Source organism: Eschrichtius robustus, chromosome 2 (genome assembly GCF_028021215.1).
Source record: "Eschrichtius robustus isolate mEscRob2 chromosome 2, mEscRob2.pri, whole genome shotgun sequence".
Lineage (NCBI taxonomy): Eukaryota > Metazoa > Chordata > Mammalia > Artiodactyla > Eschrichtiidae > Eschrichtius > Eschrichtius robustus.
In genome coordinates, this window is record NC_090825.1 from 42,033,808 (window position 1) to 42,105,896 (window position 72,089).

General features: G+C 43.5%; 1 protein-coding gene across 1 annotated transcript; it reads right to left on the minus strand.

Annotated features, from left to right (window-relative positions):
- Positions 1-6,701: 6,701 nt before the first annotated feature.
- Positions 6,702-45,457, minus strand: LOC137758830 (chondroitin sulfate proteoglycan 4-like). The gene is made up of 7 exons (XM_068534810.1): positions 45,429-45,457; positions 33,745-33,908; positions 29,845-33,409; positions 27,399-27,869; positions 22,912-23,088; positions 10,982-11,180; positions 6,702-6,739 (listed from the first exon to the last, which is right to left on the minus strand). The coding sequence occupies exons 3-7, from the start codon at positions 30,736-30,738 to the stop codon at positions 6,702-6,704; spliced, it is 1,779 nt and encodes a 592-aa protein (XP_068390911.1). The 5' UTR covers positions 30,739-33,409; positions 33,745-33,908; positions 45,429-45,457.
- Between the last annotated feature and the right edge of the window lie 26,632 nt (positions 45,458-72,089).

Consider the following 72,089-nt stretch of genomic DNA (forward strand, 5'->3'; position numbering starts at 1 on the left):
ATGCTAGTGAGGGATGTGGAGAAAAGAGAACCCTTGTGCACTGTTGGTGGGAATGTAAATTGGTGCAGCCATATAGAAAATAGTATGGAGGTTCCTCAAGAAATTAAAAGTAGAACTAACATATGATCCAGAAATCCCACTTCTGGGTATATATTCAAAGGAAACAAAATGATTATCTCAAAGAGAAATCTGTACTCCCATGTTTATTGCAGCATCACTCAAAATAGTCAAGGTATGGAAACAACCTAAATGTCAATCAGTGGATGAATGGATCAAGAAAATGTCATAAAATATGATACACACACACACACACACACACACACACACACACACACAATGGAATATTATTCAGCCTTAAAAAAGAAGGAAATCTTGTCATTTGCAACAACATGGATGAAGCTAGAGGGCACCAGGCTAAGTGAAACAAGCCAGACAGAGAAAGACAAACACTGCATGGTATTACTTATATGTGGAATCTTTTTAAAAAAAAGTCAAACTCATAAAAACAGAGATTGGAAAGTGGTTGCCATGGGGCTGGGGGTGAAGGAAATGATGAGAGTTTGCTAAAAGGGTATAAACTTTCAGTTATAGGATAAATAAGGTCTGAGGATCTGATGTATAACATGGTGATTATAGTTAACATTGTATTGTATAACTGAAATTTGCAAAGAGAGTAGAACTGAAAAGAAAAAAGTAAATATGTGAAGTGATGAATGTATTCATTAACTGGATGGGGGGGGAATCTTTTCACAATGTATACATAAATCAAATCATCAGGTTGTATAGTTCAGATATCTTACAATTTTATTTGTCAATTATACCTCTATAAAGCTGCAAAACAAAAGACAAAATAAAATAAAATAAGATAAAATAAAATACCGGAGCTCCTGAGATAGGCACTATGTCCTGGGGCTCCTGAGGGGTAGGCAGGAGGAGTACCTGGACATATCAGCCTCAGGAACACAGTTCTGCCCCAGGTTCAGGACTGCCTTGGTACAACCTTGGTCGTCACACACACACAAAGATGCTTTAACTCCCTCCCACATTTCTCTTAGTCCTTGCTGCTGAAAGTTTTGCGGTCACTGCCACCTTCTAGCTTCTGGAGCTGGGGACCCAGGATGTGAGGTCACCCCGGGGAGGCCAAGAGGAATTATTCTGTAGGCTTAGTCAACATTACAGAAAGTCATAACTGAGGCCCACTCTCTGCTGCCTGCCAAGGTGGCCCTCATCCTGTCAAGTGGATTATACTCCTTTTGTGTGCAGTTTCTGGGCTCCCCAGCCTCCAACTTCTCATCTTCAGTTTTGCTTTGGAACTTTTCCCCACCGTGCCTTCTTAATTATTTCCTTCTTATAAAGGACACGTAACTTTTCATTTATTCCTTCACCTTGAGGATTACCTTTGGCAGGTGTGTGTGGGGGGGTAGGTGGGAGGGACTCTTTAAAAGAATCATTTCATTATCTTATTTAGCCTTTTGGGGTAGAGGCCGCCAGAGATGTTCCAGGCCAAGAGTACTTTTCTCTCAGCCAGGCTATATTAATCCCTCATTCCCTTGTCCGGCTTCCTGACCCAGAAGAGTGTGTAGCTGCTAGCCAGCAGTCACCTGGAGCATGCTGGGTTGGAAAGGCTAGCTGGCCCCACGTTGTCACTGCCCCATGAGCATCTCTTGCCGCGCAGCCCAGTTCACCAAGAGCCTTCATTTCCCCCCCACCCCATCTCATTTCATCCAAGCGTTGATATTTTCATCCATGAGCGTCAAGCACTTAATTTGGGAAAGGGTTCACTAAGGTCCCACCTAAATCTATATTCCACAGAAGAACTGTTCTACAGGGAGTGCGGTTAAAAAAGGACTCCAACCATATCTGTTTGGCAAGCTCTCACTCCATATGTACCTCTTGGAGATTTGAAGAGCAAATCAGCACGTTAAAGACTCTAAGTCTTGGAGTAAAGTCATCTTCTTCACCCTTCTTTTAAGTACACCTATTGTGTTTATTTCATGAAAAACAACCACCACCATAACAGCAAGAGTTTCATGGTCACCAGGCTAGGACGTCTTGTGCATCTCTTCAACAGACATTATCAAGTGCCTCGTATGTGACAAGCCCTATAATAAGGAGTAGAGATATACCAGGAAACAGCATAAACACAGTCCTGCCTTTTCTTTCAGATGTCATGGTAATCCTAAGAAGTATGTGTTTGTTTCCTCATCACTAAGAAGGGATGATAAGGCTCGGAGAGGTTAAGCAACTTGCCTAATGGTCAAACGTAGGTCTCACTTACTCTGAAATGAGTATTATTAAAAAGTTGACACGGGCTTCCCTGGTGGCGCAGTGGTTGAGAATCTGCCTGCCAATGCAGGGGACACGGGTTCGAGCCCTGGTCTGGGAAGATCCCACATGCCGCGGAGCAACTAGGCCCGTGAGCCACAACTACTGAGCCTGCACGTCTGGAGCCTGTGCTCCGCAACAAGAGGCCGCGACAGTGAAAGGCCCGCGCGCCGCGATGAAGAGTGGCCCCCGCTTGCCGCAACTAGAGAAAGCCCTCGCACAGAAACGAAGACCCAACACAGCCAAAAAAATAAATAAATAAATAAGCCAGAAGCTCTTAAATAAATAAATAAATAAATATTTTTCTTTAAAAAGTTGACACTATATTGCCTACACTATACTACTTTGAGCTCAGTGCTGAAATGATATCTGAGTTAGGAAATGTGAGGAATCATGCAAGAAATCTGATAGATTCTGCTCTCCACCTTCCAGACACAGCCTGCCTCTTCCCTGGGCTTCACATCTGCATTTATGCTGTCCTCTCTGGTATGCTCACCCCCTTTGTTGTCACCCATCATAATGCTACTCACTCTGCAGGGGCAGCCAAAGACCCATCTGGCCAACAAGATCTCCCTCACCATTGCAGTCTATGGGAAATTTTCCTCCCCTGAACTCAAGTAGCTCACCCAGTCTGCGCCCTCACTGGACACTTGGCATAATATATTTTGCATGATTAGTGTACTCTCGAGTATAAGTCTCTCATTTCCCTACTTAGTAAGCCTTTAATTTTTTCCTTGAAGATTGACAATCTTTTCTTATAGCTCTCGGTTATCTCCTGCTAAGCCTTACAATATTCAATCCAGTGTTTCGAGACCATCTGACTAAAAGGTTTTATAAATCTCTGCTCTAAACCCTTTAGCAACATGCTGTGACTTCCTTCTGCTTTCTTCTCTCCCTCAATTCCCACCGTGGAGGACAGATGGCCCGTTGGTGAGACATGATTCCGTCTATATCATAACCAAACCCCAAGGGGATTGAAGTCACACAGTTTGCTATGAATACCCTTCGCTGATTGGTTACTTAACTCTAGGTCTGTGTAAGCTTATATGCTAGACCAGTTTGACAAAGCTCTCAAGGTCAACCCCTCCTCAACACTCTATGTAAAAGAGCCAAGTACAACTTGCATACACAGAAAGACTAGGACCTAAGGCCATAGTTTGTTCCAAAATGCCATCACTAAAGATAAACAAACACATTCAATGGTGGCATTCAAGGTGAAAAAAATTGGTTACAAAATTCCTTTCTGGGGAATAAATTTTCCTGAAAGAAATAGAATATATATATAAACACACACACGCATACACACAAATATATATGCACATATATATGTAGGTATGTGTGTTTATGTGTGTATATATACAAAATAACAAAATGAAAATACACCTTGAGTGAATTTCTTTTCTTAGTTCACATGCTCAAAAAGTTTGTTTAGAACTATAGTTCTTCCTGCTTTAAAATAACTGAGTTAAAGAGTGACTCTCAAATTTGGCAGGGCATACAAGCTATGACTAACCTTAAAACATTCACCCACTAAGTATCCTTATCACTACCTTGTCTAACGCTACAAATTCTTACAAGTCTAGAGCCAGGGCCACTTTTTAGGGCAGTATATGCAAAGGAGGCAGTAGCATGGCCACGGGCTGCTGGGCTGGTGGGGAAAGCCCAATGGGCATGGGATCACTGAGGGTGAAAAAAAAGTTGGCTAATTCTGGGTTGCAGTATTTCCATAATCCAAGAGAGTAAAACACACAAAATTTCCATATAATCATTGTTGTTTATTAAATCGCTATGTATCTTTTCCTGGTTGTGTATATCAATCCATCAATAACATTAAGAAGGAGACAAACTAAATAGCCACCATGATGGTCTCATTCTCAGGGGACTGATATTCTAAAATAGAGGCAGCCCTGGAACACAGGCACGTACAGAAAGGACAGGAGCTGCGATCTGAGCACAGGGTTTGGGGTTGGCGTCGGCACTTGGTCTTGGGGCTTAGGATTCCTATTAGTTGCATGACTTTGAACCTGTCCAAGCGTCAGTGTTTTTTATGTGCCAAATAGAGATGATCAAAACTTGGTTTTAAACACATTATTTTGTTTAAATCCTTCTAACAACTCAGTTCAGGAGATAAAAAATATAAAACACTATAAAAACATAGATATCAATAGTATTTGAATATCTATTGTAGAATAGGAATAGATTTTCTCCTATTATAGTTCTATTAAATCCATAGCTCTATAAAAAGGAATAGATTTTCCCCGATATTTCAGAACATATAGGTCAACTCGAGTCTGACAAGAGCAGCAACAGTGGACAGCTGACAGCTGGAGTCACCCCAGAGGTGGGACACAGAGTGCCGCCCATCCCCCCGCCAAGGGGCTGGCTAATAGATGAGGGCGGCAGAGGTCACCCAGTGTCTGCTCCCAGCAGGACCTGACATGGGGGGTCCTGAGGGAAGAAGACTGGGGCATCTGTCATCATCATCCCTGCAGCTTCACACAGCATCAGGGACCAACATCCTCAGGAGGCTGCTGGGCCAGACCGAGCAAGGCTCAGCTGTGTCCTGGAGAGAGGATGAGGAGATGTGGTCTTCAGAAGCATGTCCACACCTACGAATTCTGATGCAGAACAGAGGAGGCCCCTGCTACTTGGGGATGTTAGGGTAGGAAGAATGCCAAGAACAACTGGACGAAGGGACCCATAATGTCCATCCCATCTCTAAAATCTGTGGCTCTATTGTTCTCATTCCACACCCACCCAACCTCAGATCAAATGTAAGAACCACCTGATGGAAACATACAATAAAAATCCATTTTCCTTCCTACTGGCCAGGAGCTGGAGTTGGAAATAAGTCACAGTCTGGGGATAAAAGGCGACACAGAAACCAAGAATAACAGACCTAATGAGCTAGAGGGAGCTGGAAAATGAAACAGCTCACTTTGGAATCTGAGGATAACGTGCAAGTTCCAGTGGAGCGTTCTTGGATACAGGATACAGGGAGGCCAGGGCAGGGCAGATGCGGCGCATGTTGGGAAGGGAAATGAGATGGTTGCTCAGGCTGAGTCCAAATATTAAACACAGGGCTAAGAAAACTATATGTTTTGCATAGTTCCGCAAAGGTGACAACTATGTTTTGCATAGTTCCACAAAGGTGACAACATATTTTTCTTGCTAAACTAATATTCAGTAAAGCAGGTGCCAGAAACTCAAAACTTTCTAAGCTGTAGCGGCTGTAACTCCCCTTTAATCTAATAAAACTGTCTTCAATTACTAAACCAGAGTTTAGCCAGAATAGATGAAAGGTATTTAATCTTTTGCAGCAACCAGATTTACTCTGATTTTAGACCCTCTTTTTAATAGATTGCTGTATTTTTCAGAATTTGAGGGTGCAGTCGTTTGCTTATTTTTTAAAACACTAAATGGCACCCTAATTGCCTTGAAAAACCTGATAGAAGCATAACACTTATTCTCAGAGAAAAATTATGGAACATAAAAAGGCTTCGGAAGAGAAGAATCTGGATTAACATATCTTCAATTGGATTTTGATAAGGTTTCTTTTTGTGAGCTCAAATGCTTAAAGCACCTAAAAATTTCAAAATTTCTCCTTAAAATTCTTGTTTTTTTCTTAAAGTTACAAACAGTAACCTTTTTCTCTAGGGTTACAATAGAGGTATGTAAGCTTTATCTATTTCCTGGTTGCATAGCCAAGTTATATCATCTCTTTAAGCCACAAATTCTGCCAACTTGCTGTGAATATATCACCTATTTCACATAGATGTAAGGATTAAAAGACTAGTACAATGCTAGCCCCATGGATCTCAGTCCTGGCTGTACTTCAGAACCACCTGGGACTTGAAAAAATAATGATGGCCAGGACCCATTCCAAAGACTCCCATTCAATTGGTATATGGTGAGGCTGAGACACTGGTATTTTTTAAATCTTCCCAGAGCTTGAGAACAACTGGCTAGAGTAACCATGGAGTGGCCATAATTAATAAAATGATTAGTGTCTTTTTCCATCTATATTTGACTGAAAATGCATATCAATTAAACAATTTACAATGCACAGGTTTTTTTAAAAACTGAAATATAAAATTTTATTATTTCCTGTGCTGTCTACCTCAGTGCTTTTTTGGGGAAATAACAAGTTTTACATTTTTTTCCTCCTTTTTTATTACCCCTGCCATTGGGTAAATCTTTTTCTATTCCTGCAGTGAGGGTACTGAGCCAGAGATGCTACCTTAGATCTTTCCATTCTTGGCAAAAAGCAGTCCAAAGGCTTCAGGGCCCCGAAGCAGGAACTCAGTGAAATCCTGATGGTCCCCCTGATACACAGGGTTTTATATTCAAAAACGAAAACCCCAAGATCTAGATGGTCAGGACAGAACCTGGCTCTCCTGCTTCTTTAAGGACCCTAAGGAGAGAGCAGGAAGAAAGTGCACACAGAACATAAAGATTGCCCTTCACCAACATGCCCTCTTCTGAGGAACGGGAGATAGGAAAGAGAGGGGTGGGGGAGACCCAGCCTTGCTTTTGCTAAATTCCTGCAAAGAGACAATTCTTTCTGGGACTTTGTAACTGTTGTTGATAGCACTCTATAGTAAAAGATGATACTTTATACCATTCAGGTAGAACTTTCTAAATAAATTGAAAAACACTTAAACCCAAACACTCAATAAAGTTAAAATCTTACCTGGAAAGATGCTCAGTCCTCTGTTTACTTCTAAGCTAATGATCAGAGCTCGAGCTGTGATACTAAAAATTTGTCGTGGTGCAAAGTTCAAACCATCAGTAACCTGAAAATTAAAGCCTCCTGACATTGCTCCTCTAAAAGAAGAAATTACATTCTGGTCAATTTGGTTGTTTTGCAAAAGCCACCCACTTTCACCTTCTCTCCCACCTGATCCCCCTGCAAAGTGACCCCTATCAATTTGAGAGTATGATAATAGTCACTGAGCTCACCAAATCAAATATTGCCAAAACACAAAGTTAAAAGAACATCAATAAAGGTCTAAAATGCATATTCCTGCCTCACCCTCTCCTGAGGGTAATAAAAGAAAGCAAAGATGTTACCTCCAAGAAATTTTTTAAAAAATTTAAAACATGTTCATCACCTGCATTTTATTATTTTGGCATCAATTTATACCAATCAAAGTAATACATGGGGCTTCCCTGGTGGTGCAGTGGTTGAGAATCCGCCTGTTAATGCAGGGGACACGGGTTCGAGCCCTGGTCTGGGAGGATCCCACATGCCGCGGAGCAACTGGGCCCGTGAGCCACAATTACTGAGCCTGCGCGTCTGGAGCCTGTGCTCCGCAACGAGAGAGGCCGCGATAGTGAGAGGCCCACGCACCGCGATGAAGAGTGGCCCCCGCTTGCCACAACTAGAGAAAGCCCTCGCACAGAAACGAAGACCCAACGCAGCCAAAAATAAATAAATAAATTAATAATAATAAAAAAAGATACAATCTTTAAAAAATAATAATAATACATGCATGCAATGTACACACACACGCACACACACACACCCCTTAGCAATTTCTGAACTACTGATAACACTTACTTGATAATAAGGAAAATGAAAGCTAGAGGGAAGTAAATAACACTTAGCCCCTCCCCCCAAATAAGTTCCCTTTATTCGTCTATTTCAAACTAGCTGTTTTCTGCTAAGAGGGGAAAGAGAAAAGTGGAGAAAGACTCAGACAGTTTTGTTAAATTCCTGCAAGAAGAGAATTCTACTCCCACACTTCTGTCAAGGGATCAATTAGTGATATCAGAAAAGTTATAAATTAACTTATGTGCGAAACAGAAGTTGAGTCGGGCCCCCTATTGATCCCATTCCCGGGAGAGCTTTACCAATCTGACTCCCAAAGCACCAGGCAAGATCACCAGGCAGACAGCCTGATGATCACGGCCCCCTCACCCTTTGAAATTGTTCATCCAGCAGTAAATCTGCAGGCCCACAGGTCTCTGCATCACGTAATGGGTAGAAATGTCCTCTTTGTTGCCCTCAGGGACATGTGGCAGCGAAACAAAGGAGGCATGGTTCACTCTGCAATTACCTACTACTCCCGTAATAACATGATTTAATAAAGGGCTGGTTGATGGCTTAACGGTCTCTCAAGTCTCTGTTATCTAAGCAAACCCAGGGAGTTCTGATTCCTCACCAAAAAAAAAAGGTTACAGCCTTTAAAATTTTTTTCCAAAACACTCAAGAGTCATATTTTAAAAAACAGCCAAAAAAAAACCAAAAAACAAAAAAACAGAGAAAGAGAATTCTGGGTCTGCCTAATTCAGAGCAGAGGCCCACAACCAAATGTTATTTTTCTTTGCTCGTTTTTACTAGAAATAGCACTTTGAAAATTGTATTTAATTAAATGTGAAATTAGGGAGAGAATGCTTTCTGCCATTAGGCACTTTGAACATTTCATGAATCTGGAAACAAAATAGAAATGGAATTGAAAGGAATTATATCAAAACAAATACTAGAATAGTGTACTGGGTATGCCCTAACTATCATACTAATTATGACCAAAGAGGGGGAAGGAGGGAAACATGAAAGCAGCTGTCACCTGTGGATTTTCTATTGTACAACCTCAGATCTTCCTGACTTGACTGTACTTTCAGAAGGGCAACCTGAAATCACTTAGCTCCTCCACTTCTCGGCTCTATCGACCTACTTAGGTTGTTATGTGGAATAATGAATTAGATTAATGGCAGAGCACTGTGCAAATATAAATGCTAAGAGAGACTAATTAAACCTAAGCCTTTGTTTGGGGCTGCTGATGGACAGATGTAGCAGGGAGAACCAGCTGATTTCAGCAAGACTCATCGGCAGCTGGGCTCCAGCCACTTTGAAGGCTATTATTGCCTCCAAGTCCATTTACAAAATGTAATGATTCACTCTCAAAGAGCTTGACTATAATCCTCCTTCTTGCTTTTCAAGGAGAAATTATTTTCTCTACTTGCCAAAAGCAAATATTGACCTGGTAGTTTAACAAATAAATCAATCCAGAGAGCTAATTTATATTTTAATCCTTCATTGCAAAGGGTAACTTCAGTTCTTCAACCTACTCTAGCCTTCAGTGGGTGGCAGCTAGTGGAGAAAGCCCAGCTTTAGGGTCAGACCAACTTAGATCTTTCTGAGCCTCAGTTTCTTCATCTCTGAAACAGGGTCATCACTTCTGCTCACACAGAGAACTTCCGCAGGTTAAATGAAATGGATCATGTGACTGAACCTTCTGCAGTGCCTAGCGTGTGTCAGAGAGTCAGTAACTCCTTTCCATTGCAAACTGCATCGTTTTAGAAATTCCAGACCTCCCCTGTGCAAGTCTCTACAGTAGATCTCACCATTCTGAATATAAGATAATCCTTTCATAGAGATAAAAAACTTCCTAGTCCCTTGCCTAATAATACCTGGATTTTTAGTATCTACTAATCAAAACCACACATAATTGGCAGAAACATCCTGTCACTTCAATGTCCCTTTAAATAAATTGTATTTTACTAATGAGCGCATCTGCACACAATTAAAAAATAAAAACACACATATGTGGAAAAGATCATTCAGTCTAGAAATAATGCTTTGGTACATAGGTGGGTGGATTTAGGATCTTGTTGCAATAAAACTAATCCCCAACAGGTCCCCGGGCTACGGGTTTGGTACCACTAGATGACAGCAGTCACACAGTAAATGATTTTTAGATTATCTGGGGATTCTTTGTACTTAACTGCAAAGATAATCAGGAAATTACTACATTTGAATTTAGAAGATTTTAATCTTTATTTTCTTTACTGTATTTTCAAAGAAGATAATTAAAAATGGCTGGAAAGATATGGCTTTCAGCTTTCCCATCAGGCGCCCCCAAGCTCAGGCTCCCCCCCATTTCCTCCTGCAGGCTGGGAATGGGTGGCTTCCTCTCTGCGACCACTGACAAGGGTAGCCTGGAAACAAAGGCAGGTTACATCACCCCTTCTGCAGATTTACAGTAGCTATTTGGCCTACTGATTTACTGATGACCAGAAGGAAGAAAACAAAGTCTTTTAATGTCAGGGTCTCTTAGATTTACAGTTATACTTATTCATGCATTCGTGTGTTCATTCATTTAACAAATACATCTGTTGTGTTCACTAATGTATCCCTCGCATTTGGAACATTACCTGGCACATAATAGGTATTCAATATGATTTCATTCTTTCAATAAATTTGTATTAAGCACCTACTACGTTCCAGTCACTATGCTGAGGATATAAGCGCAAACAAAAGAAAGAGTCTATTCTTCTAGCCCTTATACTCTAGTGGGGAAGACAGACAACAAACAAATGAACAAATCAATCTATACTGCAATGTCAGGTAGCCAGGGTAAGGGATAGTGGGTGACGGAAGAGACGCTATTTTAGTGTGTGGTCAGGAAAAGGCTCTCTGAGAAGCATATATATGAGCGCAGGCCTTACACGACAGTGTGAGTAAGCCACGTGTGAGTTACAGGTACCCTCTAATGTTTGCCATTATTGACCTCACCAAACTGTGCCACTTTTTAAAAAATTATAGAGTTTGCAAAGTTTTTAGATGGCTTGTGGTTTTCCTTCAGCAGCTACATGTTAACCTCTGATTGAAACACATTTTAGTTTCACGTTGTTTTTCTCAGTGACATACCAGTGTGTACAAACACTAGCTGACCCTCATTGATTTGAGCCTGGGTGAAGTTCTGCATGCTTCGGCCAGGAAAGGACTTGAGAGCCAAATGCCCATTGCTGGGTGGAGAGTCCAAGTAGGCAAGGTCTTGCGGGGAGGAGTCCCCATCTTCTGCACAGAGCTCACCACTGGTAATCTCAGTGACAGAATTCACCCACACCTTAAAAAGAAGAGAATCACAGATCTTGAAAGGACCAATTCCAACCATATAACACGAGTAAACTGAATAGCTATGAGACCCTGGGCCCTTGCACAAAGATTTAAAAACTGAACCCATTCACCGAGTTTTTAAAGCCTGAAGATTCTTAATTCAAAACAGACAGGTAATTAAATGCCAGATGAAATGCAGAGCATGTTGTAGTGTTGATTTATGAGGTTTATGAGGTTCCAATAAAAAATAAGACTCATCGTTATTTATTCAAAATTAACTATTTAAACTGCATATGCATTTATATAAAGTATAAAAGCAATAAAAGCTGATGGTTACTAAGTACCTTCTGTGTGGCTGGCATGTGCTAATACTCTGTGTGGAATCTCAATCACAGAACCTACCTCATAGGGTCGATTTAAGGATTTCTATTCATTAAGAAGCGAATGATTTCATCAGCTTTTAAATATTTGAGGGCAAAACACACCCTGCACATTTTTTATTATTCTCCTTTATCCTACCTGTCTTGCAGGAAAACAAATATCTGGTCCCTATGGCCTTATAATGTTTGCTGCGCTGGTAGCTCATTGCAATTCTTTCTGAGTAATAGTCTCTATTTTTCCAGTTACATTTAAAATCTATTCACATTATTCAACAATTCATCATTTTTTGAGCATCTACTACATTCCAGGCAATGTTCTGGTGTTTGCAATACGTCAGTGAAACAGAGTCTTGTCCTTGTGGAGTGTACATTCCAGCAGGAGAGCAGAAGGGAATACAGGGAAAAAAAGAATAGAAATAATGAAGAAATGAATTACATAGTCTGTTAGAGGGCCACAGGCGCTGTGAAAAACATTTTAAATGAAGCAACATGAGACGCTCAGGAGTGGGAGAGTGTTAGATAGGAGGCTCATCTGAGGAAAGCTGGAAGGAGGCGAGGGGGGAGCCACGTGGACGTGTGGGGAAGAACATACAGGCAGAAGGGACAGCCCTACAGTGGGAGCAAGCCTCAGCTGTTTGAGGAGCAGCAAAGAGGTCAGGGTGGCGGGACCAGAACAAGCAAGATGAAGAGTAGACAGAGGCGAGTCAGACACAGCCTGGAAGGTCAAATCCCGCAGGCTCTTGAAGGCCACCAGAAGAGCTCGGGCTTCACTTGAGTGCAAGGGGGGATCATCGTGGGGCTTTAGGTGAGGTGTAAGTTGGTCTGGCTTAGGTCTTAACAGATCCCTGTGGCTTCTGTGTCAAGGACAGACTCTGGAAGGCCAAGGGTAAAAGCAGGATGACAGTTAGGAGGCGACTGCAATAATCCTGGAGAGAGATGAAAGAAGAGGGTGGGGGGAGCTGGAGAGGAGGTAAGAAGCGGGGACATTCTGGGTGTGTGTTGGCCATAGAGCCAACAGTTTCTGATGAGCTGGGTGTGGTGAGGTGCAGAAGAAGGAAAGGCAGTGAGAAGAACCTGGTCTGGGTCTCAGCAACTAGAAGGACGGAGTCACCGTCAACCGAAACGAGGGCAGCTGCGGGTGGAGTGGATCTGGCAGTAAGAGCAGGAGTTCAGTTTTGAACATGCTGAGTTTAAAGTGCTTGTTGAGACGTCACACCAGGTCTGATGGAATTAGGCTGTTTCGAGTTTCTCTAATCCTGCAGTCACGTGATATTTCACCAAAACGAAAGATGGCGGCTTTATCACTAGCTAGATTTTCTTATTTCTCTCTGTATTTATAAATGTCCTCCCCACATAAACTCTGTGCACACTCCCAAGCTTATGTGTCATTCTTTGCTCTCTGACTAGAACCTTATCATCTTCTACACTTGTTACCAACTTGCTTAAAAATTCAATCCTAAGCAATTTACTAGGTAATTGCTCTGGTCTAAGGGGCTGTTCTTCTCAGTAGAAAAGGCAGTTTATGAAATAACTTAACTGTAACTAAACAGAATTTGAGATAGGGAGATTAGAAAGTACATAGGATTCCTACATTTACCTACCAGACATGATATGCCACTTCACCTATGAAACCTTGGGCACATTTCTCAATTTCTCTGTGCCTCAATTTCCTCAATAGTGAACTAGGAATAATAGAATTATTATGTATAATGAGTAAGATAAGATCTGCAAGTGCTTAGAAAAAGCTTTATCTGGCACATAGTAAGCATTCAATAAATATTAGCTTTATGTTACCCATCTTCTTCCTCAGATTTGGCTCTGAGGATAGATGTGACTTCTTCATACTACTTAAAAGTCATTTGGAGTTTAATGATTACCACTTTCTTTTTTTTAATATTTATTTATTTGGCTGTGTTGGGTCTTAGTTGCGGCGCACGGGCTTCTCTCTAGTTGCGGTGTGCAGGCTCTCTAGTTGTGGCACGCGGCCTTAGTTGTCCCGTGGCATGTGGGATCTTAGTTCCCCGACCAGGGATCAAACCCATGTCCCCTGCATTGGAAGGCGGATTCTTAACCACTGGACCACCAGGGAAGACCCTGATTACCACTTTTAAGGCTATTCTTTTTTTTAACTTTTATTAAATTGGAGTATAGTTGATTTACAATATTAAGTTAATTTCAGGTGTACAGCAAAGTGATTCAGTTATATATATATTTTTTCAGATTATTTTCCATTATAGGTTATTACAAGATATTGAATATAGTTCCCTGTGCTACATAGTAAATCCTTGTTGCTTATCTATTTTACATATAGTAGTGTGTATCTGTTAATCACATACTCCTAATTTATCCCTCCCCCCATCCCTTTCCCCTTTGGTAACCATAAATTGGCTATTCTATAACATGTACTGTACATTTTGTTTACTCCCACAGCATTCCTCCATAATTTGAGGTAAATAGTATATCCATTTAATGATTGTGTTGTCAATGGATGCTCCTATATCTTGGCATTTGGAATATGCCCACTTAGGATTTTTCAGCCCTAAACTCTAAGGACATCAATTTTTTAATAGCTACCAGAAATGTTAATCAACCTAATGTTCAAATTATAAAGTTTTGGTCTTCAGTTAATCCATGGAAAGCCTACAGTTTCTATAAAATACACAAGTTGGACTGCTTAACAAAATTCCAAGTCCAATCATTCTAGTTTTTCACTTTTTACATTTTTAAATCCATCTGTGTATTTTATTCTCATTTTTTCAGGAACCTGGACTGATTTGGAAATGTACTGCCATTTCTCTTCCCATGACTCGTAGATACTCATTTTTTCCAACACCATGCGTACGAAAGCTGGATGAAGCATGTTTTCCACTGTAGTTACTCTTCTTTGAAACACTGCTTTTGCTCCTCTTGCCTCTGGAATATACCATCTTCCAAAACAAATGTAAAACCTGCCACCGAAAACAAGAGCTAGTAACCTCAGGTCTCCACTTCTACTCAAACCAAATTTAGTTCAATTAAAAGTCCCATTGCTTTCGGTGAGGCCTGATTTAATGCCTAGTCCTTGGTAACGGAAACTTCAAATGGGTGGGGACAAGAAAAACAAAGGCTCCAAACTTGAATTCAGATTTCAATGTGACCCAAAGCCCAAGAAATAATGGTTTAAGGAGTTAATATCTGAAACAATTAACACTTGAACCTGGAATGATATATTTTTTTAATTCACCTTTAACTTAAACAAGAGGTTAGTGAGATTTAGAAAAATTATGATCCAATATATCCAAATTATGCTCTTAATATTTAAAAACCCAGACCATTGTTTTGAGTTTCATATGAGAGATGTGAAATATTTGTGAACTGACTATCCCACTATTTGACCCCTTCAGGCCTTTAGGCCTCCAAGTCACTGGTTCAGACTTTGCTGCCTTCATTCTTCCACTGTCCCTAGCTCTCAAAGCTCTTTTCAGTGATGGCAAGTGCTTATGAGAAACAAACAAACAGTTCTATTTCTGGTATGAACAGCAACAACAATAAAACAAAATGTACAGTATCACTGAAAGCAAAAGTTGAAAAATAGAAAAATGAAGCCCCCTTGTGGACACCAATACATTTTATCAGGTATGCACGAAAATCACTGGTCATGCTTGAGTATAAAAGAGAGTATGTTCAGGAGAACATACTTCTGAGAGTAAAATGCAAGGGATTCACCTGACGTGGTCTAACTCCAATTCCTAACTCCAGTTGGTCATGACAGAAATGATCTCCTGTACCACTGAATGGCCATGATCAGCCAGCCACAAGTCCTGTGACTTAAGGCAATTTGTTAAAATACTTTCAGTACACTTGGAATGATGGGACTGAGGGGTTAACGTTCAGATTTCTGCCTCTGAATTCCCATCCAGAGTCTGAGATGCTATTAGCAGCTCTGACCCTATCCTCCCACTTCCTTTTCTCAGGTAGACTGCAGATGACCCTTCATGCTGTCTCCTCTAAGCTCCAATGACAAGTAAGGAGAGTGAGCAGTCATGTGGGATAGTCTGAAGGTCTTGAGAAAATGTTGTTTGAAAGTCAAAGACACCAGGGGCTTCCCTGGTGGCGCAGTGGTTGAGAATCTGCCTGCCAATGCAGGGGACATGGGTTCGATCCCTGGTCCGGGAAGATCCCACGTGCCACGGAGCAACTAAGCCCGTGCGCCACAACTACTGAGCCTGTGCTCTAGAGGCCGTGAGCCACAACTACTGAGCCCACGTGCCGCAACTACTGAAGCCCACGTGCTTAGAGCCTGTGCTCCACAACGAGAGAAGCCACTGCAATGAGAAGCCTGTGCACTGCAACGAAGAGTAGCCCCTGCTCGCTGCAACTAGAGGAAGCCCGCGCGCACCAACGAAGACCCAACACAGCCAAAAATAAATAAATAAAAATAAATAAATTTATTAAAAAAAGAAAAAGAAAGAAAGTCAAAGACACCAGAGAATCTGAAGACTATGATGGTTAATTTTATGTGTCGACTTGACTGGGCCACAGGGTACCCAGATCTTTGGTCAAATATTATTCTGGGTGTTTCTATGAGAATGTTTTTGGATGAGATTAACATTTAAATGGGTTCAGTAAAATCGATTGTCCTCCCTCAGGTGGGTGGGCCTCAGCAATCAGCTGAAAGCCTGAATGGAACAAAAGGACTGATCCTTCCCTAGGATCAGGGCAGTAAAGAGAATTCTTTCCTGCCCGACTGCCTTTGAACTGGGACACTGGCTCTTCCTGGCAGCCTTTACATGGGAACTACACCATCGGCTCTCCTACGTCTCCAGCTTGCCCACTCACCCTACAGATCTTGGGACTTGCCAGCCTTCATGATCACATAAGCGAATTCCTTATAATAAACAAACAAACAAATAAATAAACACACACACACACACCCCCTATTGGTTCTGTTTCTCTGGAGAACCCTACATAATACAGAGGCCTTATTAATTCATATTTAGGACTGTTTTTGCCCCAGACTCTGCCACTGTCTAACTTGGTTATTTTGGGCAAGTCACTTAACCTCTGAAGCTTTCTCTCTTCTTTAAAATGGAAATAACAGCAATACTTGCTTTATCTACCTCACCAGGTCCTTGGGCTTCTTAACTATAACCATGAAGGAAGAGATAGTAGAGCATCATGGTTACGAGCAGAAACTTGCATTCTAGCTCTGCCACTTACTGCCTACCAGCAGCTCTTCCAGTACTGACCTTGGGCAAATGTCTGAGCCTCTCTGTGCCTCAGGTTCCTCATCCTTAAAATAGAAATTGTATTCCATAGAGTTGTTGAAGATTAAATGAGTAAATAAATATAAAATGCTTAGAACAATGCCAGAAACAGAGTAAGTGCTAGATAAGCATTAGCTACCATTAAGATTATGTAAATGATAGTTGTTATTACTGTTTGCTATGCTCTGAAATCTAGAAGAAGAAAAATCACTGTCTGAAATAATCCCCTACCTTTGAAACTTTTGCCTGGAAAGAAGTAACTAGTAACCGTAGCTTTGGAGAAATTATCTGTTTGTTGGAAAATGTACTCCCACAGCTCTGCTATTTTGATGAAATGCATACTCTTTATACATTGGTTTTCAGAAAGTTAACAAGCCTAATGCGTGGCAGTTCTTTTGTATAAACAGTTATCCATTTGTGAGAATAACTTGCATTATGTTCAACACACACAGTTTTTCCAGGAAGTTTTCTGTGTTCATTTGCCGTTGTTATTACACATTCTCATGGACGTGATAGAGATATCATACTCCAATAAAAAAAATTAGGGGCATAAAGTAAAGAATATCTTAGATGTCATAAACTGCCAATACAGGCTCTTGAAATCAGCAAGAGCAATTCCTGACTGTCTCTTTTTCATCAGGTCTAAATTACGCTGAGATTGATAATAGACACTGTAGTTATATCATAAAATTTTAGTGCATAAGATTTCCTTCTTCTAAAATCCTTAAACCAATTCCATTCACGTTATGCTATATATAACAGGAAAGCAATGTTGTAACTGTATACCCTGGTCTACATCCCTTTTTCTTCGAATATTTAAAATTTTATAATTTATGTTCTTCCTTTTCTGTATTTGCCCTCCTCAACATGACTTTGGGCCATAAGAGCAGTACCTAAAGCCAATCAGCCAGGTTTGCAGACAATATACCAGGTCCGTCCACCCCTATCTCCTTTCCTGCTGGACAGAGCAAGGCAGATGGGCAGTGAATGGGCAGGCAGGGCTACCCTGGCCAGCAGCCCTATGATGATGGGTACTCACAGGGAGACTTCAAAGCTGAGGACGGCAATCTGTGCTCCTCCCCTAAACACAGAGATCTCTTGCATGTGGTAAAGTACCCGGATGAAGGGGTATAGGGGGGAGGAGGTTGTTACAGCCTGCATTAACTCTGTTCTAACCTTCCAGTACCCGTTTCTAGGTGCCCTGCTAAATAGAAGTTTCCAAAAATGAACTCCTAGGACTTCACTCAACCTGTAAAAGCTCAGGTGTTCCTAGAAACAGGAAGAGTAATTTTAAAAAGTGATTTATCCATATAAAAACATTTAGCTTTGCTAGATCAGTGGCATACAATGTTCTCTGATTAACACCCAAAGTAAGGAATACTTTTTACAAAACAACCTATTACTCATACGCATATATGTATGTGTGTGTGTTTAAAATGACGCAGAAGTTTCATATAACAATTCTGCCCTCACTACACACAGTGCATTCTCATGCTACCTGTTCTATTCCATTTTATTCTATCTAATTTGTTTTCAAAATGTTGGTCCTGATCCACTCAATTAATTTCACAGTCTATTAATAGTTTGCAACCTGGAGTTTTAAAACACTCTTCCAGATCATTCTCATTGTGGATAGCAGAGTGGACTTAAAGCTCACTCTCTTACTAATTGTATGACCTTGACCAAGGGACTTAGCCTTTCTGTGCCCAAGTCTACTGTAATCCTCATTCTATGTCAAGGGTTGTGAGAGAATTGAATGAGAAGTCGCATGTGATGCTTTTAGAAGTGAGCCTGGCTCACAGCAGAGGCTCAGTAAATGCTGGTCCACTTCCCCATCCTCACCTCTAGAAGGCCAGTGGAATGAAACGGTCTAGTGTAGGGGGTCCTTATGCCCAGAAACCAGCTCTCACCATGGAACCTAATGTCTGACCACTCTCCTCCCTCCATCTGCTCTGGTCACTCTGAGCTCTTCATGTCCTCAAATACGCCAAACCTGCTACAGACTCACAACTTTTGCTCTGGATTATTCCTTTGCTGGGGATGCTCTTGCCTCAAACATTCACATGGCCCCTCACTCCCCCACATGAGCACCCCTACACCGGCCTTTATTCAGAAAAAGCCTTAGAAAGTCCTGCTTTTCCTTAGAAAGTCCTGCTTGCAAGTTGGCGCTTGGCTGGCATCAACAATCTGGGAACTCGATTGTTAAACAGTTTCCTGTACTGATATAAAACTTTCCCTAAATAATAAGAATGGCTCACTGTATCTAAACAGCACAAACAATGTGGTTCGTGCAGGACACCTGCTTTCCTTCTGGGAATCTGGGACTTCCGGTCATAGTAGGCAGAGGGCGCCTACCTGACCAGCCCCCAGTAAACATATTGGGTACTCAGGATCTAATGATCTTCCCTGGTAGACAACATTTCCCACGCATTGTCACAACTTGCTGCTGGTGGAATTAAGTGCATCCTGTGTGACTTCACTGGAAGAGGACTCTTATGGCCTGACCTACTTTCCTTTGACTTCACCCCCCATGCGTTTTCCCTGTGCAGATTTTGCTTCTTATCTCTCACTGTAATAAATCTTAGCCATGAGTTTGACTATATGCTGAGTTCTATGAGTCCTTGCTAACCAGCAAACCTGGAGAGGGCTTGGGAACCCCTGACACACAGGGGTCCATGCAAACATCCCTTCCTTGAAGAGACCCTCCCTCACTCCAATCTCTCTGCAAGGTCAGCATTCTCTAACCCCATCACTCTCTAACCCCATCACTCTCTGTCCCCTTAAATGCTCTGCAGAAAAATACAGCAGATCATCACTCTATTTATCACATACTTTTCCTGTCTTCTCCACTCAACATAAGCTCCGTGGGGCACTTAGACATTCAAAATTTATTGCCCCTACTACATGCCTGGCACTGTGCCAGGCACTGAGGGCAGCACAGGAAAAGGACAGCAAAGTCCCTTCCCAATGGAGCTTACATTTATGGGAGGTGAAAAACAATAGATTGTTTATTTGTTTACTACAAAGGAGAATAAAGCAGGGTCAAGGGACAGAGGATGGCCTGGTGCTCTTTCTGCTGGCGTGGCCAGGGAAGCATCTATGAGAGCAGCACGTCTAGAAACCTGGGGAGCCAGAGTCCAGCCAGGATTCCCAGAGGGGGTAACATGCCTTTGCTTAAGGAGCCCTGGTACTACGTTCTGCACCGGATGGCTGGAATCAGTGAAATCTAGAAAGCCTCTATTCACAACAGTCATAATTCAAAAAAAGAAAAACTCATTTTGGCAAATGAGCCTAAATCTTTCTTGATATAGAAAGATTTTCGTTGATAGAGCACCAGGACCATCACCTACAACTGAAGAAACAAATTCTTGAGATCTCTTCCATTTTAAAACAATCAAGCAGATCCTACCAAAACTATTTCTATGTGTTTACATGACTAGTTAATATGTCCTACCGTAGTACCTAGTCACCTCCAGATTTTAGACACACTGACTTTAAAACCAAAAGTATTCATATGTTTCTCAGTCAGAGAGAAAAGGTTCCCCCAGTGTATACCAGAGTACGTCCATCCAATAGAAAAAGGTGGCTCAACACTCCCTCCATCCGTCTTAAGTGCAGCTTCACCCAGAGAGTGTCAAGCAAGGTTTACAGCCATTAAAAACCACAGGATATTAGAACTGGGAGGGACTGACAGATGACCAAGGAAAACTCACACACATACAGACACATACACACACACACACACACATATACATACACACGCACACACCCTACCCTGCAACCTGCTTATGGTTTTGCTATTGAAGAAGGTGAGACCCAGAGAAATTTTGCTTAAATTGGGCAGTTTACAAGCCTTAAACTCTGGTCTCCTAACTTTAATCCAGAACTTTCAAAACAGAAATGAATTTCTTACTAGATAAATAAATGAATAAGCTCAGAAAGGGCCAGTGTCAAATGACCACATCCCTCAAAAGTTGTACCCTTCCTGGCCTGGATCAAGGCTATCTAGGGAAAAAGATAGGAATAAAGGAAATGGCTCCTGCTCCGAGCTATTCTTCCTTTTTCTCTTGAGAGAAACACTCTGGTATAAGGAATGGGGGAAGAGGTCGGGGCAAACTGCCTGAGCAAGTTCAAGGTTCCTGGTAGACTGTATTTCCGTAATTTTAAGGGAAGACAGAAACAAAGTCTAGGTTACACTTTTTTCTCCTTACAATTCAATGTTCTGAACATCTTAAACTGACAGGTACATTTAAATACAATAAAGCTAGTATTAAGTTGATGGTGCATCTTACAATCCATGGTACCTCCAAGCCCACAGTGGGGCTTCAATTCCTTTTCATAAAGAAGCCTGAGAGTTCACTACCTAATTCTTTGCTCTTCCTCTCCCTCTGCCAACTCCATCTCTTCTTCCATATCTTTCTAGATCCTAGGTCCCTCCCCTGGATCTTTCTCATCCTGCAGTTCTGCATCATGCAGCAAAATGCCCAAATCCTCTGCCGAGGCTCCTGGGCAAACACACAGATGTCAGTACAACTGCTGCAGACCTATTTCCTGAAGTCCACTTTAGTAGAAGCAAAGGTCACAACAGCTCTGGAGACTTTTTCTTACTAATAAGACAGCCCTGATCACACAGATGCACGGAGAGAGCTTGAGTCAGTCATGGGTAATGGGGGAAGTGGCAGAGCACAGTGGCAAGAGAGTCAGACTTGGGCACACTCGGCTTCAAATCCACACCTTCCCTTGTGACCGCTTGGGGTTTCAGTGCTCCCGTCTATAACGAGGTTATTGATCACAGCAGTTCCTTTGTAGGGCTGTGAAAACGACACCAATATGGAAGGTGTCCAGTACTCTACTCAGTAATAAATGTAAACTTTTATAACTGTGTTTAATAATAATTGACACCTACAATTCATCATGCTGGTCTGCAGCCTACTTCTTAGATCGCTTTGCTGAGAATGAGTCAACAGGTATTAATACAACAAGAATAAGTGTGAGGAGAGGGAGAAAAGCAGCTGAAAACAGAGGGGGGCGGCCCACGAGGTTGACCAGCTGGAACACACCATCCCAGGCTACCTGGGTAATGACTGTGAAGTAAACTAAAAGATAAAGGGACAAGTTCCAAAGGTCCAAACACCACTAATTTTTCCCTTAAAATGTAGAGGCTGCATAACAAACCAAGCTGTAATATAACTAGAAGCACTAAAAAGCCTATTCCCAGATCCAATTATTTTGAGCAAATAAAAACAGATTTTAAAAACTCCAGTGATTGCGACATCCCTGGTGGTGCAGTGGTTAAGAATCCACCTGCCAATGCAGGTGACACAGGTTCGATCCCTGGTCCAGGAAGATCCCACGTGCTGTGGAGCAACTAAGCCTGTGAGCCACAACTACTGAGCCCGCAAGCCACGACTACTGAGCTCGTGTGCCACAACTGCTGAAGCCCGCGCACCCTAGAGCCCATGCTCCGCAACAAGAGAAGACACAGCAATGAGAAGCCCACGCACCGCAACGAAGAGTAGCCCCCGCTCACCGCAACTAGAGAAAGCCCGCACACAGCAATGAAGACCCAACGCAGCCAAAAAAATTTTTTTAAAAAATTAAAAAACTCCAGTGATTTTTAACAACGTAAAATTTTCTAGTTTGATTAGCCCCTGATGGGCTCCTGAGTATGGCTGCACAATCATTTAGTTGGTGCTGGGGTGTTTTATAATTAAGGTCAAAGGCTTACAGTTCCTTATTTCTTTGTTGTTCTCCTTGCTTTCTCCCTGTCCCTCCCTGTCACCTACCTGGCCACCACTCTCACCAAAGACCCTTTTTCTCTTTGTGTCGACCACCAGCCAGACATCATGGGTGTGCTGCACCATCTTGTAGCTTGGTGGTCTAGATCCTTTGCCACTTAGAAAACAGCATTTAAGATTACTGGGTTAGAATAGTACAAGCCGTAACCAACAGAATGGCTTGGTAATAACTAGCATTTATTTAAAACCAGGAGGAATATGTCAACTATACATACGTAGTCATGTATCTTATTATTTAACAGTAGAAATAATACAAAAGAAAATCAAATTGGTGGTTCTATGTTATTATGATAAATCCAAAAGCATGGAGCACTTACCTGGAGGATTTTATTGGCTGTTATTACTGAAGCCTCATCATTTACTGATTCGACAGTCACAAAACGAGTTTGAGGCAAACTCCGTTTTCCAAGCTCTGAGCTATTTGCAAAGATGGTGAAATTGTCAAGTAGCGCCTCACTATCATCATGAACATAGGAAATCAATTCATTTTCTACCTGTAACCAACAACAAAATATCACCAAATTACTGAAATATAATTTTAAAATATGAAAAAAATGCTTTAAAAGAAATCCTGATTTTTTTATATCTACAACACAGAAGCATGTCTTCATCCCATGAAGTATGATTCTGACCATCAGAGTGCAAATTATGATGGATGGTATAATTTTTATGAAGCCGTGCTGCATCCCAGAAATAAGTTTAATGAGGAACAGAGTGATCAAGCAATGTGGGGTAGTAAAGAGAATGCTGGACTGGTTATCAGAAGACCTGAGTTCAAAGGCTATTTCTCACCCTAAAATGTGTTGTAAGTGATACGCTCCACCCTTTCTTCCAACGGAGCAATACCCATTAAAATTCAGACTCTACTTGTTTATTTAGAGGGACTAATTTTTGAAGTTGTGGATTGTTTTATTGGACAATTCAGAATGTCGGATTTACGCTCTGACGTCTTCACCCACTGATTGGATTTCTGCCCTTTGGAGACGTATGGACCAGGGCAACTATTAAGTTTCCCCAGACTTCTCTTTCCTGAGCTAAGCATGCATTATTCCCTTAACTGTTCTTTGTATGCAAGGTTACACCTGCTACCTCCTAATCCTGCTCCTCCTCCTGCAAAATACAATCATTTTTGGTGTATCTCTGAACAGATGCTACCTATAACTAGCTATCATACATCTCCTGAAGACAGAGTATAATGAAATATATTGGAACTGAATCATTCTATCAAGCCAGATTTCTCTCACTGTAATAACCAAAATGCAAATGTTAATTTTTTATCCCTGATAGATTTCATCTTTCTAATTTCCATTCTGCAATTCCTCTTGGATTTGTGATAGCCATTGATTTGATCAGAACGCCTTCCATGTCTTTAAGGCTCTGATGGAAATTCGGAAGAGCTCAGGATTGAAATCAGAGACCAGGAGAATTTTAAAGCTGGAAGGAACTTGGCTTCAGTGAATATGTGACCCAAAAGTACAACAGAAGAGAACTTCTAAAGCCCGACAGGAGTAGCTGAACTTCTCAGAAAGTCTCTGGGGTTGTGTTTGTTTTGATAAAATAGAGCCAACATTTTTCACAGTTCAACTTTGCCCAGTCCTGTGGCGCACTTCCTTTGAGCAAAGACTTTTGATCTCTCAGAGGTGTTTCTGACAAGAGTTGAAAAGTTCATGAACAGTCTCAGGGGAAAGTTGTGGTCACTTGAACACAGGTGCATAACAATTTCTTTGGAGTTCTGTGGGAAGAGGAATTCCAGACCGTAGGCCTGACCACATGTTCCTGGAACATTCTGCTTTAAGCTATTTGAAAACAAATGTGGAAGATGGCACTGATCAGAGGGCAGGAGAAATTTTAACCTAATATGCTTTAGGAAGATAGCATTTAAATAGAAGTCACCTTTTCCGTATCTTTCCTGGAGAAACACATCATTTCCTCAATGAAGTGGTACTCCCCCACGTTACTATGTAAAATATCAGTTAGTAGGTATTAATCTAAAGGCAAAGAGAAGGTTTGGTGGGAATTTGTCTATTCCTAGTTCTAATACTAGAAAAACATCTGCTGACTTGAAATTAAAGTAGATAACAAATTTGTAGAAAATCTTAGAAGATTAAAAAGTGTTTGGTCCCCTGTCATCCGTCATGTTCAGGGTATATTAGGTCCCCTCTCTGTTCACATCCTCCCGCTCCGATTACTCAGGGTCAAAGGTGAAGCCGAAAGCCCTCCCATGCTGGACCTCCCTAACCTCACCTCCTGCCCGCCCCGTGTGCAGCTCTAGTCACACTGTTCCCCCACAGCGCTGTTTGTTTGCTCTTCCCTCTGCCTGAATGCTCTTCCTCTATACCCACCGAGCTCACTATCCATCACCTCCTCCAGGTCTCTGCTCAATGCTGCCTTCTCAGCGGGGTCCCCCAACCACCTTATTTGAAACTGAACATTAACACACACACACACACACACACACACACGCACACACACACACACACACACACACACACCACTCAAGTCCCCAGCATCTTCTATCTCCCTTTCCTGGTTTATTTTTCTCCATAGCACTAACCTTCGTTCAACTATTTTATTTATATAAATTCACTTATTTATTCTCTCTCTCTGCCTCCTTGTTTCCCCCACTAGGAAAAAGGATCCATAAGGGCAGGGATTATTGCTGGGTTAGTTCACTGCTTTATCCCCACTACTTAGAACTAGGATACCTGACACATAATGGACACTCAAAAACTATCGCTGAATGAATGAAGGGCAAAAATGGCCAAGTGCTCTCCTTCTCTGAGTCACTCAAGGTTATAGCCACGAGTTGTTAGGTATCACCGTAAGTGAAAATGATCATGTCTCAAAACCTAGAGACCTCAGAAGTCCTAAAAGAAGAGAAAGTGTAAAGGGCTCATCTGAAGAGCAGGAACACACAACCTTGACTGTGAACAAGGCTACACGACAACATGGATACTACAGGCAACACACACGCTTGACACAGATTTCATCCAACCACGCTTAAATATACACTTCTTACAAAGCACAGACAACAATGAATTGGCCAAGACAGAACCAAAATTTAGTGCTCAGTCTCTCACCCAGAGCGCACGAGGTGAACAGAATTAAATTCAGCTCACACGAGAGCAAGTGGTTATCTCGGACAGTTTGTCCAGCCTTTGAGAGGGAAGCTATGATTAAGAGATGGCTGCACGTAGTCACTAAAGAATCACCTTCCCTGGGTCCCCAGTTGAGAAGCACCGAGTTCTAAGGTCTTTTCCATCCTCAGCGTTCTCTGCTTCTCCCCATGGCTCCCTCATGCCAGCTGGTTAAGTCTAACCCTGTTGACGTGTAACTCAAGGCTCTGCGCAGTCTGGCCCCAAGCACCCTCTGGCACTCCTCTGCCCGTCCTAGAGCCTTGTGGACCATTCCGCAGCCCCCAGGACACCATGCCCTTCAGTGCCTCCATGCCCTTGGCCATGCAGTCTGCTTTGCTTGCATTGCTTTGTTTTCCATCTCCACCTCCGTTATGTCCTTGCTCTTTCTCTCTCTCCTCAAAGTCTAGCTTAAACTTTATTCCCTCTGTGAAGGCTTCAGTTAGAGTCAAATGTGACCATTCTGCACTCCTGCAGTACCACTGTGAAAGTGCTACATGAAAGATAAGAAGAGTGTGCCTTATATTAAAGTTCATGTGCCTGATTCCCCCACAGCATTTCTTGAGGGCAAGGAATATGTCTACTTATCATGGTAACCTCACACAGTAACTTGAACAGAGTAGGCTTTTAGTAAACGGAGTCAAGTCACTTGATGAGGTGAAATCCTCAGAAGCAAAATGAAGCAGCACACATGGGTTCTTAGCTAACTGGACAAGGACACCAAAGATGCTAGGTAGCTGTTCATGGTTTCCAACCTGAAGAGTGTGTATTCCTAGGAGCTTATAAAGGAAATAATGGGGATCTGCAAGCTACTTTGCAATATTTAAAACGAAAGTATGGAAATCATTCTTTTATTCATGATAAGAAAGCAAAGTATCACAATAATACCATTCTAACCCAAAGCAAAGAAACCTGATAGCCGCCCAGAGTTAAGTCTGGTTATTTTATGCTTATTGGACACCAGACTGTCAGCTGTGTCCAGTTGCTTGATTGCAGGGACTGGGCCATTTCAGCCATTGACAGCACTATGCTTAGCATAGGGCACAGCACAGAGTAAGCACTGATTGATAACGGAATGAATGAATGAAAACATCCACTAATGATTAAAGCATGCCTGTATTAGATCCCTGGGTGTTATACTTTGAGAGACACAGGGATGGTGTGAAGCTCCTCTAGAACTGGGCAGCCAGGATGGTGCAGGGGCTAGAAACCTACAGCATATAAGCAAAAGCTAAAGAAACTAGAGTTCTTTAACCTGAAGAAGATAAAATTCAAGGGACTTTGATAATTTTTCCTTGCAATATTTAAAGAGCTTTTATGAAAGGAGGTATGATTTGTTCTGTGAGCTACCAGAGCCAGGACCTAGGAGCAGAAGTTTCTAAGTGGCAGCTCAGCATAAAGAACTTTCTAACAACTGGAGTGTCTTTAAACTGGAAGGGCCCATCTCAGGAAGCAGTGAGTTCTCCATCACTGAGGATATTTAAGCAATGACTAGATGACCTCTCTATGGGGTTACTGTGGAAGGGCTTCTCCATCTGTTGGGAGGTTGGACCAGATACCTTCTAAGGTCCCATCACTCCCGAAAGTCCATGAATCTAAATGATAAACAGCCAAGTTTTTTCTCTTATCTAACATACCCAAAACCAAACATATCAGCTGAGAGTTATTACCTGTTTCCTGGTAAATTTCATTAGCTTTACTCTTGGAAAATGAGAATTTTCAACATAACCGTGTTTTGCTGGTTTGAGTAGAACAAATTCACAGTCAAGTCCCTCAAAATGTTTGCTTGGAATTTTGAAGTAGTCTTCTGGAAGTGCTTTGGAACCACCTTCCTGGACTGTGAAATTTTGTACCTCCAGAGGAATCCACTTAGGGACAATATCCACCAAGATTTCAAGTCTACTCACAGCTTGGAAGCCATTCATCACATCCAGTAAACAACAGTCCTGTTGTTGGTCAGCAGTTGTCTGTACATAATGGATATAACCATCATCAATGTCCTGTTGTGTAAAAATCAAAGGTGACTTTTCATCTGTACCCAAGCTGCCCTCCTCTGGTAAAGATCTTCGGAGGTATCCATGCATTGGCAGAGTTCTAACAATGAACCTTGCCTCCGAAGGAATATCATCTTCATGCCCAGCCTGAGTGCACATTCACAACACACAGACACAAAAAGTAAAACATTAACACATGAAAGAGTCAAGACCCTTGATGAAAGAGTCAAGACCCTTGATGAACCAAATTGTTTTCTATTAACGTCCACAAATGGCTTAGGTTACAATCCAGGCAGATACACAGCTTAAGCCCGGGTCTGTTCTGGTGACCATGTTAACATTTTGAATTTCAGCCCTGGTCACAAAGGAAAAGCAACATTTGAACAGCTACTAATGTACTAACAAGGCATCATTCACAGTGGCAAGAAACCTAGGACTCAGAAAGTTGTACTGAAAGAAATAAAATGGTATAAGGAGAAGGAATAAAAGATGGTAGAAGAAATAGCAGCTTACTCACTAAAATTGCAAGACTTTAGAGGAAAGCTTATTTTTAAACTAGTTCAGCATTTTCAGTATACATTTAATTTACGGATTCAGCAAAATCCATCTCAAAACTGTCATTGTCAACATTAAATTGAGCGTTTACTACATGCCAGGTGCTGTTCTGCACTTTCCCTGCAGAATCTCATTTGAGATTTACAACATCCCTATGAAGTAAGCTCTGTTGTCATTCACATTGTACAGAAGAGTGAACTGAGGCACACAGAGGTTAAGCAACTAAAAGGCTTTAAGAGACGAGCTGTGATGCAGACTCAGGCAGTCTGATCCCACAGTTTCCATAATGAGGCAGGTAGGAAAACCTAGTGGTTCAGAAACTGGGCTTTGGCGTCAAAGAAACAGGAATAGGCCACAACTCTGCTGGTGAAAAGCAGTTTTTGTCACCTGAAGATGTTGGAAATAACAATACCGCTCCAGTAGGAGGCTGAGAATTTGTCTCTAGCATGATCACAGTGCCTAGAATATATTCAATACCCATTGAATAATTTTTTTAAAAAGATAATTACTTTGATACCCAAATTGACAATGTTCATATCAATCACAGTTGTAAAATATTTAAAGGGTAGTTTCAATAAAGATACTTTATAGGTTAAAACAAAAAACAAAAACTGTCATTGTTACTGATTTATAGTCACTGAACTATATACGCCCCCTTGTGGTGAAACTTTAACTCTCTAAGATCCTGAAAAAGAATTGAGGAAAGCTGGTGGGCCCCGTATTCTCTTAGTCAAAACTCATTATTTAGTAAACTGCTTCTGATTTGAATTCATTTCTACTTGATGTTATTGGCTGTATTTAGCAAGCAGGCAAACTCGTTTGCAGTCCTGAGGGTAGATTCAGAATAGCCTGCATTTGTGGTCAGTTGTCGTAAATCACAGTTTACATACCCTGCACAGGTTACTCACTCTCTCCTGACTCTGAGCAGCAGGGCTGTGCTACTGGAAGCTTCCAAGTTGGAGCCTCAGGAAACCAGGAAGCTTCTGGTATGAGGTCTCACCCCTGGTTTTCCACTGGTCTAGGCCAATTTGATCCATCAATTTCAAGAAATTACACAAGGCCACATTCAGAGCTAAGGAAATAAACTGTGTAATATAGTATCCTCTTCTATTTTAGGGATCCTTTTTCTGTCTGTTAAATTACTCTACTCATTTATACCTGCTTCACCACATTACAAATGTAACTCAGACCAAATGAAATACTGGCAGCGTTGCCATGACCAATGAAAAAAGTAATGACCTCTTCATTTACTATAATATATACATTCCCTCCTCCTTCTCAGGTCATCCTACACCAAACATACATGCATACGCGTGTGATCATGTGCACATAGCTTTAAAATGAGGCTTAGGATTGTTTATATTCCATTTCTCACTACAGCACCATTAACAGTATCAAAATCATGAAACCTTCTAGCTTTTCTTCTCAATGCCATCTACATTTTTTCAAAGTCATTCCAAATACCAGGAGAGAAATCAACACAAAAATACCTTCCAGAAGCAAACAGATCATTTGCCCCTGCGGTTCTAGGAGAGTGAGGATGCCTGGCGCTGGGACCACTACCTACCTGGAGCCTTCCTCTACTCAATTTTACTGGTTTTCCTTCTTCAACCACAAGGGTCTTGCTATGCAGAATTTGGGTGTGATGTTGGTGGCTTTCTGAGTCCACTTGCACGTACACGCCCACTTCTAAATATGTATCTTTAACTTTCACCGTCAGGTTGAACACATCGAAGCTGCCACTGCCGTCATGTCTATAAATCACACGTCCTTGCTTCAAGTCATGCAGGGAAAATGAGCCGGGCCCTGAGCTGTTGACCAGCACTCTGCCACGCTTTGGGGGCCGCAGGATGTGGAATTTGATCTCGTGGTCTGTTCTGACATCTTGGTTTGTGGTGACACTGAGGTTGGTTGTCGTGAGGCTGCTGTCCTTTCCTCTCTGCACCAGCAGTCCTGTGTTGTTGGCTATGCGGACATAGGGATCTGACACACTGACCTCGAGGAGGGACGACGTGTAGTGGACACCGTCTGTCACAAACAGCACAAAGCGGGCCGAGTCTGCACCCTGATGCCTGAAGAGCACACGCCCTTCCCGCAGGTCTTCTTGCCTGAACTGGTAGAGCTTCTGAGTCGGGTCACTGGCTTGCACCAAGTCCCCATTTGGGATGCCCCGCCGGGTGTAGAGCAACTGCCCATCATCAAAATCTGCATCGGGTTCATGGTAACAGAGATTAGCTAGGGTCAGCAAGCGCTGGCCGTTCCGCACGACATGAAAGACCTTATCCACCACATGCACTGGTTTCTCATCGTTCTTTAACTCCACAGAAACGGTGACTTTAATTTCCGTAGACAGATGCTCTGTATCAAAGTCCCTGACCACTTCCTCTTGGCCTGGGCCTGCGGTGGAGGCCGTGAGGAGGAACTCGTCACACTGGGTCTCAGAGTCATCGTGCACATACATGAGCCGCTCACCCAAGCTGTCTTGATCAGTGAACGTGGTGATACTGTCATGACTTCCCAGAGAATCTGAAGATTGAATCAGTTTCAGCTTCCCACGTTGAGGACTCTTGGTGATTTTATACTGGAAAGTCTGATTGTCCGAGGTTTGAGCAAATAATTCCAATTTTGTGATTAATTTCTCTTCTCCTTCTTTTACAAATCATCCTCTGTTCGTTACAATAATGCCCCTCTTATCTGCTTTAAAATTTATTCTGAACGTGTAATCTTTTGATTCGATGTGTTCTGCAACCATCAAGAACCTAAAAGTGTCTTGTGAATGTTCCCTGGGCCTCCCCTGTGGTTCATAACTTATCTTAGAGTCTGTAACGTTTTGTTGGCTAAAAACTGAGTTTGTTTTTAGAAATTTTGTGCCAAGTAGCAATTTTCCTTTCTTAGGTGGGGTCAGTAACTTAAAATGCAGTTCCCTCTCAGCTACTTCCACACCCTCTGCCACAGCCTGCAAATGATCAGAATTCAATACGTGCCTGTTTATTTTACTGATCTCAAGAGGAACATTTTTCAGAAGGGTAAACTTCAGCCATTGTACCATAACTGGAAACATCAGTTCTTCACTGCTTTTTCCTTCTACGTTAACTTTAAATTTAAAGTGATCCGTAACATTTTCTAGCTGCAATTCTTTGAATGTACTACAGTACCGGACCTGACCCCAATCAACGGAACGCTGAGAGAAGGTACTAGTTTGTTTCCACTCGCCACTTGACCCCTGCCACTGAATCTGGCCATACCGAGGTGGATGAGTGATAGCATAGCGGGTGTCCACCTCAGGGCCTTCACCATTAACCTCCACCAACAAGTTGCCCTGCGTAATCAGAACCGTGCCACCCTGCCGTACGACCACACCGGTTCTGTTGGCCACTGCAAAGTCCCAAGGAACAGCCATGACCCGTAACACCACTGTATTGCTAACCAGCTCTCCATCACTTGCTCTCAGAAGGATCCGGGAGTTCTGATGGCCCCTGCGCACATACAAAATGTTGCCATCTCTTAAATCCCCATATGTAAAACCATTAATGGCTCTCCCAGGATCATTGGTGTTTTCTAAAAACCCAGCATCTGAATTGAAGTTGCCAAGAACTGAGAAACTAAGACTCAAGGAATCTGTGTCTGGGTTTGACACATGTATGATATTTGGAGTCAGTCGTGTCTTAGAGTTCTCAAACGCGAGAAGCAAGTTTCCTTCAGGGAGCTTAAGATTTGGGGGATCATTTACTGGAATGACAATAATGTTAAACACATATGAAACATGTCCTTGAAGATATAATAGCACTTCCTTCTTGCTGTTGGAAGAGACTGAAAATGTGAAATAATCCCTAGGTTCTTCTGAACCGTCATGGACATACCAAACTTTTCCTTGCCCCAAATCTAACAGAGTAAAAGCCTTCTCCACTTCTTATTCGGGGGAAACATCTAATGGAAGGAACCCATGAATAGGCATCTCCTTTATTTTAAATAGTATCTGAGACTGATGGACACCCAAATCCTTCAACTCCACATCCACCTTCATATGCTTTGTTCCAGTAGGGCTTGCCCACCTTCTTGGACCTTCAAGTTATTCAGAACCAAGAAATAGCTACTGGCTTCTTGAAGAATAGGCTTGCCCACCTCAGGATCGGCAGTGGAAAGGGGAACTTCTGCCTGAAGCAGCTTTTCTGTGGTTGTTACAGAAGGGTTTTTGTTACCACCACTCTTCATTTTACACCCAGCAGATATATCTTTGGAAATAAGGGCATCCTTTAATGCTTTCTTTTCTGAGTTGGCTTCCAAGCCTCTTAAGCACCCTTTGAAAGAGATTCCTTGAGCAGATTTCCTAGGCACAGAGGCAGGTTCTAACCTTTTAACTTCTTCTCCCTTGCGGCTATCAAGACCTCCCACGAAGAGAGGGCCTTCAGATACAAACAGTTTGCTTTGTAAAGGCAGCAATGTCCTTACTCCCTGTTCATCCACCATCAGGTCCAGATACCGTTCAGTGAATCTGCGTTGAATAATGTGCCACTGGTTGTCACTAAGCGAAAGGAAGAGAGCGGAGTATTACTCTTATTCCTTCCTACATGAGCCTTCAATAAACCTTTAACTATTTCCAAAGCAACAAAATCTCCTTCTCTACCTGACTGAAATAAAAGCAAGGCTTGTTGAGTTCCAGTCTGCAAAGCAAATTCAAATAGCCCGTCCCCTTGCACCATCCATTCTGGGAAGGTGACACAGGATCTGGAGCTAAAGAAATTGATGGCTTCATCCTCCGCTGCAAAAAATTCATCATTGCATCCTAGTGACACCTCATAAACTTTCTTAAAACCAGGGTACGATCTAAGGGATGTAAGGATCTCCCTCTGGTTAAACACCACATCCTCCATACATCCACGGAAATTGGGGCTCTCTCCATCTAGGTACGGGACATCAAGTCCACCGTGGCCTGCTATGTAGATTCCATGCTGACAATGCAAATTGTGCACCCCGCCGGTGATCTGGCCAGTCATCTCATAATGTTTGTCAATAACCAGAGAGATACTATCCTTAAAACAGTACAATTCCACTAAATGCCAAACCAAGTCATCCGCACGAAGTCTTTTCTCAGAAAGGAGCACTTGTTCACCTGTCCCCAAATTAACTCTCACCTGAAAGAGAAAGAATCATAATTAATCAATCTCATCTCATAGTGTTTCATTGAGAAAACGAGGCCATTCACAAAGAGAAAGAGAGACACTTGGACATGGAAACTCTTCCCACATTTATGGACTGCATATTGAGGTTAAGAAATTTCAGAGTTGGAACAGTGAAGACATGCTGATAAAATTGGAAAAGATCTCAACACTTATATATGGCACCTGATTTTATTCTAGTGAAATAACAGTAATCAAATGGATAGCTATCTTGTTCTCTTTTCTCTCACTGTTTTTCCCTCCAGTAACTAAAGGCTTATACGTTTTTAAAGATTTTTTTTTAATCTTACCCGTAAGTTTCCTGATAGAAGTTCTGTTATACAGTAGTCATTTTCCCCAGCTGCAAGAAAAAGTAATCCTTGTGGTTTGCTGGTTTGAAACTTTAATTGAAGAGATAACTCAGAGGAAACTTCTATGATGTTGAGCCCCACATAGCTTTCACCATAAAAAGATGCTGGGGGAAAAAAAAGTAAATTTATTACACAATGACTATTCCACTTATATTGTCATCTCCCTTCAGAAGAGACCCTGCTGAAGATAGCTGCCTTGTGCAAGCCCACACCTGCTTCCTGGGGTAGCCCACAGATCTGTTGTGGGGAAATAAAGTCTCAGCGTTCTCCTGCTCCAACTCAGGATACCTCTGATGGGTCAGTCCCTCTTCAGAACTCTCAAGGGGGGTGGCCAAGGCTTCCACTGAAACTGAATTGCAAATCGACTTCTCCATCTACCCAATTCTGCTTCCTTCCCTTCCACAGGGGTTAATCCCAAGTCACTGGCGGTGAACTGGTGTAACAGTGGAAGGGAACACGTTAGCCAGTACTGAAATATCAACCTATGAGAAATATAGGGCAAGTGGTAACTATGAGGACAATGGAATTGGGTGTCTATTGCTAAGTCTGCATGAAGCTTTGGAAAAGATAAGGAAAAACTAGGAGAGATTAGTTGACAATTACAAGCCAGGTGTGACAGCCAAAGGGCTTCCATGGTAGTACATAAAGTCTTTCTCATCTCCTACAGTGGGTGGGCAGGGGAAGTTGAGACTCCCACCCAGGAATTAATCATCAGAGTATTCAGCATCAAGCTAAGTCAAAGTTCCAACCATGTCAGGCTACCTCTGACAAGTCTATGGCCTTGTTTTGTAAAGAATGGAACCTTGACAAATGGAATGGGGACATCTGGATTGGTGCATTCAAATATCCTGGGTCCCTAGACCCCTCTGAACCCTCTGAGCCTGAAGAAGAGACCTATTCCCCTGTTAAGGTGATACTCCCCTTGCTTAAAGAGGATGCAGAAACCTCTCCCCACAAGGAACATGTAACCTCTGAAGATTCACTCCCATCTCTCTTCCTGACCACTAGGCCAAAAACAAAGCCTAAGTCATGATATAACCTGTGCGGAGACATGCTGGGCTTGATATGGGAGGAAAAGGACTAGACCCTAATGGAGCTGCGGGACCTACCCAGAATGTAGTGCCAGCAGCTGGGGGAATGCACATGGGACTGATGGTACCTGATCAAGGGGGCAGGAACATAAAGTTGAAAAAGGGAGAGTTTATACTAGATTTGGGGGCAGTCTCCAGGGATGCAGGATATAACATCCTGGCACAGACTGCTGGAAATGGTGTGAACTCACTGCTAAGGTGGATCCTGGAAGCATAGAAAGTGCAGTGACCCACTCTAAGTGAGACATGACAGAATTGCTCTGACGGATGGATGGTGGAAGTAGAGATTGAAGGGATGGTAGTGGTACGTCCAGGATCGAGCATGAATAGGACCAGAAGGCGCAACGAGACGGTGGCCTGGAGCGCCGTGTCATCCCCATTCTTGCGCCAGCACCTTTTCCTCAGCTCATGCATCTGGCTGCATGGAGGAACCCCTTACTACCAGCTGGTGGAAGGGCAAAACACCTGAGCTTGGTTCGTGGCTGAGTCAGCTTCATCACATGCACGCAAGCTGAAAACGCACTCCAACTGCACTACAGCTCCTCTTAGGGGTGGCCATGAAAAGCACTGTTGAGGGAAAATTCTCCAAAAGGTAGAACTGTGAGTGGTACACCTGATCACCCACTTTATATGGAGAGAGAAGAGGCTTGAGGTTAGAATAAAGAAAGACGGATAGGTAGTAGCAAACAGCCCGGCCAGATGGTCAGGAGTCTAGAATGAGAAAGATTGAAACAGCAGGGCCAAGGAGGTCTGGGATAGACGCGTGAGCGTCAGCAGGAAGCGGGAAGATCTTTATATTGCATGTTAATGCCCACCAGGAAACATCCACCACACCACAGGCACTAAACAACCAGGCAGACAATATGACTTGGCCAGTTGCCATCAGCCAGCCTCTGTCATCGGCCAGCCCTACGCTGGCACAATGCGTACGTGATGAAGTAGCCAGGGAGGTGAGGGAGGAGTCTATGCCTGCACCCAACAGCCTGGGCCCCCTGTGACCACAGCTTCCCTGGCGATGCTACTGCTGAATGCCCAGCATGCCTCCCACAGAGTCCAACACCAAACCCCCAGTAGGTTACCATCCCTTGAAGAGGGGTGGCAAGGTGATGTCAATGAAACCCTTTCTTCTTGGAATAGCCAGTGATTCATTTCAACAAAAACAGACATATTACTCTGGGTATATATTTGCTTTTCTTGCTTGCAGGGCGGCACCAGGCACCACTCTGAGAGCTTCTGGAGTGTTTAATTCACTAACACGGGATGCCGAATAACATCACATCAATCCAAGGCACACCCTTTACTCCAAAGGAGGTGTGGTGATGGGCCTAAGACCCTGAGACCCACTGGTCCTATCACATAGTACACCACTGAAGCTGCAGGCCAGATAAAGTGTGGGAACAGCCTGATGAAGGTACGGTTGAATCACCAGCTCAGAAGCAATACTCTATCAGGGTGGGGTTCCACCCTCCAGGACATAATCTACACTTTAAGTGAAAGATCTTTACATGGTCTTTAAATTAAAAAGCTTTACACACCTCCTGCTATGTCTCCAGAAGTATAAGCCGTGGGTCTGAGAACAAGGGGTAGATCAGGAGTGGCCTTGTTTACTGTCACTCTCAGTGACCCACTTAAGGAATTTGTGTTCCCATCCCCATCAACCATAAATCCACGGTTTCAAAGCTCCTGGCTTCCAAAGGGGAATGCTTCTACCAGGGGACACAGCAAGATTCTCTCTATATGATAAGTTATAGCTGCTGCCTGGACATTTCAGTCTCCTTACATCAAGGAACTAGCAGGCAAGAAGAGAAATGCCTCATCTGGCAGGTAATTGAGCCTGAGTCATCCGGAAGGGGTAGAACTATTGTTACACAACAGGCTCACAGAAGAATATGTTGGGTGTCCATGTGGTCCCCTTGGATGCCTCTTGGTACTTCTTTGGCAGTCAGTAAACAAATGCAGTCACCCTGTCCTGAGAAGAGTGCGTTGACAAGAGCTCAGACCCCTCGGGGACGAAGGTCTGAGTCACATCATCAGGTGGCCACTGAGACCAGCAGAAATACCAGTTGAGGGTAAAAGGAATCACTGGATAAGGAAGAACATGAAGATTATCACTCAGGTACTGTTCCCAGGATTTACATGAAGTGGATCCAAGTGATGCAAGGGGTGGACTGTGGTGGACTCCGTGGTACACCCACTACCCTTCGAGAACAAAGGACTTTCTTTCTACCCTGGCTGCTATGAATGCTGCTGGCAGATAGCCCCCAGCATCTTCAGAGCTCCCCACAAATTCAGCTGTTTGCATTGAGACTACATCGCAGGTTGACTCCTCTTCCTAATCCAGTTCCCTTCTCTTCTATTCTCTTCCTTTCCTCAAATCTTGCTCCCAAGAACATTCCCTAATAAAGTTCCTGCATGTTCATCTCCATGTTTGATTCTGCTTCCTGAGGATCCCAACGTGCAATGTCTGCTTCTCATTTTTGCTCCTAAAACACTGTGCACTCCTTTGTCCTAGCGTTCACCATGGTGTATTAAAATTACTTGTTTATTCATCTAGCTCCTGCACTAGTCCATAAGTCTCCTATGATCAGGGACCATATCTTTTTTACCTTCCTCTCTCCAATACCTAGAACAGTGCCTGGCACACAGGTGGTATGATGGACTCTGTTGGTGCCCCATTTAGATCCCTTCTAACAGGTTGGTGCACGCATCCTCCAGCTGATTAACTGTGTTATCCAGAAATTTCAGTGAAATTATACCCTCTGTCCCGGGGTGCAACCTCTAGCCAACGACTGAAAGAGGTGTATAAAGTATGTAGAAAACTGTGTTGCTGTTCATATTCCAGAGCTTTCTCTGCGATCAGGCTGAGATGAGGCCACATCCTTGCTTGGTTTCTTTTCCTGCCCTATCCTACTTCCCTCACTTCCTTACAGTTCTCTCCTGGTAGCACTCACTCAGTTATTCACTCACACAAGAATCCCTCCCTAAGCCTCTCTCTCTAGGGAATCCAGTGTAAGCTAGGTAGGTAGCGAGCAAGCATTTACTGAACCAAACTGAACTAACCTAGTAAACCCTCATTTTATAGTTGAGTAAACTCAGGCCTAAAGAAGCTTATGGACTTATGTAAAGTCAGCAGTTAATTAGAAACAGAGCTAAGACAAAAACTAAGCATTCCCAATCACCAAGCCAGTGTTTTGACCAAGATACGAGGTTGATACAGAGATGAACATGATCTCTTACAGACTTTCTCAGATATGTATAAGCCCCCATTCTCTCGTTAAAAACAGCCATTAATAATTAAATTCAATAAAACTAGAATGTAGGGACACGGTCATACAGTTTAAAGAAGCAGCTACAAACCCACTAGCTATCCTAGTTTATCCTCCTGGCCTTCCCATTACTGAATCCCCCCACTCCAATTTCTGACAGACTTAGAGAGTGTATTGTTAAGTTTTCAAAACCAGGAAATGTTTTCTAAATCATAAAATCTACTGCTGAGAATGACTAAGTAACCTTAATAAACAACATCCCTATATTTTCCCACGTTTCACCTCTGGCACTAAATCAATTCCAGTCTCAGCTGGTGGCTAGAAATTTCCATTGCCTCAGGGGAAAAACAGGGAAGCAGGCTTAAAACTTCTGGTTTGACAGCCTGAAGCCAGTTTGGGTCCTCCAAACTGAGCCTAATTTTTGTGGCCCCTAGTAAATGCCTCAAAATCACAATAAAAAGCAATAGAAGCACAAGTAAAACTGGTTCCTAGAAAAAGAAAGGTGATCTCGACCTGCAGTGAAGGAAAAGGTGTGTTTGGGCATTCTATAGGAATGTAGCAAATCAAGCTGAACAAAAATCAGAGCAACTTCCTGGTTTTGTGTGCTTAGATAAAAGGTGAAATGTTCGAATAGAAACCAAAGTTTGGCAGTGAGGTTGGTAAGATACTTTGCATGAAAGTTAACAACTATTTCTCTGTAATTTCTTCCAGGTTGGTAATTATATGATTCATTCTTAGAATTGGTTCCCATTCCTTCCTCCAAACTATATGTTTCTGGTTTTTTGTTTGATTTTGGTTTTGTGTTTAAGTTTTTTTGGCACCTACTATGTGCCAGGGTTGGATTGGAGAATTAATAAGACAAAGGGGCTTGCAATCTATCCAAGGAGAGAGCTGCTCAGAAAGAAGAGTGTATCTGAGTGATAGTAGAAAGTTGGTACAACAGAAGCTTGATGTGGGTCCAGTGGCGGTATGAGAGAAGGAACAATCTAACTATTAAGCGTCTCTCCCTGGCAGATTTCAGTGTCCCATGCCACGTGCATATTCTGTCCACACATACTGCTTGTTTGGTCCTGGGGATTCAATGGTGACTGAGAAAGACTGTAAGTAAAGCAATTACAGTTGCCTGATTATTAACTGGGAAATGCAGACCACAACAGAAGCACTGGGCCTTGTCAAGGAGGGTGGATGGAGGAAAGGCGCTTCAGGCAAGGCACTGGCTGCTAGGAAGAGCTGGTGAGGGCTGGGGCAGGGGAAGAGGAGAGAAAAAAAGGGGGGAGAGATAGGAGAGAGGTGACTGCAAGGAACCAAAAGCCCAGTCTGGCTGAGCACAGTATAAGGAGGGGGCAGCCAGGGTAGAAGCTGCAGAGGCAAGAGGGGTCAGGGGCAAACACCACTGCGTGCATCTGAGGCCTGCCCTGAACTTTCAGTTCCAAGTGCGTGTGTACAGTCACACACACACACACATACACACACACACACACATGCATGCCCGCCTGCAAACGCACACACCCAGTGCCTGGTTACTCCTTTCAAGGCTCCTATTATAATCTGATTACCTTTTTAATTTGTTTTCTGGGTTATTATTCAGCCCCAATACCACACCACCCCGAACAGAATATAAGACTCCGAGGTCTGGAGCCTTTGTTGGTCTCGACCGCCGCTCAGTTGGCCGTGCACACAGCAGTGCTCGGCACATTAGGCACTCCGTAAATGATGGCTTTGGAAGCCAAGCTGAAGAGTTCAGACTCTTTCGAAAGAGGGCCGTAAAGGGATCAAACAGGGAAATGAGTTGGTCAGCTTGCAATTTAGAAGCTGACTCTGGCTGAAAGGCAGAGAATGGACTCAAGGGGATGGTGGGCGTGGGGAAGCAAACGGGGTGGGGGGGTGGGGGGGTTCAGGAGATATTTAAAAATTGGGATTGTCACAAGAGGGAAGAAGAGGCCGAGGGGGCAATCCAGATTTCTGGCTGGGTAGCCACTTATTAAGAGGCGGACTCTGGGAGGGGAGATTTCATTTTGCGTTGTTTTGCTGTGTATATATAACAAGAAATTCTCAATGAACGTTTGGGGAGCAAATGGCTGACTGACCGCCTGGATCCCCATGGGCAGGGGCCCACTTACTGGGGTGGGGGGCAGCTTACAAACCGTACTAAGAAGGCTGAACTTTATTCTGCAGACAGTAAGGAAGCATTATGGTGTCAGTTGGGAAAAGACATATCGGTTCTGTGTTTTAGAAAGATCAGTCTGGTGACTGTGTGAGGGCAAAACATGAGTAGGATGGAAACTAATTAGGAGAATATTTCAAAGAAAGATTTCAGAACTGTTTGCTTTCACTGAAAATTAGAATTGCTTTTTCATTATACAGTATTTTTGGTAATTTTATATCGTGCCTTTTTATGTACTGATTTTCTTCCAAATACGTTCTACAGATGATATAGCCTAAGTGTAGAAGCTTATTTTTTTTAATTAAAATAAAAAGCAACAAAAACAAAACTTCTCTGCTAGAGTATTTGCATTATACAAACTCCTAAGATGACATACTAAGAGGAGGGCTGACGTTATAAAACAGCTCTTACTCATGCTGTATCGTTTGAGTGGAATAACTTCACTTGGAAAGGAAAGCCACATTTCGCCCCACAAATCTATTCTTAAGAGTTTCGACAGTGTTTTACTATGGTATCGACGGCATGTGCTTTGTCAAACTGAAGTTGAATATTTATTCAAGACATAACTAACTTTATCCAGAGCACTCTAAGAAGAAAACTTACAAATATGAAACAAATTAGCACAAACATCTGACATGCCCTGGAGACCCGACCTCCTCTATTCACTGAAAGCAAATCCCAACAGGGAAAGTTCTAAGAGTCTCTCCCATGAGAGTTAGGTCCACTAAAATTTAAGCTGGGAAAGAGAATCAATGAGCGAATAGATATTTACTCCATGGCTGCAGGATGGGCAGTTGACTGGAAGGGTGGGAGGGGTCCTTGGCATCACATCTCTATGCTAAATGTGTTGCTGACACAGTTGGGAGGGTGTGGGAGAAGCCGGTAGTAGGCCCAGGGCCACTGTGAGGATGGAAATCTTAGGTTTCCAGGTAGAGCCTGAGCAATCCACAGCCCTGGAATCCTTGCTAATGCAGAACAGGATCCACCAGCCTCTCATTTTTCATTCATCCCCCAAACACCAGTCTCCATGCCAACTGCTCAGGTTGCAAAGAGAAAACCAGCACTTGCCCTGCCCATACCCCCTCTCAATGGGGCAGTCTCTAGGCCTGCTGCAAATGGTCATACAGACTGCGTCCCACACAACTCCAGGGGGAGCTACTCCTGTAGATGTTGCAGATTGCTGTAGCACCTCCTGGAATTAAGCAGTGAGGCTGTCCTGGTCCCCAGCCACCCCTGGCTGAGCTGACGACTCCTTCCTTAGTGACCGCAGAGCCTGTGTCCTATCGTAAATGTTCCACATGTGACATTTATACATTTCTATGTTTGCTCCCCCGCTGTCTGGGAGTTTTCCAGGCCCGGCCACAGGCTTTGGAGTGAGTGCTGGAGCCAGGCTCACTGGGCACAGGAACAAAACCTTCCCTAAAGCTCCCAGTTCCTCATTCTTCTCTGATGGCACTGCCATCTTCTGACCATCAGAATTAAATGGCCCTTTATATGATCTCTTTTACGAGGACAGACACTCCCTCTATAAGATTCCCATAGCTGCTATAACAAATTGCCACTAATTTAATGGCTCAAAATGACACACATTTATTGTCTTACATTTCTGGAGCTCACTGAGCTAAAATCAAGGTGTCTGCAGGGCTGCATTCCTTCTGGAAGCTCTAGGGGAGAATCTGTTTCCTTGTCTTTTCCAGCTTCTAGAGACGGCCACACTGCTTGGCTTAGAGCCCTAGCCAGCAATCACATCACTCCGACCTCTGCTTCCATCACATCATCTCTTTTGACCCTCCTGCCTCCCTCTTATAACACCCCTATGATTGCATTTAGGGCCCACTCAGATAACCCAGGATAATCTCCCCACCTCAAAATCCTTAATTTGATCACATCTGCAAAGTCCCTTTCACCATATAAAGCAACATGTTCCATGTTCTAGGAACTAGGATGTGAACTTCTTTGGGTGGACATTATTCTGCCTACCACAATTCCCAGGGGTGCTCTATCACTCAGTCACTCATATTTATTGAGCACCTATCATTTTTAGGTACTGGACTAAGTATACAGAATACAGAGGTAAATAAAGCAGTAGCATTAGAAAGGACCCCGGAAGCAGAAGGCATGAGTTTTGTTTGTGCTTTGTATGGCCTCTATAGTTCTATTTTTAAATTAAACTTTTTAAATTGTAATAAAAGACATTTTAAATAAAAACCTGGACTTTTTGACTTCCCTGGAAAACTCAGCCACTTGGGCCATCCTGGGACCTATTTATTCCCACAGCACAACCACCGTGAAGGGTGTGGAGGCTCCAGCTCCCAGCTCCCTCACTCCACATCACCTCCTGCCACACCACCGTTGCTTGGCTCACCATGACTCTCGGGCCACTGGAAGCCTTTGGGTTTGGGCGCCACAGCTTCAGGCAGAAATGACAAAGTGGCGTGCCAAGGTAGTCACTGCAGAGCCAGAAGGAAATGTAATTACAACTTCATGGGTTATTTTAGTCTAAAAAATAAGAACTGAGGCTTTATTCATCTCTGCTTTACAGATTGATTGGCATCGTGCCACAGGTGGCATGTGAGACTGGCAGTGTGTCTTGTGTGCTGGGTACACAAGTCTCCCTAGGGGAGTAGCGCGAGTTCTACAAGGTGGAAGGATGGACAGTGGTGCCCTCACTCCCTCTCTCTTTCTCCATTCAGTGACACACCACATGCAGGTTTGCCTGCTTAACTGGGTTTACAATTATATTATCTCACTGTAATTAAACAAACCCTCACAAAAAGGATCAACTGATTAAAACAATTCCTACAAACAAGCCATACCTTAAAGATATATACAAATAACGCAAGGACCAGTAAATGCAAAGGAACTGGTGGTGCTGGCCCTTCTTCCTCTTTCTGTACAAGCTCCTCATTAGCTCTGTTACAAGGTCAAAGCAATAATACGCTAATGAGATCTGATAAGAAGGTAGTCAAAAAATGAGAAATCATTGAACTATTGACAACATGGGTCTAGAGCTAAGAGTATATTATATCTTGAGAAAATTGTTAGTGACAGTAGTACTGAGACTTGATTTACAAATAGAGATATACTGGGGGTGTGTGCTGCAGATATTCTTACTGAGACAGTCTGCTTACCAGACAAAGGTGACTTCCTGCTGTGGTGAGACTCCCTGAGGACACATCACCCTGTGTCCTGTAAGGACTGAAAGCAGCATTCACCTAAGTCTTTGACAGTTAGATTCTTCAAAGCAACAGCCTGAATCACCCAAGGAGGTAAGGAAGAAACCTAAATTTAGATTACACATCTGGCTATTCAAGAAAAGTGCCCCAAAGCAGCTTTTGGTAAGACCTCGGTATCTGATATTTGTCATGCTATTAGCGCCAAGGGTGAAGAACAGTATATATGTTAAATTATATATGCTATGTGATTCTTTATTCAATAACTCTCCTCTAACCACATTCTGTACCCCTCAATGGATACCTAACCTGCTGCTCTTTGCCTCACGCCCAAGTTAACTGCACAGATGAAGAGGAAAGGAGGGAAATGAGCATTTATCAAGTAGTTCCCAAGCAGGTCTTACACATATCTTACTCAAGTCTCTCTGAAGAAGTGATTATCATCCCAGTTTTACAAATGCAACATCAAGACCAACAGAAGTAATTTCCCCAAAGTCACTCTGAGAATGCATGGTGGCACCCAGATTAAAGCCCAAGTCCACCTAACTCCAAAGCCATGGGCTTTCCATCACTCTACACTGACCACTTGGATCCCTGGCTCAGGCCCCATCGCCATCCAATCTGTCCCCCAATGCCACTCACTGCCCTCTCAGGTCTCCCCGGCCTGCGACCAGCAGCTTCCCTCTCAAAGCCACCGTCACAGCGTCCCCACTCCTGGGCCCTAGTTCCCGGCCCATCCACCCTGCACGCCAGGCCAGGAAGGGGCCGGGGAAGGGGCAGAGGAAGAACCAGGAAGAAAGGAGGAAGATAAAGAGGGAGGAGCTCGGAAGGGCCCCCAAACATCAGGATTGGCGCAGAGCTGGAGGAGCTGCAAGGAGGGCCGCGCAGGGGTGAGAGCGAGGCGTCCTCCCCCCACCACCGGAATGTTACTCGTAAGCTCCTCGTGAAATCGCCTGAAGTGAAGTAAATACGCGTTCAGAATTGAATCCGAATGTCACAAAGATTTACAAGGCCTTTGACTGAGGGTGTGTTCTCTGGTCTCGAAGTCTTTTGTTAAACTGAAATAAATCTCAAAGAGCGGGGGGGGGGGGGGGGGGGTACGTCCAAGTGTCGAGCTCAGTTATGTAAAAAGTCTCAATAACTATGCTTTTATTAGTCATCCCTGACTTCTGAAAAGCGCCATGGAAATGTAAAGCACTTCCGGCGAAGCAGGTCCAGAAAATGTAAGCGGACGAGTGGAGGGACCTAGGGAACAACAGGCCAGCCACCCAAGAATTTCGGCGAGGAGTTTAAGGCCCCCGTGACGGTCACGTGCAGCCGAGAAAGGGCCCGGGTAGGAGCAGGGCTGAAAAGGATGAGACGGGAGGACAGCAGGAAGCCTTCCTTCTGCCCGTGCGAGGGACACCAGGAGTCCGGCCCTGAAACCCCCAATCCGCGGCGAAGGCCGGGCCGAGGCCGGCGCAGGGCCCGCCCCCGAGGCTCGCGAACTGGTCGGGACCCGAGGGGCCGGGCCTCGCGGAGCGGGAGTCGCAAGTTCTCCGCGGAGGAGCCGGAGACACTGCTCAGGGCCGAGCGGTCCCCTCCCCCGGCTGCCCGAAGGCCCGGCCTGAGAGTCCAAGTCGCGGTCGCCGCGGGGCTCACCCGGCCGCGGCGTCTGCCGGGGCCCCCGGAGTACAGGGGGCTCCACGCCCGCGCCCCCCGAGCCGCCCGCCCTCACCGCCCCCCCTCGCCCCCCCCCTTCAAGCGGGCTCCGCGCGCGGCCGGCCGGGGAAGGGACGGGGAGGGGAGGTTGGGGGGCGCGTACCTCCGAGCACCCCGCGCGCCCCGCAGAGCCCCAGGCAGGCGGTGAACAGGACGGGGGGGCGAGCCCCGAGCCACCCCATCCCGCCGCGGCGGCCCCGCGCTCGCTCCCGGGCGGCAGCCGACCTACCTGCGCCGGCCCCTCCCCGTCCGCGGCCGGGACCCGGAGCCGGCCCAGGGGGCGCCGCCCCCAACCAACGCGGGGCTGGGCCGGGGCGGGGAGAGCCGCTTGCAACCCGCAGCTGTTGCGCCCCATCACGCTCGACCCGGCTCCGGGGTGCGCAGCGCGGCCGAGGAGGGCCTGCTCCGGGGCCCCAGCGCCCACGCAGGGTCGGTAAGCAGAGAGTACGTGTCCCCCGCCTTGCCCGGCGAGTTCTGTCGTGGAGTTGAGTGTAGAGCGGGCGCTGTTGAGAAATGGAGGCTGGAGAGAGAAGCATTCCTGGCGGAGGTAGGACCCTACTTCAGACGGCTTTAAGGCACCAGAGTGAGCCCCTGTTTATTGCTGAATCCCCAATGCATACCTGGTGCATAGGCACCAGCAGTCGTGTTGGATGAATAAGAATTAAACACAAACTGGACCTCTGTTTTTTCCTTCTTAAAACATGGAGATTTCACCAAATCTCTAAGGTCCTTCCAGCTTTACCATTCTCACGTTCAAATTCTAAACAAATGGAAAGTCTCTCCACAAGGAATGTGTTAGCACAGAGAATGACCCCACCCAGGGCTTGCTCTGTGTAGCTTGTGCCTGGTGTCGGAAGGCCGGGCTGATCCAGGCATGCGGAATTTCTCCTGGCAGCCTCAGGTATCCACATAAATGTAAAAGCACAAGCAGTGCAGAGCAAGATTGCCCAGAGAGGCCGCAGACTGTCACTAGTGTCCCCAGGGAGCCTCTACTCAAATGTCATCCCTGGTTAAGAACATAAGCTTGGTACCTTGAGAGGCGTGAAGGCAAATCCCAGCTCAGATATTAATAAGTGACCTTGGTATGTGACCCTAGGCAAACCTCTTAATTGTCCCACCTTCAGTCTCCTCATCTGTAAAATGAAGATAATGATGCTGATCTCATAGGTGGGTTGTGAGGTTTATCCAGCCCATGAGGATTGAGTGTTAAGCATGGTGTCTGGCTCATGGTAAGAACTCACTGGGCAGTCTTGTTATACCTGGGAGCCCAGCTAGGCCCACAGGGCTTCTCTGGCCAGTCTCTGAACAACTCTGGCTAGACACACTCCTGAGAATGAGCCATCTTTTATGTTTCCTTCAGGATGGAGGGCTGTCTCATTTTCCTTCCATGGCCTTAGCCGTATGTACTGCTGAAGACTACATACGTTATCCATATTTGTAATCTTCAGCATCCCCCCACTGCCCATAGTTGTGCTGATTTTCTTGAGGCTGAAGAACCCTGGACCAGGTGGGTGGGAGTGATAGTTGTGCCTCTAGATGTGTGACAGCTTCCATTTCCTCTCCTATAAAATGCAAGGGTTGGATTAAATGATCTGTAAATTCCCTCCAGGTTCAAAATTTTATGATTCTCATTTGTCATCATTGGCATCAGGACAGCTCTGCCATTTAAATAGAGCCCTTTTAATCAGTGCACAGAGAAACATGAAATGTTTGAGTTTCTGTACTTAAATCAGTGATTGCCAATAAACTTGGAGCTTTTAATTTAGAGAAATCATTCAAAGGGTCAAAAAGAGACTAGGAATTATCTCCCTGTAGAGCACCACTTGCTCCTCTTCTTTAAATTAGTTCTAATCTATCACATAAATCCTTCAAAAAATGAATGAAGTCTCCAGCCAATTTCCATAGCTCTTAAGGTGGCTCTAGAATAATGAGAAATTAGCATGCTCAGTTGTTAGGGAAAGCCCGATGATAAGTATGGTGACTCTAAGGATGTTGATAGTGTCTGACCAGGAAACCCACCTATGTAACAGTCGCTCAAATCTAATCATCTAGTCATTTTGACTGACACTCACCTGCTATGCCCCAGCAACAGGAATTATTCTACTCAAATGTTAACCTGCACACTGTTCACTCAGAAATGAAGGTGTAAAGAACAGAGAATGAATATAGAGATGGACATTCATTCAACAAATATTCATTGAACTCTTCCAAATGCAAAAGACACACAAAAGATGTCATGGTGCAGAACAGAGATGAATTAGAGGTCTGGCTTTCAAGGAAGTTACAATATAGAGAGGAGTTGGGACTTCCCTGGTGGTGCAGTGGTTAAGACTCTGCACTCCCATTGCAGTGGGCACAGGTTCGATCCCTGGTCGGGAAACTAAGATCCTGCACGGCACGGCCAAAAAATAAGGTAAAAAATAAAAACATAGGAGTATAAGACAGGTATAGCAGTAATTTTAATAAAGGTACATTAGAAACTCAAGACTCTTCTCTGGAACTGTCCAAACCATACATCTTTGGTGATATGACTGGCTTGAGCAGCCATGTCTCATTTACATGACCACTCACCCTCTGACCCCACATGACTGGGGCAGGGTGGGTTTCTGGTCTAAGGAGCATGACCCTGGAGAAAAGAGTGTCAAAGCTGATTCCTTCTCAAAACTTTCAACCAAGAGGCATTAAGAATGCAATGATTTGGTGGTGATCACAGACCAGTAAGTCATGTGGAGATGGCTCCTTAATGAGCACCAGCCAAAGACCCATGTCCACAAAGGTCGTGAAGGGACCATGAGTCAGGAGAGGAAGCTGTCTGCCTCTGTCTTGGTCTTTGCAGAGAGAGGATTGGCACCATGTCCCAGAGAAAAGGTGATTATGAGGGACAGTCAGAGCAACAGACAGTAGCTGCCTGTTGGCTTTCGTAGTCCCATGAAGCCCAGCTGTACTTCCTGAATTTTGTTTCCATGAGATTCTCCTGGGTTCTTTTGATAAATCCACATTTTCCTGAGCTAGTATACAACTCTAGCTTCGCAAATTCAGGTGTGCATGAATGATAATTTTCTACATTTTCCCAAAACTCAACTTGATTTCTGTTTTGACCTCTCAATTTGCTGTGGATGGAAAACTGTATCTCAGTCAATTGAAGTTTCTCTCCTGCATTTCCCTGTGTTGCGTTGTGTTGAAGTGCCGTGGGACTTGTGTAGTGCCAAGACAGGGATGACTGGGAGAAGGGGTGTGGCAGTTCCCTGCTCCTGGATGCCTTCATGTGGGCACCCATGAAATTCTGCCATTTGCAACAACATGGATGGACCTGGAGGGTATTATGCTCAGTAAAATAAGTCAGAGAAAGACAAATATCATATGCTATCACGTATATGTGGAATCTAAAAAAAACGAATGAGTATAACAAAACAGAAACAGACTCATAGATACAGAGAACAAACTAATGGTTACCACTGGGGAGAGGGAAGGGGGGAGGGACAAGAGAGGGGTAGGTGGATTAAGAGGTACAAACTATAATGTATAAAATAAATAAACTACAAGGATATATGGCACAGCCCAGGGAATATAGCCAATATTTTATAATACCTGTAAATGAAGTATAACCTTTAAAAATTGTGACTCACTGTATTATATACCGGTAACTTACATGATATTGTACATCAACTATACTTCAATTAAAAAACGGAAAGAACGACCTCCTCAAAATAAATAATAAAAAATTTAAAAAACTACTCTGCCACACTAGTTTGTTTGCAAGGAACAGAATCCCACTAAAAAGACCTTAAGTAGAACAAAAGTCCGTGTACGACGAACATGAGAACAAGAGCCCTTTTTGGTATTTGAGCTAGACTTTGAAGCATGGGTCAATGGAGATTACCTAAGAGCCCAGGAAGAAGGAGGACTTGAAGGCCTTGAGGTCTGCTTCTGTAGAGAGTGAGGACAGAAGGCAGTTGGCAACAGGTTAATAAAAAACGGGGGATGCTGGTGGTATAAAGAATATACCTTTACAAAACTTTCATGTTTCACTTGGTTCTCATTTCTTGTTTTGCTGTCAGCAAGGAAGAGCTTAAGGTCGAAACATTTTGGAATCACGACTTGATGCAATTACGGGGGTCAAACCACTGTCTGTATTTCAAAACTTAAAAAGAATGAGAAGCCTGGGCTAGTGGGTCTCTGAGGCCCCTGTCAGCTCTCACGTTCCATGATGCCTTGAACAAATGAACTTTTACAGAGGCCTTTCAGTAACACAGAACACACAAAGATGACTCTTGTCCGTAGCCACAATGGGAATTCTTGCAGCCTTCCCACAACTGGTGAATCCTCTGCTTCCGACGGCCTCGTCTCCTGCTTAGCTTCACTCAGAGCCAAGGCTCCATCAGGCCACGGGCTTCAATGTAAAACCACCCCCCAAGGGGTCCACACAGCCAGCTCAGAGTGGTAAGCTGCTCCCCGTAAGCTGACTACAAGGCCCCACGTGGAAGCTCTGCAGTGAGTCCCAGGGTAGTTTATGGCCATTTAATATGTTTACAGGATGCCTATGTACTTCTCAGCAACTGGAAAATCACCCACTGAACAGCCCCAGGGGCTCACACACAATACTGACAGGCACCAGGCCTCATTAAGGGAAGACGTGTTTCTGCTGAACTTGCATTTCCAACACAAAACTGTGTTCTGGTAACCCTAGCTAAAGAAATAGAATAAGCCACAGGAAACTATTTTTGGCTATCTTAGGACTAAAAAATTGATTTTAAATTGTTGAACTCTGCTTTCCAAAAAACTATTTAGTGCTGCATTTGGCCTCCCTCTTATGCAAGTTACAGATGTGACTCACTCCTGCCTTCACAATTCGGTGGGACTTGAAAAAAAAAGGGTGCTAAAAGACCCCTCGGTCACTTGGCTCCTCCAGATCCAGATCCAGAGGATTTTCAAGTCAGAAATAAAGAGCATCAGTAGCTTTTCTGGAGCCCCGGCTCTGCCCACCTGCTCATGACCCTGTGTACGGCGCCATCTGCAGGAAGTAGAAATGGCCAAATATTTTATATCTTCATATGGTATTTAGTCCACATAATATACTCGTATCAACTGACCATGGGGGAGACAGCAAGTGAGCAGCCTAAGAGAGGCACCAAGAGATCCAGGGAGGTGTTGTTTCATGGAGGATGAGGGAGTCAAGAGTATTCATCAGGAAGGTTCAACAATGCTAAAGGCATCAAGAGAAGTCAAGAAAGATAAAGTTCGTCCAGTGGTTTTGGCCACCGGGATAAAGCTAACCTTGACGAGAGTAGCTTTAAAACTCAGCGGGAGACAGAAATTATTCAGCCCTGAATGGCTGGGACACAAAGAAGAGGAGACATCACATGCAGATAGAGCTTCAAAGGGTTTGGTTAGAAGAGTAGGAATGAAGTTAGATTATTGGGTGAGGGGATCAAATATCAGGAAAGGGATTTTTAGGATTAGAGTTTGCGTTTAGGTGGGGAAAAATAGAGAAGGAGAGATGGAAGATTACAGGACAGAGAGAGGAAGCTGGAGCTGGGTCCTGGAAGAGGCAGGAAGGAATGGGGTTCAGATGCAAGTGGAGGTTTGTCCTGAACAAGAGGAGAGGAGGGGAGGATGAACTTAGGCATATGGCAAGTCTATAGGTCAGAGCACAGGGAACTGAGCTTGGTAGCCTCAATTTTCTCTATGAAATGGGACGAAAGGTGTCTACCAACTATAGGTGAGTCCAACACAGGCCTGGAAGATTTGGAATTTTCCTTTTTAAAAAAATGTATCTCCCCTCCCCCCCGCCCCACTATCCCCTTTGGTAACCATAAGTTAGTTTTCTATGTCTGTGAGTCTATTTCTGTTTTGTAAATAAGTTCACTGGTATCATTTTTTTTTAGATTCCACATGTAAGTGATATCACATGATATTTGGAATTATCCTTGATCTGATCCTCCTTCCCTTTTCTTTGGTTATGTAAAATTGTTTATAAGTAGGTCCACCATTACTCCTTGTGTGTTCGAGAGAGTCCTGGTTTATGCCTACAGTATTGTCCTGGTGTAATTATTCACCGTATCCATTCACTCTCAACAGTGTCGCAGTTGGAACAGTAAGTTATAGATAGGTAGGTAGGTAGATAGATAGATAGACAGACAGATAGATAGATGACAGATAGATAAATGGAGAGATAATTTGTGTTTTTTCAACCTGCACCATTGAGTCATTTTCTCCTGTGGTGCAGAGCCCTGCATCCAGACACAGAGGTGGCAGGGTTGGGATTTCTCTAGGTTGGTGAAGTGGAAGAGTAGGAATTCAAGAGATTTGAAAGTTCTGGTAATTGGGTAGCATGGAGATAATGACACCCATCAATGCTGCTTCTGTGACACACAGGTAAGAAGACAGGAAAAGTTTGCGATTTTAGGCATCTCTCAGAGGAAAAGCCAACGTCCTCCCAATTCCCTACAAGGCCCACGTGACCTATGCTCACCTCCAACCCTCTACCACTTCCCTCTCATTTACTCCTCTGTGGAAAAGAAGACCACACCCTCCTGCACTGTGGGAAGGAGGGAGGGAAGTGCCTAGAAGGTGAGTGAACACCACAGCCCAGGTCCTTAATACATCAACCTTACAGACTTTCTTTTACATACGGAAAAGACACACCTGCCACCACCTGAGAATTGCCTTATGCATCAGGAGGGGTGTGGGGATTTCGTGATATACAGATGGGGGTGGAGGGACTTCTGATAGGCAGGGGAGGGGAAATCTCAGGGATACCAGAGGAGGGAAAATATTGTCGTTCTGAATTAGCAAACTTCAAAGGGCCATATGGAAGGAGTGGCGATTGCATACTTTTTAAGGAGATGGCAGTGCTTCCTAGTCAACCGTCAGCAACCTTCACTTTACCAGACTTTGCTTTCTTTCTCTAAATAGCTGTTTGTGAAACTTGAAACTCTGAGGAACAAGAAGACGCCAAGTATGTCTGGAGTGGATTCCTAAGGAAAAGTCAATGCCATAGCAGACAACCACCCTAAGTACATTCCCTGTTCTGGGCCTTGACACTCGCTGTTCCTCTGCCTGTGATGTTCCTGTGTCCTCCTGGTCCATCCCTCTCTGCTTACAGATCTCTGCTTAAATGTCCTCAAACTAGGGAGGCCTTCCATAGTCACCTATAGAAAATAACTCCTCCATCCCACTTCCCCTGCTTTATTTTTCTCCATGGCATTTGTCACTGCCTAATATGTATGTGTACACATTTATTGCCTGCCTTCCTACACTATAATGTGAACTCTGTGTGGCAGGGACTTGGTTTGGTCCCTGCAGTAACCCCAGTGCTTGGGCCATAATAGATTTTCAATTATTATGTGTTGAATGAATGAAAAAATAAGTGAATGAGTGGTTACTTAGAGTATTACTGCAGTGTCTGTTTTAATGGAATTTTGATACGTCCTCATGATCAAGTTGGGGGGATACTCTATGAGAGTGACTAAATCTTGATTCTTACAATATAAGTAGGTGAGTTGCCTCTGTCTCCCCTCAGGAAAATCTCTTGGGCTGTTGAGCTATGCTCAGTTTCTTGAGATTAAGGGCAAAAAACAAATAATTAACATTTAAAGACCAAAAACAAAACAAAACCCCGTGGAGCAGGCAATATTGTCAAACCCACGTTGCAGATGAGGAAACTGACACTGAGATGTGGAACAGTATTTGTTCAAGATCATCCAGCCGATGAGTCTCAGTCCTAGGATTCAAGTTTTCTAAGACTCCAAATTCCATCCTGTCCTTATAGCCCAACGCGCCTCCCTTCCGGTAACACAGAAAGGAAGTTTTTTGGGGGGAGTTGTCTTCTTTCACTGTCTCCATTTCCCCATCTCCCAGATTCCTTTCAGGAACTCCAGGCTGGACTCCTCATCCCTGCTCCCCTGCATCTGGTCTTATCCTGCTCACCAGTCACCACATCCAGTGGTGCATCTCTGTTCTTACCTTACCCGGCCTTCAGTAGCATTCAAGGTCACTACTCCCTCCTTGAAACCCTGCCCTTTCTTGGCTTCCATAAAGCACAGGCTCCTGGTTAGCCTCCTACTTCAGTAACCTCACCTACACAGTCTCCTTTGCTGGCTCCAAGCAATCTCTACAGGCTGCAGTGCCTTAGAGCTCAACCCTGACTCCTCTTTTCTTCTCTACCTGCAAACTGTTTCCCACCCCCATGGTCTTAAGTACTACATGGAAATGACTCACAAATTCACATCCCTAGTTATGAACTTCCCCCTGGATTTCAGCCTTACTTTTGTTTCCAAAAGCTTTGTTTTGGGTGAAATGTGTCTGTCCCTGCACTCCAAATTCATATGTTGAAATTCTAACCCCCAATGTGAGGGTATTTGGAGGTGGGGCCCCTAGGAGGTGATTAGGTCATGAGGCTGGAACCCTCATGAATGGGATTAGTGCCCTTATAAGAAGATACATGAGAGCTTCTTCTCCTCTCTCTGCTCTCTGCCATGTGAGGGTACAAAGACAGCTATTTGCAAACCAGAAAATGAGCTCTCACCGGACACTGGATCTGCCAGCACCTTGATCTTGGACTCCCCAGCTTCTGGAACTGTGAGAAATAAATGTTTCTTATTTCAATCATCCAGTTTATGGTATTTTTTTACAGCAGCCCGAGCTAAGACCAGCCTACTTACCATCTTCTTCTGGCTGTCTGATAGATATCTCAAAATTTACATGACAAAACTAGAACCCTTTATTTTGCCCTCCCACCCAAGCCTGTATCCTCCTCTCATATCCCTCATCTCTGTAAATAACACTACCATCTACTTCGTGGCTCAAGTCCAAACCTTAAGCATCAATCTTCATTCATCTCTTTTCCTCACATCCAAAGTTCTGCAGTTCTGCCTCTAAACATGACCTGAATTAACCTGCTTCTCTCCATCTCTATGCTACCCTAATCCACCTCACCATCATCTCTGTGCTGTACCCCCAGGATCTGCACCAGTGACTGACACATAGCAGGTACTCAATAAATATTTGATGAAAAAGTGAATTTGAACTTTTTTTCAATTTAGAGTTATCAGTTTATTGGAGAATACTTGCGATCCAGGAATCGTTTCACAGCAGAACTCAGAGACACCCAGGAAAAATTTAGAAGTCAGTGAAGTGTACACCCTAATACCCCCAAATGCCAGTCCTGCCCTTGCTCCCGTGGGACCCTTCTACTCCTCTGCTGTCTTCATGATTTCTCATAATGAAAACCTGCTCTGAAGAAAGTAGATGAAATTCCCTATACAAAAGTGCAAATCAGTGATAGCCACTTCAAGGACTGGTCTCCCAGAGCATTTGGGAGCAGGGCCTTAAACTGAAGAAATAAAGTATTAAAGCAGACACGAGCCAGTGGGGATTTTCTTCTATTTCATCTAAGAGACAGCTCTGGAGACTCAGGGCCATGTGAGGCACTTCCTTTGGCCAAGATTGGATTCAAGATTAGTCCATCAGCACAAGTCACACAGAAGTCCCCTGTAGGCCACAGAGTTACAGGAAGAGTTGCTAAAACTGTGTGGAAGTTAGCATTCTGCGTGACACCATGAAAAATACCTGCGTTTCTCTCATTCCTCTAGCCCTGTAACCCCATTGTCTCTCTTCCTAGTCAGCAACTGGGTGACAGCTTCTGTTTTTACATCATGAGGAAGAAGGACACGAATCTAGAGGGAAACAGACGCGAGAAGATACGGGCTGAGGAGTGAATCTCCTTCCTGTTTCTCTTCCCCTTCTACTTGTATGAGTGTCTGGCCTTAAAGCCAAGTCTCTCTGAAGCCAAAGCCCTCAGGCCCTGTGCCCTAGTGCCTCTGTACCTGCAGCACGGTGCCAGGTACTTTGTTAGAGCGTCTGCAAGGCATGTGCCATCTTCAGCTGCTTGGAGGTTGTCACCTGAGAAAGCAGTAGCCAAGAAGTAGCTGTGACATAACCACAGCATCCGTTCAGGGAGACTGCCGCTCTGTGGCTCCTCACTGAAGCTTTCCTAGGCGTCAAGAGATCCGGCTGATGGTGTCTCACTCCATCACTCACTTCACATCCATGGGGGAGCCCAGTGTTCCCCTCCTCAGGAAGCCTGTATTCCCAAATGAGACTTCTGAACAAAACGTCTTGACCAGCTCCATGTGCCCAGAGCTGCCCCTGGAGGGCTACTTGCCCTGCTGCAAACTGGCCCAAGTCCATTTGGTTGTTCAGCAAACGTCTGGTTCTTTTTGGGTGGATTCCGGAAGCTAACTCACTGGTGGTTCTAAGTGTGTGGGGTTAGACTTTCCCTTCACTGTAACCTCACTACCACGTGATAGAACAACAAAAGAGACAAATTCCACCCAGAGTCCTAATGCAGTCCCCAGTCTGTGTGTGGCTCTCTGCCCTGGCCACATGATCGCCCTCACATGAAAGGCCCATTCCAAGGTGTGCGAACAAGTCCAGTGACAACGTCCTCCTTGTAGCCAGCGGAAGCAGGGACAAAGGGATTGTAGATCTGGAAAGCAGATATTAAAGTCCTGGGCTTGACAGATTCTTAAACATTGTTCATTCAAGGACAGCGAGTCCTGTACTATACTCCCAATCAAACTCTATCTCACACCATGAATGTCAGCACTTAAAATTATCTGACATTCCTTATGCTAATTAACATGCCCTCTTAGGTCTTATTTCAATAAGAACACTTTAAGAGCCAAGAAATTAACTTGAGGTTTAGATTGCTGTTTAGGATTCTCCATGACTAATTAATAGCCCTGTGAGTTTCAAAGACTGTTAATCACCTCTGGGATGAAGATTGGAGTTAATTTGTACACAAAGATCACACCATTTATACAAATTATTTTAAAGTAAATTAATCCAAAGACAATATTACATTAACTCTAAAATAGGAGTAAACACTTATGCTCTTACTCAAGGAAGCCCTCATCTTCCTTCCAATATAAAGCAACTGGCAATCAATACCTCTCTTTCTCTTTCTCTCTCTCTCACACAGACACACACAGAGAGAGAGAGAGATCTTCAGCGTACTTTGTACTTCTCTGCTTGCATTGGAAGGAACTGAGAAAATTGGGCAACAGCTGTGCACTTTCATGAAGGCTCCTATTTCTCTGGCTCAGCAAAACTTGTGATTTAGACCATTTCCTCTCCATGGAGCATTTCTCATCGAGAACCTAAATGCAGGAAACATGACTGGAAGGTTCAGAAAAGACTATTTGGTCTTCGTGTAAGTTTGAGGTTTCAGAGTCTCTAGATGTTGCTGTGAAGATGGCACACATGAAACTTGCAGTGCGTGAGTCTAGGACTCTGGGATTGAGGGGCCTCTGCTTCCTGGTAACACAATAATACTTGGGCCCCAAATAAAGGCTCACGATCCTCTTCCCCCACCCAGTCACCAAGTGCCCTCCCCACCAAACTGCTGTGCGGGGCTCATTCTCCCTCCTCTCCACTCGCTTACACCTTACACTTTACTCTCATTAGCCCGGCTGTGTCCTGATGATTTGAGTGCCTTGCCTGCAACTTTTTTAATGATGCAATTATGTCTAATATTCTAGATAGCTTCATGGCATCTTGCATAGCATAGGTGCTTCACAAATATTTGTTTCCATTTTCTCTATAGCTCATTTATTCATTTATTCAATGATATTTAAACTCAGGGTGGAATATTCAAAGGTGACTTCAAAGGGGAATTTCAAAAGGGAATTTACAATGTTTTGTTAGTTTCTGGAGTTCAGCAAAGTGATTGAGATATATATATTTTTTTCAGATTCTTTTCCATTATAGGTTATCACAAAATAATGAATACAGTTCCCTGTGCTATACAATAGGACCTTGTTGTTTATCTATTTTATATATAGCAGTCTGTATCTGCTACTCCCAAACTCTTAATTTATCCTTCCCCCTCTTTCCCCTTTGGTAGCCGTTAAGTTTATTTTCTATGTCTGTGAGTCTGTTTCTGTTTTGTAGATAAGTTCATTGGTATCATTTTTTTTAGAGTCCACATGTAAGTGAAATCATATGATATTTGTCTTTCTCTGTCTGATTTACTTCACTTAGTATGATAATCTTTAGATCCACCCAAGTTGCTGCAAATGGCATTATTTCATTCTTTTTTATGGCTGAGTAGTATTCCATTGCATACGTATACCACATCTTCTTTATCCATTCCTCTGTCAATGGACACTTAGGTTGTTTCCATGTCTTGGCTATTGTGAATAGTGATGCTATGAATATTAGGGTGCCTGTATCTTTATGAGTTAGTGTTTTCTCCAGATATATGCCCAGGAGTAGGATTGTTGGATCATATGATATCTCTATTTTTAGTTTTTTAAGGCACCTCCATACTGTTCTCCATAGTGGCTGTACCGATTTACATTCCCACCAACAGTGTAGGAGGGTTCCCTTTTATCCACACCCTCTCCAGCATTTATTGTTTGTAGATTTTTTGACGATGGCCATTCTGACTGATGTGAGGTGATACCTCATTGTAGATTTGATTTGCATTTCTCTAATAATTAACGATGTTGAGCATCTTTTCAGTTGCCTGTTGGCCACCTGCCTGTCCTCTCTGGGGAAATGTCTATTTTGAAGACGAGGGTAGTTTTATAGGAAGTGTTTCAGGCTAAAAGCTAGCCCACCTCTTCCCAAACATGTCTCTTGGATAGATAATAAAAATGGTAATAATAACAATAAAACAAATGGTATTCTTCAAGTGTTTACTTTTTGTCAAACACTGTTGTAAGTGCTTTACTTATTTAATCCACATTATAACTTTATGAGATAAATACTATTAATATCCCCATTCAATAGATCCCATGGTACCTGGAATTCTGTTGTTAGAGACTCATTTACTAGATTTAAACCACATCCTCTTTCAGGCAGTTCTCTCATTTTAAATGTGCATATCCCTCAGCATGATGATGCCCAGAAGTATTCCAGATGAAAAGGGAAACTTTGTGTAAATTAGTTAACAAGATACCTCACCTCCTAGTAGTCTGCACTCTCTGGTGGAGCTGGAGGAGGAGGTTTTGAAGAGAGACAGGTGCAGAGGAAGAAGGGAGGATGTACATCTGTATCATATCAGACTGGGAGCCCTGTGTCCGGGGTTTAACTGGGAAATGGCTGCAGATGTTGGCCAGAGCAACTTTTGTGTCTTTTGTGTCTATGCAGTTGTCCATTGAGCCCAGGCTAAACAAGAGTTTAGGGAAGGAGAATCTGAGCCTTAGAACAATGGTCTGACTGATGTCTAGACCCAACATTCAGTACACAAATGGTTGTCACTGGAGGGTGATTTTTGCCCCCCGTGCACATTTGGAGATGTCTGGGGATACTTTTTGTCATGACTGGGTGGAGGGGTAGCTCTCAGGGCCACTGTCATTTAGTAGTCAGAGGCCAGATATGCTGCCACACATGCTACAGTGCACAGGGCAGCCCCCTCGCCACAAAGATTGTCTGGTCCAAAATATCAACAGCGCTGAGGCTGAGAAACCCTGCCACACATTTGGACCTGCGACGGCGAGGTCTTGTCTGGGCTTCTGGGCAGTGACAACTCACGGGCGCCCTCCAGTGGCCAGTGTGAATCACGAGCCTAAATCCCAGTGAGTGTCTCCAGGTTGCAATCCTTCCCTCACTGTCTGCTCAGATTTCTTTGGAAGAGCTAGAAGGCATGTCCTGTCCTTTACGGGGCTGTCCCCTCCTTCCAGGCACAGGCATTTATGAGAAAGCATGGAACGTGAGGCTTCGCCCTTCATGATGAAACTCCCCAAGTCTTCCAGTCTTGTAACTTTATGGGAGCAGCTTTATGTGGCAAGAGTACACAGTTCCCTTCCCAGAAGAGGGAGCAAGAGAACCAGGGAACTCTTTTTCTTTGGTGCCAACTAAGCACACCTACATTTGTGTTTTCTCCTTCTCAGCTCTTTCAGCCTCTTTTGGTCTCCCAAGTCAGTGTGGCCACTTGTACTCCCATAATTGGCGGTGCTCTCCTGGGAATATCTCTGAGTTTTAGCAACAATAACGACAACAACCCAACTGGTGTGTCTGAAGCTGATGAACCTCCTGACTCATGCATAAATCTCCATGACACCCTACTGAAATTCATCCCCCATTCGCCAGTTAATGAAGAGACATTAGTAAAGCTCTTCTTCCCTACTCCTATAGTTTTTAAGCTCTCAGATAATTGCTTTGACCCTTCCTTTGGGCCTGTATAAAATGCCAAGATTACTGGGAAAGCGTAAGCCCAAGAATCACTCTAGGTTCTTCTCCTGACAGATGCTGTGCGAAGCAGTTTGCCCTCCCAGCCCCCAGACCGTGTCTGCATGTGCCAAGCTAAGTCTGCGCTGATTGTCAATCAGACCACTCATCCTGGTTGAGTGAGGGGAGGGACAGTGCTTCCCAGCTCTTAGGGGGCTAATTCTTTGGGCCAAGTGACTAATAAAACACCCATGTAACAGATATTGGACTGTTGGCCACAGCCCTTGGCAGGCCTGTCTCTCCTGTCAGCCACATCACTCCTATTGCACTGGGGCATGTGAGCAGGTCTGGCAAATGGTTTGCCAGTGGGGGGGAAGCTCTGAATCCATCTCCTTAGAATGCCTCAAAGATTCTTCGCTCTAAGTCAGCCTTGAAAAATAATGACCAAAATGGTTTGTTCATCCCCCCAGTGACCTGACCACTGACACTTGAGAGGAAACCAAAGAAATCAGCATTATTTACTACCTTGTGAAGTATACATCACTGTGCTTTCTTGAAACTGCGTGTATGGGAGGAATAAAGGCAAGGCTATGCTTAGTTTCAAAGCCTTAACCTATTTTCTCAAGTCTTCTCCCTTGCTCAAGCCTTAACTCAGCACAACCACTGATTCTAGGAGTGAACTCACCCTTCCCGTGAGAGCGTCCTGAGAAACCATCTATTAACCATGCTCTGTAGCATCAGTGCATGCATCTGCGTTCTGTTCTCATGACAGCAGTTAGCAAGAAGCCTCTCAAGTTCTCCAGGAGTCGAAGCCTAATCCAGGAGAATTTAGATAGTCATCTTAAAAGCTAATTAACTTAACCGCAGCTTTGATCACTGAAAAAAAATCATTTCTCCAATTTCTAAGAAGCGAAGCTTCTGAAAGAGTTGCCATTAAGTTTAGTGTCTTGAAATGGGATGTGCCGCTTGAGGGCGCCATTAGGTTTGAAGAAAAGAGCTTTCTGCTACTTTAAAGTGCCCAGATACATGTCCAACAAGTTCTATGAAATAAGACTGAATTTAGTTCTCGCTTCTAGGAAAAGGAAGGGAAACAGTAATCTATTGTCTTTAAACTCAAGAGAGATTAACCAAAATTCAGTTGACAAGTTCTAAATTCCCTTTTACAAAGCTGCCTTTCCCCAGCCAAATGAAATAAAAAGGGATATTGTGTTAAAAGATGCCCTGTGTATTTTTGTAGAAGAGACAGTTGCTTAAGATCAACATTCCAATGTGAAGTGAGAAAAATAGTGGGAACAAATTGCATAATAGGAACCTTCTGACTTTAAACTGGAAACCTAAGCAGTTTGGGTTCCATGGGGAAAACCTGGCTTTACTTGGGTGTTTGAAAACTCCCAGAGAAAAGAAAAGCTGATATGTGACCCCAGCTTCCTTATCAGACTTTGTCTGCATGATGCAGATCCTACTTTCAGCAGGGGATAGTAGAAAATGACAGGGAAAGCTGAAATTCCCAAGCTAGGGGCTGCAGAGGCTCCTGCAGGAAGGAATGCATAAAGGCTCTAAAATGAATTTTTGAATTCAATAGAGTATGTCAGTGTTAATGCAGATTTTTCAGAACAAGACATCTACTAGGCAAATAGTCTGTAACAGAGAGCTAGACAAGAGAGCAGAGCATCATTGATCCAAATTGGACTTTCCTCTCCCTGCCTTCCGCCCAGCCCAATCTATTCAATCTTTGGTACTCAGTGCGAACTCCATGGTTTCCATAGAGCTTTATTTTATTTTTTCAGATAATCATCTCACTGCTTAGATTTTCTCTTGCAATTGTATTGCTCTGATTTTTTCATATATGGATCCAGTCTCTCCCATTGGACTATAAGACCCTTGAAAACAGGGGACAAATATTATATACTTGTAACTCCTATTGCCCCACCTGGGAACATTTCAGGCACATAATAAAATGCTTTCTACTTTACTGAGTTGTCCCAAAAGAAATGAGAAGATGAGAAAAAAGTTTCCTTCTATTTGCTTGTCTTTAAAGGAGGAGAAGTTGGTTTCTATTGGTGAAAAGGCTTGAGGATGTCAAAGATCTAAAAGGAAATACGGATTAAAGTTTAAAAACACACACATACATTACATTCCTTGAAGCTTTTCTTTTAAGGTAAATTACTTGCAGGCAACGTAACAATCTAAAAGCTGTATTTTCAGAGAATGAATCTAGTGGTATCGTAAAGATTTGCCAGAAGGGGGAAAACCCAACATCCAATATTCATTACTGTTTATCAAATGCTGACTCTGCAAGCCACTTCATATTTACTACCTTTAAACTCCAGGAATCTTGCTCGGAAAGAATTAAGCAGCTCAACAAAGGCCTGCAGTGAATGGCGGGTAGAACTGAGGCTCAAGCTCCGAGCATGTGAATCAGAGTTTGTGGTCCTTCCCCTACAGTGAGTCCTGACTCCCTGGGATAATGGCTGTGGGTCTTGTGAGCTACAGGCCAAGGAGGCACTCAGCAAGAGCTGGGATATAAGAGAGACGTGATACAGCTCAAGCCCTCCTCTGCCAGCTCAGCACTCATGCGGGCTGTGAGCACTAACCCCTCCCCACCCCCCCACCCCCCCCCCCCCGGTGTGATCAAGGCCCTGGGGGCCAAGCCTTGTGGGTGCTGTTTTGTGACCAGACAGAGGCTTCCTATCTCTCTACGGTCTCGTCTTATTATTAGCAAGCCACCTGGAGGGCTGGGTTGCATCCAACCCTTCCTTGCATTTCCAGCAGGGCTTTGCCCATAATAGACACTCAGTATCTATGGAATTGAATCTTCAGGAGACAAGAGAAGTCTAACTACAGTACGGCAGTAGATCTAGAAAGGAAGTGTGGATTCAAATGGCAAGGCAGAAAGAATCTTTAGAATTTATCAACTATCAGATGTGAGAGTGAGGAAGACTTTTATATGATTCTAAGTTTCCATGTCCAGGGGAAAATATTAAGAAGAGATGTAGATAGAAGGGGATTGGTGTTAGGGGCATGATCAACTTAGATTGCTGAAAAGTCATCAGGTGGAATTGTCCAGACGCAGATTAAAATTGTGGGACTGGTACTTGGGAAAGAAGCCAACCAGAGATGCCCATTTAGGAATGTTCCTGCCCATCCTGTTGGCCATGACTTATAAGTCATCTCCAAATCGATTACTTTTCGTTTCCTCTAATATTGTTACGCTGGTCCAAGTCACCATCACTTTTTATAGATGCATCTTAACTGGTTTGGCGGTTTCTGGTTTTACACCCTCCCACCCCTCCTATCTATTCTCCCAACAGGCGCTGTGGTCCTTCTAACACATAATTCAGATCACTCTTAAGCCAGAACGCTGCAGTGACCTCCCTTCTCACGCAAGTAAAAGCCGAAGTCCTCACAAAGGCCTGCATGACCCCACCTGCTGGGTACCAGCCCTGTCTTGACGCCACCCTCCTAATTCTCAGAACTCGTCTTCCTCTGCTCTCTTCCCTGCTCCTTCAGCTGCAGCAACATTACCCTCCTGGCCACACCACAAGCCCACCAGGCTCACTCCTACCCCAGGGCCTTTGCCCTGGCTGTTTCCTCTGCTTGGGGCACTCTCCTTCCGATGATCTTCACGGTTCGCTCTCTTCCCTACTTTAGGGCTTTAGGACTTTGCTTCAAGGCCATTTTCAGGTTAAGACTTCCTCCAGCCTCTCTTTCGAATGACAGGAACCCCACCCCTCATTGGCTCTCCTTTCCCTGCTTTAAGTTTCTCCCCAGTGCTTGTCATCCTCTGACATTTTACATATTTTCTTTGTTTATGAAATTGTTAATTGTTTATTGTTCATGTCTTACCACAAGAAGCTCTGTGTGTGTGTGTGTGTATGTGTGTGTGTGTGTCTGTGTGTGTTTCAGCAAGCATTAAGAACAGTACCTGGTATATAGTGAGCAGTTAGTAAATGTTTGTTGTAAAAATGTTGAATTATTGAACCTGTGCATACTAACAGCTGGAGCCATGAGACTGCCAAGGGCAAGAAGTAAAGAGAGGAGAAGAGGACTGAGAACCAAACTTGGGCACAGAGAGGCAGGGTGTGTGTTCACCCAGGGCTGCACAGCTGAACCGGGACATAATAAGCTCATCCTCTGACTCCTGGACCAGCCTTTAGCCAAGATATCAAAGAGTCTCATCTCCCAGAGATTTGGAGCCCCAGTAAGGGTGACAGAGGTAGAAGGAGGGAGCACTAGTGATCACATGTCAGACCCCAGACACCCTTGAAAAACATAGAGGATTATTTTTCAGTCTGTGGCAATGGGCACCACTAAGGATCTAGTGATTTTGCTTGTGGAAGCTGAACCAGGGATTATTTTATTACCGCTGTAGCCTTGTTGTACCTCCTAGAGAAACAAAATTTCCTTTAAATAAGGCAGGAATAAAACTAGTCCCCAGATGGTAATTGTCACCCAAACATTAGTTAATTTATTGAAACATCTCAGTAACTTACTAAATTGCACCCTGGCAGCGTGAGAAGCTCAATGTACTTTCTTCAGGAGCTTTAATTGCTACCAGAGATGTCTAAAAGACTGCGGGTTAGTACTGCTTAATGACTTGGTGACTATCCCGTTTCCCCTGGCTTTCTCCTAAAACTCATCTGGTTATTTCCCTGGAAATTTGACTGTATTGTCAAGGTGGTCATGTGTCTTGAATCATGAAAAGTGGCCCATTGTTCTCTGTCCAAATCCACACGATTATTTCATAAGATGTCAGCCCATCATTGAATTCCTGGAACACTGGTTCACTGAAAGAGAGCTGTGTAGTTCATTGCCTGTGACCCTCCAGACACAGCTGTCAGGCTTGATGCTCAGCCAACCAGCAAGATTCCACTGTAAATATCCACTGATTAGCTCTGCAGTGAGGCAGTAAATTGGAAAGCCAAAGAGTAGAACCAGATCAGTGGAAAATAATTGCCCATTCATCAGTGAATCTAGACATGAGAAGACCTCCAGAGAGCATCATTAGAAAAATGGCTACATCTTTGCAAGCATCAATACCACTTTTATATACCAACCTTCATATGTGCAATGACCTTTGATATGATCATCACCATCACCACCATCATCAGCATCCACAGAGGCAGAATGCATTCATTAAGTTCCCACTGTCTGTATAATGCTGTTCTGATCACCCACAAAACAAACTGTCCAGTGGCCCTCTAGATGTTCACTAAATCATCTATGATTGTTGTCTGAAGCTAAAGCTGCCTTTCACAGGGACCAGCTTCCACCTGGCTGATATGTTTTGTTGCAACTGTTTTTTTAACCTTTCAATAACATGATTCATGCTTTTATCATACACAGGCTACTTTGGAGTCCCTGACCAGGAAGAGTAATAAGATAACTATCTGAATACTATTTTTGTGAATATAAAAATATTTATTCCTTACAATAACTCTTTGAGGGGGCAGGTATTATTTTTCCCAGTTTATAAATAGTGAAGCAATCTCAAATAAGGTGTGTGTCTTATTGACTTATAATCTTGGATAAGTGGTAGAGTCCATGTTTGATGACTGAAGGGGAAAATAAAACCCCAGAGAGCCATAACCTTTGCAAAGGATGACGCTAGTGGTTTGAAAAGAGAGAGAAATAGTAAACTCTTCCTCTGACTCCTGGCCCAGCCTTTGGTCAAGATACCAAACAGTGTCATCTCCCAGAGGTTTGGAGCCCCAGTAACGGTGAAAGAGGTAGAAGGAGGGAGCACTTTTCAAGTCACACTCTTGATTTGAAAAGACATTGTGGACATCAGTGTGTGTGTACGTGTGTGTGTGTGTGTGTGTGTGTGTGTGAGAGAGAGAGAGAGAGAGAAATAGAATGAGAGAGAGAGACTGAGAATGAGTTCACATGTGCTGATTCAGAAAGGAGACTGAGCTCAGGGATACAATAAAAGTGTAAGTGATGAGAGAAAATGAAAAAGCTGGTCATAGGATCCCTGTAAGCAAAGTCTCTGACTGAATGGGCACATCAAGTCCCCTGAGGAGGAGAGAGTCAGAGCAGAGCCCACATCCAGAAGGGAAAGAGGATCGGACTAGAAAGAAATGCCCACACAACCATTGCAAGCTCTGAATGGCCTTTATATAAACTTCTGCACATGGGGTAATATCCCCAGAGATCAAGCACCGTGGCTACCCCAAACATCAAGCCAGTGAGTGCCTAACCAAATGGAAGCAGAACATGGTCCTGTGTCCCGCTACGCGCCAGGTCCCTGAAGAACAGAGAGCAGTGACTCACAGCACCCAGCAGACCCATTTCCCAAGGATTACTTTAAATCACTGGTTGCAAAGGGCTGTGTTATCCAGCGGCATTCTCAAGCTGCTGAGCCGGCAATCACCACCTCTTCGGCAGTATCCATATCACTCAGGGTATCCTGGAAAGCTCTCTGGGTTCAAGATTCATCACTGCTGTTTATTCATTGTGTGATCTAAGGCTCGTTGAGCCTCTGTGTCCTCTAAGGCCTCTTGGCAGCACTGAGGCAAGATCAAATGAAAAAATAGATGGCAAAAGTACTTTGTAAACAGCAAAACACTTGTATTCTTGATAATTCTTTCAATTACAACATCTCCCAGCACGGACGCTCTCAGCCACAGCGGTAGATGGGTGACACAGCGGGACCAAGGCTGTAGAAGTGCTTGCTCTCCTTCCTATTGCACCAATCACTGTTCTAAATCTACATATTAACCCATTTTCTCCTTACAGTCATGCCAGAATGTACTATTATTATTCCCATTTTGCACATGGGGAAACTGAGGCGTGAGGCAGTTAAGTAGCCAAGTCCAATGTGTCCTAGTTAAGAAAGTGACCAAGCCAGGATTCTAATCCAGGCAGTCAGAGCTCGTGCTCAAAACCACTAAGTAACACCATTGCATCACAAACCATAATTGGCCCAGGAATAGGGCTACAGGTCAGTCATAATCAGAATAATGAGAGCTGTTTCAGCTTTGGCATGTGGACACAGAGAGAAGGAAGCTCGCTTTCTGTTGGACCAGGTCAGTCTGGAGCCAGTGGCAACCACTGCGACTGACCACCCAGAAAAAGCTGTCTGCAGAATGAAGATCTCATACAGGGTGTGTTGGTTAAAGAGGCTACTACCAACCCAAATAAGTTTATCTGGGGCTCTCACAGTAGTCCGACATCAGTAATCTTGATTGAGTAGCTCACCTCCAAGCAGCAACTCTGTGACCCATTTTCCATGTTTTGATATTAAAAAAGCTGGATGGTTTTCTGTTGTGGCATGCCACCTGGCACCTCTAGATTTAGTTCAGATGTGTGGTTGAATAAAAGACAAGGGACGTGTGGATAGAGGATCCAAAAGTAGGAGTTAGAGTTCTCCATTATCTTATCATCACACTAAGGATGTCTAAGGAAATGCCTAATGTCAAAGAGACGAGTTCGCTGCTGGGCATCCCCTTCTTTACAACTTTTCTCCAGCTCTCTCCTGGCTCCCAAATTCAAGCCACCATCCTCTAGCAGGAAGCAGGTGATGATCATTAGATCTAGGTCTAAATGAGAGACCTAGACAGATGATTCTGGCTCTCTGAAAACAAAGGCAACAAATGATTTGACCACTTTCATTCCATTTTAACACAATGTGCTGGACACACTCCAAATCTGGAGGTACTCATTACCGTGGTGAATAAGACCCAGCCCTGCCCTGTAAGAGCATCAGGAAGATGCTGTATAGAAACAACTAAATGTGATCAATCTACAGTAGACATCTGGGTAAAATGCTTGAGAAACCAAGAGGCAAATGAGATTGAGAGCCTCTCAGAGATGTTGCCACCAATAAGCCCTTTCGTGGATCTTTGAAGGAAATCCACAGACGAGAAAGCCCGGGGGTAAGCTCCCCAACATCTCACCACACCCTACTGAATGGCAAAAGTCTTGCCCCTGGGATTCAACAACACCAGAGCTTAGTTCAGATAATACCCCTCTGATGCATCATTAATATCAAAGTGTTTCCTGGAGGAGATATGGGGATATATGTATATGTATAGCTGATTCACTTTGTTATAAAGCAGAAACTAACACACCATTGTAAAGTAATTATACCCCAATAAAGATGTTAAAAAAAAAAATACAGATCAGAATCAATACTCACTGACTCCTGGGTTTCCCTGAAAGCCAAACTCTTCTGGGACCATTTCCCCTTTTTTTTCTCCTCTGATTCACATCTCTGAAAAAGACCAAGAGCTATTTTTTTCTTTTTACCTGTGACTCAGTGCTGATTCATTTCTTCACTATTTCGAACAATTTCCTTTGTTATTCTTTTTGGCTGAAGCTTATCTACATCCTATAATTTCCTGAAGTTTAGATTTCCCCTACCATGTCACTTGTTCAATTCAAAAAGGCACAGGCATCTCATAATCAGATCTTTTTTTTTTTTTTTCATCTCAGACACGTTTATTGCTAGAATCAGGTCTTAAGTTCTAAGATCATTTTATTAATTGCTATAGAAGTATGGGATCAAGTTTGAAATACTGGCTGTATAAAATGAAACTTCAGGCTCTATGAAAATGTAACTCACTCCAGCTGACAAATTAGTTGGTGCCCAGGCCCCATCTCCTTGCCTCCTGCTTTCTTTCACCCTTCTACAGCTAAACAGGCACCATTAGTGTTTTGTGTGCAGTGATGGCACAACTAATCGTCACACTGGGACACTTTTGGAAGTGAAAGAAGGCACTAAAATCATCAACAAGCTTTGGTTGAGCTACAAAGTGTATGAATTAGGACTGTCCTGGGCAAACCAAGCTATAAGATCATCCAATTGTTACGTCTCATTAGGCATTCCTATGGCGGCCATCATCTTGGCCAGTCAGCCTGATGACTGTAGGATGGTAGAGAAAATATTTTCCTTTTCAGCACAGTTAGGACTTTCCAAGCAAAGGAAACTAAAACTTGGGTTCAAAGGCAAACCTTGGGGAGGTCCCTGGTGGTCCAGTGGTAAAGAATCCACCTTCCAATGCCGGGGACGTGGGTTCGATCCCTGGTTGAGGAACTGAGATCCCACAGGACACGGGGCAACTAGGCCCTTGTGCCACAACTACTGAGCTCCCGTGCCTCAGCAAGAGAGCCCGCGTGATGCAAACTACAGAGCCCATGCGGCCTGGTCCCCGCGCACCACAACTAGAGACAGAAAACCTGCACACCACAATTAGAGAGAAACCCGCGTGGCTCAACGAAGACCCGACACAGCCAAAAATAAGAAGAAGAAGAAGAAGAAGAAGAAGAAGAAGAAGAAGAAGAAGAAGAAGAAGAAGAAGAAGAAGAAGAAGAAGAAGAAGAAGAAGAAGAAGAAGAAGAAGAAGAAGAAGAAGAAGAAGAAGAAGAAGAAGAAGAAGAAGAAGAAGAAGAAGAAGAAGAAGAAGAAGAAGAAGAAGAAGAAGAAGAAGAAGAAGAAGAAGAAGAAGAAGAAGAAGAAGAAGAAGAAGAAGAAGAAGAAGAAGAAGAAGAAGAAGAAGAAGAAGAAGAAGAAGAAAGAAAAGAATGTCATTTATTTTTTTTAAAAAAAGGCAAACCTTGGAAGTTAAAGGGTGTTAGACTTGAAGCCAACAGCTCCTATTTGTAGGGTAACCAACTTATCTCCTCAGGAGCCAAAGGCTTGCTTGCACTCCAGGGTGGGGACTTTTCCATTTACTTCCTGAGAGAATTGGTTTACATTCAAAAGATTGTACATAACAGGAGAGCAAAGGCTTTTCTCCCTCAGAAGCAGAGTTTCAGTTAATTGCTTTTTTCCTGTGTATGGATCAGACTTTCTTGTTTCTCTGCATGTCTCATAAATTTTGTTGAAACCTGGACATTTCAAATAATATAATGTGGCACCTCTGGAAATCAGATTCTCCTCTCTCCCCAGGGTTTGTTGCTGTTGCTTGTTGGAGTTGTTGTTTTTTCAGTGACTTTTCTGAACTAATTCTATAAAATATGTATTCTTTGTCATGTCTTACCACTGAGGTCGCTGCTCAGTTAGCTTTATAATCAACTAATGACTGAACAGAGAATTTCTTAAATGTCTGAATGAATAAATCTCCAGTCTTTGCCAGGGGCCTCTGTGTGCAGGTTGAAGCTTGTCTTCCACATTCAACCAGGCAGTTTATAACTTTGCCTTAACCTTCACTTCTTACTCATACAGAGCCTCAATGTCAACCAAAGGCGAGGACACAGGGCCTTCTAGCATCATTCATAAGCATGCACGCAGCCCTACTTGTGCATATGGTTGTCTAGATTTTCAGAAATATGTTAGAGCCTTCCAAAGCACCTATGGATAATTCATTATTCAGTGTTTCATTTCAAACTTGTGTTTAATCTATTGTTTGCCTTAATTGTTATCTGTCGCCTGAGGTGGCTGTGAGGAACCTGTACTTGCTTATAAATGTTTTCGACAAATGACGCAGGGAAAGGGTTTTAGCCTTGGGTGAGCTCAAGTCAAGTCAAATAAAGAAAAGTCTTCTCGGCTGCACAGCACAGGGAGATCAGCTCGGTGCTTTGTGACCACCTAGAGGGGTGGGATAGGGAAGATGGGAGGGAGACGCAAGAGGGAAGAGATATGGGGATATATGTATACGTATAGCTGATTCACTTTGTTATAAAGCAGAAGCTAACACACCACTGTAAAGCAATTATACTCCAATAAAGATGTTAAAAAAAAAAAAGAAAAGTCTTCTGATTGAGGTCTTCTGGGGAACCACCAGCCAAAGCAAGTAATAACAGTTCTCTGGGAATGAAGTTTTTAAAGAGCTCAAGCTCCATTCTGCTGTCTCTAATACCAAGCATGCAGACCCAGATTTTTCAAGGCTACCACTGAGCTGGGGAGCAAGGGATGAGAATAGGGCACATTAAATGCCACAAACCTCAGTTTTCTTACTGAGATTCAGTCATTTTTCTCTACTAGATGATGCACAGTTTTCTGCAAGCTTTCGGTTAACGTCTAGATTTCTGAAAAAGTTAATTTTATCCCAATCAAATTCCAGCAAGTTACTTTATGGATGTCCACAAGCTGATTCTAAAGTTTACATAAAGAAGCAAAAGACCCAGAACAGCCGACAAATTATTGAATGAGAACAAAGTTGGGGGACTGATGTTACCTGACTTCAGGACTTACTATCAAGCTACCGAGATAGTGCTGTATTGGCAAGAGAACAGACAAATAGATCAATGGAATGGAGTAGAGAACCCAGAAATAGACCTATGTAAACATAGTCAATTGATCTTTGACAAAGGAGCAAAGGCAATACAGTGGAGCAAAGACAGTCTTTTCAACAAACGGTGCTAGAACAACTGGACATCCACATGCAGAAAAGATGAATCTAGACACACACCTTACATCCTTTACAAAAATTAACTCAAAATGGATCATAAACCTAAATGTAAAATGCAAACTATAAAACTCCTAGAAAGTAACATAGAAGAAAACTTAAATGACTTTGGGTATGTTGATGCCTTTTTACATACAACACAAAAGATGCAACACATGAAAGAAATAATTGACAAACTGGGCTTCTTTAAAATTAAAAACTTCTTCTCTGTGAAAGACAATATCAAGAGAATTAGAAACAAGCCACAGACTAGAAGAAGATATTTGCAAAAGACACATCTGATAAAGGACTGTTATCCAAAATATACAAAGGACTCTTAAAACTCAACAATAAGGAAACAAATAACCTGATTAAAAAATGGGCCAAATGTCTAAACAGACACCTCACCAAAGAAAATGTACACATGGCAAATAAGCATATGAAAAGATACTCCATATCTTACGTCATGGGGAAATGCAAAGTAAAAGAATGAGATACCACTATACACCTATTAGAATGGTCAAATCCAGAACACTGACAACACCAAATACTGGTGAGGAGGTGGAGCAACAGGAACTCTCATACATTGCCGGTGGGAATGGAAAAAGGTACAGCCACTTTGTAAGACAAAGTGGTTTTGTCTTTAGAGGTTTCTTACAAAACTAGACATACAGTAGTCCCCTCTATCTGGAGTTTCTCTTTCCATCATTTCAGTTACCCGTGGTCAACCACGGTCTGAAAATATTAAATGGAAAATTTCAAAAGTAAACAATTCCTAATATTTAAAATTTCAGGTCATTCTGAATAGTGTGATGAAATCTCATGCCATCCTGCTCTGTCCCACCCAGGATGTGAATCATCCCTTTGTCCAGTGTACTCCATACATTAGTCATTTAGTAGCCTTCTCAGTTCTCTCAGCTGCTCTAGCGCTGTGATTGTGTTATTTGACTTAATAATGGCCCCAAAGCATAAGAGTAGCGATGCTGGCAATTTGGATATGCCAAAGAGAAGCTATAAAGTGCTTCCTTTAAGTGAAAATGTAAAGTGCTTTTTTTTTTAAGTGAAGAGGTGTAAGTGCTCAATTTAAGAAAAAAAAATTGTATGCTGAGGTTGCTAAGATCTACAGTAAGAATGAATCTTCTATCAGTTAAATGGTGAAGAAGGAAAAAGAAATTCATGCTAGTTTTGCTGCTGAACCTCAGACTGCAAAAGTTAACAGCCACAGTGCTTGGAAAAAGCATTAAGTTTTAAGATATTTTGGGAGAAAGAGAAAGAGACCACATTCACATAAATTTTATTACAGTATATTGTTATACAAAATTCTTCTAGTTTATTGTTAGCTATTGTTGTTCGTCTCTTACTGTGCCTAATTTATAAATTAA

Coding starts and splice junctions, on each gene's coding strand:
- LOC137758830 (XM_068534810.1), bottom strand. CDS start 30,738: ATGTATGTGCACGATGACTCTGAGACCCAGTGTGACGAGTTCCTCCTC. Junction 27,870..29,844: donor TGAGTAGAGGAAGGCTCCAG/GTAGGTAGTGGT, acceptor ATGTGCACTCAG/GCTGGGCATGAAGATGATAT. Junction 23,089..27,398: donor TGAAATTTACCAGGAAACAG/GTAATAACTCTC, acceptor TGTTGGTTACAG/GTAGAAAATGAATTGATTTC.